Genomic DNA, 71,497 nt, shown 5'->3' with positions numbered 1-71,497 from the left:
ATAGTATTTTACTGATAAGTTATAAAATGGTTAGCTATTTTTATATAAGTTTTTTTAAGGTTAAACTATTTCATTAAGAAATTACACTCAAGTTACTTTTATTTTTAACTTAACTAATTACTCAAAATTCATAATGTGGTTTTTTTCTGTCTGGATTTGGAATGATGCTGTAATTACTGACAGAAAGAGGATCCAGTTCTCCAAAATCATAGTAACGTTGACAGTAAAACTGAAATTGTTTATGAACCTTTAAATGGAAGAGTGATTAAATACTACACAAAACATACAGGAGTCAAAGAATACAGGTTTTACTTTCAATTATATATAGGCAGCACAACAAGTATTGAGTATTCCCATTTAATGCTTGTTTTAAATCATAAATCATAAAATACTACTTAAACTCATGAAGAAAAAGGTAAAGAAGGAGGACTATTTACTGCTCTAAAACTTTTATGTTAATTATAGACATTTTATTATATTCTAAAACTTTTAAGTTCTAAGTTTCTACTTAGTGATATTACACACTTCTAATTAAACTACATACTGATAATCTCAATGTTATCAATTAATTTTGGAATTTCTCTACAGCTTCAGGCTAAATGCGGTGTTCTCCAGGGAATCAGAGTCTGTTAGTACAGAAAGTTTAAATTTCTCAGCATCCAGAACTCCAGCAGCCTTCCTTATGGATTTGGCTTTTTTAGAGGGAACCTTTCCTCTCTGGTGAGAGCTGTGCCTGTGATTACCACAGCAATTCCCATCCTGCCAGCCCTGGAGCTGCAAACAATCCAGCAGCTGCCTGCTGTGCTTCGTGTTTTCCTCCTCCATGGGCACAGATAAACCGGGGAGAAAACATGGGAAATTGGTTCTGTTTGCCAGGTAGAAAAACAATTTATAAAGAGTGGGGAACTGAGGGTGAGAGAAATGTGGGGCTTTTTTATTGAGAACAAGTGAGAGTTTTGCTTTGCCTGGTTCAGGTTTGTTATCAGCACTCTCAGAGGGCTGTCACCAAATGCCACTGCCTTCAAAACCATGTGCTGTTTCCTAATAAAATAAATAACCTTTTAAACTGGGCACTGTTGCCTGGTTGTGGTTGTGTTGGTGATGGAGGCTGATGACTTTTGAAAATCTGCCCTTTGCTGAGCTGCACAGGTGGAATTCCAGGTGGAAAAAAACAGTGGGAGTTATCACCAAAGGGATATTGGAGAGAGACAAAGGTTATACAGAGACTCCATCATCAGAAGGCATGAAAAGCTCTTTATTATTAGAAATCCGCAGTTCTTATAGAAACAATGGTGGACCTCAGACCTGATTGGCCTTTAGGAATCTTCTCTCGCCTACTGGGCAAGAAGGGGCAACTCCTTCTTGTAAACACCTTTGACAAACAGAGATTGGGATAATAATTGTTTCAGTTCTTTCTCTGGGCTTTCTCGCAGGAAATCCTGGGAGAGGCATGTGTCTCTCTGTTCAGAGGATGTGATTACCACAGGAGTCCCTCATTTGGGGTACAACAACTTTTCCTACCTCATGCAGGGGTCACTGCAGGGTCATGTCTTGAGCTTGGCCAAGCTGCAGTGAAAAATTAATGCTCTGAGCCTTGCAAATTTACCTGTTGGTGCTTTTAAGCCCTTTCCCAGCACTGCAGGGTGTGTTTGTGCAGAAAAGGTGGATAGATATTATGCCCATGTGATTTTTCCATGAATTTTTGAGAATGCATGTAGGAAATAATCTTATCCTCCAGCTACAAGTCAATGCAGGAGGGAGAGTTCATGGAATAACAAGTTCTTTGGTCTCCAGATGATTTGACTAAAAAACTGAGGAAAAAAACCCCACTTTTACTAAAATACTACTCTTTCAGCTCTCCACAAGATTACACAGACATTCACACTTGCTTTGGAGAGATGAATCAGGAGGTGGCTTTCAGAATAAAAATAAAAGGAATAATTCATTCACCTGACTTGCTCCAAGCTTTGCTGAGAGCTTGGAGCAAGTTAGGTGAATGAATTATTCCTATTATTTTTATTCTGAACTAAGGAGGAGGACACTGGGAGGTGCAGGTGCTGCTTTCTTTTCCATGTTCTGCATAGACTGTGGAATTTATGGCTCTCTTTATCCCCTAAAAAATGGAATAACAGTGTTTTAAGAGCCATTCCTTGCCAAAAAGTCCTCAGTAGCCTTAGCCCTGTAGCTGCTAAATAGGAATTTCCTTGGATCTTACCCAGTGATTGAAGGCCCTAATAAAACCTCACCTGTGCATGTGTTCTTTCCTCCTGCATTTTAAGTTTTTCACCATAAAATATGCTGTGATTTAAGTCTGCCCCTGGTGAAGAAGCAGCAGACTCCTGGTTTTTGTTTTTTGTTCCAAATCCCAGCAAACCAGTGGAACTTCAAGCTGGGAACAATTCAGCTAGAGCTCAGCAGTCCTGGCTAATTAATTACTCTGTCCATGCTGGGTAATGAGGAGGGACAGCCATTTAAAACACAGTCTAGTTATTCCAAAATATCTGGCCAGGTTTGCAAATCTTGGTGGAAAATACCCTGGAAAATGCTAAGATGAGGTGAATTTCTGGTTTTTTATCAGTGCTGAAGAGTCAAGGAGTTTCAGTGTGCTGCAGCAGGTGCAATCCAGCCAGAATCCCATCTTCCATGGGAAGGAAACATCCCTGGGAGGAAATTACACCCTAAATAAGAGGCAGAAAACAATCTCTCTGAAGCCAGTTTGTTACTCCTTCTATATATTTATGTTTTCTTGCAAACTCTTCCATGACATTAAATTAATGGGGTGTATTTTGTTTAGATTACTACCACGTCTCTCTGTAGAGGCCACATCTCTACCAGTAAAGTAAAGGGTGTCAGGGAACATTCTCAGCTGCCATAATTTTTTTTCCTGTTCAGTACAACTTTTAGAGCAGTCCTTAATATGGTTTCAGTCTCAGACAGATAGGACTCTCCAAAATCTCTTAGTTCCTGATAAATAATACATTTATTGAGAGGCTCAGAGTTCTTTAGGATGAATGTGACTGGTCTCTGACAAAGGATAGTCCTGGGAACAATAGTCCATGTTCACCTTCTGGGAAAAGGGCACAATGAATATGAACTTTAAATCCCATCCTTGCTCCCAGAAATTGGCAATTTTTGACCAAACTTGCTCTGTGTAGAGCTGCTCTTGCCGTTTGTGAAGATGAGAATTGGTTTGTTATCAAAGTGTGTTGCCCACATAATTTCTGAAAAATATTTTAGTTAGGATTTTTCCTCCTGAGAAGCTGAAAAGCCTCAGAGGAAAAGAAAAAATTAATTATCTGCTGCAGTGGAATGCAACAGGTGCATCTTTGATTGGTCCATGTCAGTTGTTTCTACTTGATGACCAATCACAGCCCAGCTGTCTCAGACTCTCTGGTCGGTCACAAGATTTTATTATCATTCCTTTCTTTTCTATTCCTTTCAAGCCTTCTGATGAAATCCTTTCTTCTATTCTTTTAGTATAGTTTTAGTATATAATTTTCTATTAATATAATATATATCGTAAAATAATAAATCAGCCTTCTGAAACATGGAGTCAAGATTCTCATCTCTTCCCTCGTCCTGGGACCCCTGTGAACACCACCACAAAAGTGCTTTGAATTTAATGTTATGTCAGCTTCTCTGGCTGGGGAATTTGTGTAATCCAATCAATTCTGATATAAAACAAGGTGAATACTTAAAAAAAATGGTTCTCTGAGGAGCAGAGCAATGAGGAACCCGAGTCAGCAGCTGTCTTCCTGAAAAATGCCCAAACCCCCCCTTGCCACTGGGTCAAGAAATCTCTTTGTGCATTTTTGGTTTTCACAGAACAGCATCTGCTTCACTTTGATCTCTTTGGTTGGGCAAAGACAAATCCAGACCTTCCTGTGAGGGGAATCTTTGCTCCTCACTCACACATATTTCACTTCTCCTCTCTGCCAGAGTCTGCCAGTGCTCTGGGCATTTTAGGCTAAGAGAAAGATTAAATGGGGTTGAGCCTTTACCTCAGCACAGCTGCTGCTTTATGTGACTGCAGCGCCTGTGAGGACATGCCTAAATCCTGACAGGATCCAGCCCTCACTGTGGGAACCTGGGCAAGACACCCAAATTTCTGTGTTTAATCAGCGTGATCAAACTGATTCCTGCTGCGTGGATCTTAAAAGCATGGATCATGCGCCAGATAGTTGCTTTTTAATGGAGACTGAAAATAAGAGGGGAATCAGGGGATTGTAACACTTGTCTGCAAATCTATCACTCAGAAGCCTGTGAGTTTAACATTAATTACTGGAGAATAATGAGTGAGCAGCAAACAAGAGGCAGCCCCATTACTTAGACAGAAATAATCTGTTAGCAACACAAAGTGGATTTGGGAGCAGCACCATAAATATCTGGTGCATATCATTAGATTAGAGATGGTTTTTTACAGAACAGTGCAGAGGGGTGAATATTGAAGGGAAAGTTTATGGAAGTTTATGACTTGTTTTTGAGTGAGGTGGATTGTTCTTACTCTTAGGGCAACACAAATCTTAATAGTAGATTGCTAAATGGGACTGTTTAGGTAAAGATAATATACAATTATGTTTATAAAAGCAGAGGGATTAGCATTTTTGAGAGTTACCCTAAGCTTGTTTTTATGAATCTTCTGCCTCCTTTCCCATTTCTGTCTCACAGGGAAGAAGGGGGGAGTTCACTCTCTTTGAGATCTCCAGATTTCTCTGTATGTGTCTGTATGTGCAACAAATTCCCTGCTCTGCTCCAACATTTATCCTTTTTTTTTTTTCTCAATTTAATCTTTCAAACATTAAAATCTCTAGGAATTTTCTAGAAAAACCTCTAGAAATTTCCACAAGGTAGGCCCCATTCCATGCATTTTTTGCCAAACACCGAAGAAGTTTCTAGACCAGGTTGGTGAACTCCCACTGGAGTACACATCTTAATTAGGTGGAGTTAATTGCCCCTTGCAGTTCCCTGTCCAGATTGCCTCTGCAGAAAGCAAAGGTCAGTCATTTATGCAGTTAATTGGATATTTTAGGTAAGACAAATCCCAGCCAGGTATGGGCTGTGAGGGGAAATTGCCAGCTCACCTTCCTTGCACTTTGCTAGGATGGCTCATGCTTCACCTTTCCTAAATAGCCATGGGGCTGTCTCTGATCTCCAGAGAAACAGGGATCTGTAAATGAAGGCTGGAGGTTCAGCCCTTTTCAAAATGACTGAATTCTGCTTTTCTCTCTATATCCCTTGCATGTGACCCCAAACACGAGCTCAAAGAATAATGAGAACGAAAAAAGAGGGAGAAGCTTCAGAGATGTTGGCCTTAACCTCTGTCTGTTCTCTCCATCTGCAGTTTCCAGACAGTTAAATTGGGGATTTTCAGTGAGTTTGAAATCCTGAATGTGTCTGCTACAGCCAGAAACTTTCATCTTTATTCTCCCATCCCTTTGGATCTGGCCTGGCGGAGGAATTGTGTGTGCAGCAGGAGCAGGGCAGGGATTGTCCCTCTGTGCTGGCTCTGAGAGGCCCCTCCAGGGCTGGGCCCAGTTCTGGTGATGCCGTGTGCAGGCTGTCCCAGAGCAGAGCTGGGCAGAGCTACAGAATAAAGCAGGGATTTATTCACAGCATCTCCTCCATGGATGCACCTTGGGCAGCACCAGAGCCCAGCCAGGGCTGCACCCAAGATGAACCAAAATGGCCCCAAAATGCACGGCCGGGCACGGGGGCTGTCCCTGGGATCAGTTCTGCTCCATTTGCACCTTGCAGTTCATTGTCCCATTCCAGCTTTAGCCCAGGCAGTCCCACCCTGCTTGTTTTTCTCTCTCCAGCCCATGGGGTTTGTGCTCCTGGGCTGAGATTGGGATCATTTGTCCTTGGTGCCCAGCTGGGGCAGGAATTGATTTGTCTCCCTGCTCTGTGCACAGAGCTCACCATCCCATAATATGAAGCTCAGACCCACACACTAAAGCAGCTCAGAAGCTGAAAAATAGAAAAGAATATAAGTATTTAATATATGCAGAATATAAAAAATATAAAACCTGAGGCATCCTGGCTCCTGCAGGAGAGCCCTGGAGGGGCTGGAGCGTGTCCAGGGCAGGGAACGGAGCTGGGCAGGGGCTGGAGCCCCAGGAGGGGCTGAGGGAGCTGGAAGGGGCTGAGGCTGGAGCAAAGGAGGCTCAGGGGCCCTTGTGGCTCTGCACAAGGCCCTGCCAGGAGGGCACAGCCGGGGGGGTCGGGCTCTGCTGCCAGGGAACAGGGACAGGAGCAGAGGGAACGGCCTCAGGCTGGGCCAGGGCAGGCTCAGCTGGGACAGCAGAGAAAATTTCTTCCTGGAAAGTGTTGTCAAGCTATGGAACACATTTAGCAATCTCTCTGGTTTACAGGTGATGTACCTCACACAAAACCCATTTTTCTGCTCCTCATACCATGAGATGCAAGCAAGAGTTGCTAAGGGAGGGATCTGGCATGGTTGGATGTGGTGGTGTTCACAGAGGTCCCAAGATGAGGGAAGAGATGAGAATTGACTCCATGTTTCAGAAGGCTGATTTATTATTTTATGATATATATTATATTAAAAGAAAATTATATACTAAAACTATACTAAAATAATAGAAGAAAGGATTTCATCAGAAGGATTGAAAGGAATAGAAAGGAAATGATAATAAAATCTTGTGACTGACCAGACAGTCTGAGCCAGCTGACTGTGATTGGCCATTAATTAGAAACAACCACATGAGACCAATCACAGATGCACCTGTTGCATTCCACATCAGCAGATAATCATTGTTTACATTTCATTTCTGAGGCCTCTCAGATTCTCATTAGAAAAAATCCTAGCAAAAGGATTTTTCATAAAATATGTCCATCACAGTTGGATCTGTGCACTTTGGGAAGAGCAGCCAGAACATCTGAATTTCTCCCCTCCTGATTTCTCTCATCCTGGCCAAGGACCTCATTACAAGGAATTAGCACAATGTGAGAGATCACTGCTCCTTGCAGGGAAAGTTTGTTCTGGCTGTTCAGAAGTTTTGCTCTCTGAGGGTGGAAATCCTTCACCTCCAAAAGAGCGATGGAAATGGAATATCTCAGTGCTTCCCACTTTCACCAGTCTGTGGAAAAGCACAACTCTCAGTAAGGAATTTCAACCTTTTCATTCCTGGCCATAATCTAAATCAATGATGGAATAAAAATTATTATTTTTTCAACTGACTTTAAGAACTATCAGTCTATGGAAGTAGCATTGAACAGTAAATTACTGTTATTGCTTTCAGGCAATGAAAGTTGGAATTCTTAATATGTTTATTCTTGAATATCTGAGATCTCTGGCTTTCATAAGAAATCTTGCCTTGTGGTAACTGTGATACTGATTTCTAAGAACAAACTGTTTAGTGTTTCTCTTTAAAATCCAGCAATTATTACCCAGCAGCCCAACCTCACTGATTAGTCCAGAATTGCCTGGTTAAAGCAGCATTTAAAATAATGAATCATCCCACTGTTTCTCTGGTTTTCCTGTGAATTATTTGCACTTCTTTAGACAAATGAGGAGAATTAGCTGGAAACCTTAAGTAATGAGTATTCTCCATTGTCTCTGTGATTAAAGCTGAGATTATCTCCCTGAGTCTTTGCTATCCAGGCTGTGATTTCACAAGTCAATTAAGCATGTTGCTAACATTTAAATATGCAAGAAAGCATTAGTTTTGTGATGGAAGTCTCAGTAATTTTGGGCTCCATACATAGGGAACTGTTGAAGGACTCTAGCTTTCCTCAAAAAACCCAATATATTATTTTAATTCGAATTTATGTGTAAATAATAGTAGAAAAATGGCTAAAAACGAGGATGTCTATTCATCACCCAGAGAAATCAGAGACTGTGCATCATTCAGGGACAATTGTTGTGCAACAGTTGAAAGAAAGCTATTTGCAGATCTTGATGAAACAGTGGCATGAAACCCAGGCAAAAAAAGTGAGAAAATATTGGAAAGGAAATTATCACTTCTATGTTTTGCAACAAGAGAAAAAAAAAAAGGGAAAAAATTGTAAACAGGTCTTCAGTGCATAAAAATAAATGAATTTAATAAATTCTTAACTGAGTGAAAGTCACTTCCCTGTTGAAGGGGAAATTTTTGCCACATTCCATAGCTATTCTTAGCAGGGAAGGGACAGTTCACAGAGCAAGAGAGCAAAGCCTTTTCCTGGTGTGCAGGCAGTAAACAAAGGAAACGCATCTGAAGCTGTGACCCTGGCCCCAAACCTTGTCCCTCTCTTGGTATCAGCGATCAGGAAATGGGAGCGTTTGCTGAAGAGATTTGCACATTGCTTACAACGTGCTGGGGATAAGAAAGATTCACAGAACATCCAGAAGATGGCATAGATGCAGCAAGGCTGGTGTGGGGAAAGGGGGGAAAGAAAAGAAAAAAGAAAAAAGAAAAAAGAAAAAGAAAAAGAAAAGGAGAAAGAAAAAAGAAAAAGAAGAAGAAGAAAAAGAAAAGGAAAAGGAAAAAGGAAAAGAGGAAAGGAAAGGAAAGGAAAGGAAAGGAAAGGAAAGGAAAGGAAAGGAAAAAGAAAGGAAGAAAGAAAGAAAGGAAGGAAGGAAGGAAGGAAGGAAGGAAGAAAGAAAAAGAAAGAAAGAAAGAGAGAAAGAAAAAGAAAGAAAGAAAGAAAAAGAAAGAAAGAAAGAGAAAGAGAGAAAGAAAGAGAGAGAGAGAGAAAGTCACAAATCTTCACTGGGCTACTCCAGGAAATATCAACACATGGACAAAAAGAATGGAGTAATAAATTTTTGAGGAAAGGTGTGAGGAGCTGGACTTGCAGAGCTGCAGGCAGGGACAGAGAGGGGATGGAGCCTTTTGGAGAGGCTAGAACCTACAAAAAACGAGGGACAGCGAGGAGGCTGGGAGAGGCTGCAGGAGTGGAGGGGCAGAACCAAAATTTAGGATATCTGTAAGGAAAACACGGTGGGACAGGCCTGTCAATAGCTCCTGATGGGCTTGGAAAGGAGAGGCTGTTTCTTTGGATGTTATTGAGATGTTATGAACGTGGATTATTGTAATAGTGTTTTTATTAGGTATGAATAATAGGTATTATTAAATTGATATTAATAAGTATGCTATTATCTGCCCTGGATTGGCAAAGACGTGGTACAAGTATGGTTTTAGTGCGTGTAGTTTCTGTTATTCCAGAAATCATTAAAATACTATTTTAATAATGAAGTAATAGTTTAAATTATATAAATAATAGAAAACCTAAATATATATATGATATAACATAAATATATGTTAACATAATATTATGTTAATAACATAAATATAATAATTTAAACACTGTTTTAAAAATTATTGTAGCCAATAGCTCAAGTTCAACCACAATGAAATATTTTATTTGGGATGGTTATTTTGGAAATCAGAAAACACTGGACAAATTAAGCTTTCCCCATAAAATATGATGTCAGGAGACAATTCCCAACCAGCTCTCCTGGTACACAGGAGACACGATGTCAAAGACACTTAGATCCCAATCTTTGATTGACCTGTGGCACTTTCTATGGTAAATAACTAAATATACTCTTTGGTGGAAGAGGAGCCAGTCTAGTGTAAGATGAAAACCACAAATTCTGTGAAGAATTAAGAAAAAAAGAAAGAAGCAGACAGATTTTCTCCTATTTTAGTAGCAAAGCTATTGCTCTAAAATATGATTTCCTGCTTGGTGGTTTCTACATCATCTTAAAGAATGACAATAGGAATGTCTTCCACAAAGCACAGTTCCATTTTTGGGGTAGGATACTAGACTCCCCCGCCAAAAAACCACCTGTCCGGGTCCACCATGAATATGTAAACTTTCAGGATGGGATCTGTCTATTTTATTTTACTGAACATGTTCTATATTGTGAGATTGTGAGGATAAAGAATTGGTAATAATCAGGGCTGTAAAACCTGGTTTTGTATTAAGGAGAAAAAAATGTCATGTTTGTTTCATGGAAGAGGAAATAAATTTCTACTTCTTTGTCTGACAGGTGTAGAGTTGGCAGTGCTGGAGATATTTAAGTGTGAGTTATGAAAAAAATCCTTTTAATTTTGAGGTTACGCTGAAATTCTTGCTTTTTCCAGAATTCTTATGTATAAAAGAATCCTCTATCTATTATCTTGGAGCTAGGAGAAAAAGAAATGCCAATTAGATAGTTAAAAAATATAATTATGAAATAAAACTTAATGAATGGCTGTGTTCCAGAAAACCCATACAGTTTGTTCCATGTAACTGTAGCTGGCCTCAAAAAATCTCAGGCTGATCGACAACATTCCCTGGCGCCTTCTGGCTTAGAGCAAGTACTGTGTGCTGACTTTGGTGTTCGGAGTTTGACTGGGAGGGGAGCAGCTCTACCTCATGGAACCATGGAATAGTTTGGGCTGGAAGGGTGTCTTGGTTTGAACAGACAGGTGTTTGCTAAGGAAGGCAGGAGACTCCCTTGAAATGAAAAATGCAAACCCCCTCACTCCAAATTATTATGAATTTGAAATTAAGGGGCTCTCAGGCAAAGATATGGGAGTAGGAATAACAGTTCTTTATTAGGGAAGAAAATAAAAATAAAATAAAAATGCAGTAATACAAAACAACACTGCCAGAGTCAGAGCATGCCCTGTCCCCTGTGTGTCAGGGCGGTGTCCCAGCCCCATCCCATGGGGGCTCAGCCCTCCTGCAGTGCCAGCTGTGGCTCTGCTGCAGCAGGGATCCTGCACAAGGGGGGAGTTTTCCTCTGCAGCTCCAGGGCTGCTGCAGATGGGCCTGGGCTCCCTCTGGCAGTGCAGGGCAGCAGAAAGCTGCTCCTCTGGCAATGCAGGGGGCAAAGGCTGCTGTGCTGTGCCAGGCCCAGATTGGATCCAGGGAGGAATGCTTGGCTCCTCCCCTGGGCGGAGCATCTCCCCATGGGATGCTGGGATTGGATCAGCCCTGCAGGGACACTCAGTGGCCATGGACAGCAGAGATCTCCTGGAGGGAGGGTTGGCTGTGGGAGAGAGAAAGGAAAAACTGCCCCGTGAACAGCAGAGAACTGCCCCAGCTCTGACAAATGGAAACAGAACACACGCTCCCATTTCCAACCTAAGACACCAATTTAAAATTGTGGAGTCATGGAATGGTTTGGGTTGGAAGGGACCTTAAAGCTCATCCAGTGCCACCCCTGCCATGGCAGGGACACCTCCCACTGTCCCAGGCTGCTCCAGGCCCCAGTGTCCAACCTGGCCTTGGGCACTGCCAGGGATCCAGGGGCAGCCACAGCTGCTCTGGGAAATCTGTTCCAGTTCCCCCTGGCACAAGCAAGGAGCTGAGATCTCCCTAAGACCTCCTGGTCCCATCCCACGTCCCTCTGGGGTGTGTCTGTGGCACTACTGATGTTCAGTTTTCCAGGCATTAATTGTCTGTTTCATGCTGGCTCTTGGAGCTGTCAGGGTGAACTTGCAGGAGCTTAGCCAGCACTCTGTGAGGCAATTATCCCACCTCTCCACCAGCCTTGTGAAATCAAAAGTAGCCGTGCCAAAAGATAACTGTTTCGTAAGCACATCCCTCCCTGCTGAACTCAGAGGCCTCAGCCCTCAGTCAGTTAATCACAAATCAGGCTGATTGTTTTATTAACATTAACAAAGCTCCTAATTTTGGCTTTCTGCCTTTGTGGAGACTCGGCTGTTCTGTCTGAAGTGACACTTGGAGAGGCCCCTTGTCTCATAAGTCTCTTCTTTTGGCTCATGTTTTTATTTCCCATTTTCTCTTCTTTTGGCTCATGTTTTAAATTTTCCATTTCTTGTCAGATTTAACCAGTGAGCAGCCCATATAAAAATTTTAATGCTTATTTCTCCTCAAACATAGGCTCTGAATTTTAACCTGCCTGTAAGATTAAAACAGTAACTTGACACAGAGTTTAAAAACACAAACATCTTTCCAATCACTTCACTCTTGATGTGTTTGAAACTTTGGCAAAACATAAGAATTTTGTGTTCACTGCTTGCCAGAATGCTGCACATACTCCACAGCAAGTGGAATGCTGCTCAAGCTCTGAAGTAATTTATTGTTATAAATCAAACTGCTGACTTTCCATTTCTAAACAGAGGAGGAATCACCAAAATTCAGCCTTTTCAGTTGGAACAGCAAAGCAACTACCTTGGGATGGTTTGGAGCAAAACTCACTGACTGCATTGTCAGAGACTGCATGTCTTTCTTTTTTCATTTATAATTAATATTATTTATTTAATTAATAGGCTACATGTTATTTTTTTAATTGCTGATTTTCACAGGGAAAAAAACCCCTCCCCTAGCTAATTCTACCTCTTTCTTTCTTTCCCTTTCTTCCTCCCTTTCCCTCCCTTTCCCTCCCTTTCCCTCCCTCCCTCCCTCCCTTCCTCCCTTCCTTCCTTCCTCCCCTCCTTCCTTCCGCCACTTCCTTCTGCCACTTCCTTCCGCCACTTCCTTCCTTCCGCCACTTCCTTCCGCCACTTCCTTCCTTCCGCCACTTCCTTCCGCCACTTCCTTCCTTCCTTCCTTCCGCCACTTCCTTCTGCCACTTCCTTACTTCCGCCACTTCCTTCCGCCACTTCCTTCCGCCACTTCCGCCACTTCCTTCTGCCCCTTCCTTCCTTCCTTCCTTCCTTCCTTCCTTCCTTCCTTCCTTCCTTCCTTCCTTCCTTCCTTCCTTCCCTCCCTCCCTCCCTCCCTCCCTCCCTCCCTCCACCACTTCCTTCCACCACTTCCTTCCTTCCTCTCTTTCTTTTTGTGCCAACTTTGATTTTGCCCTTATTTTGTCATTACCTGGAAAATTCCTCTAAGACCACCAGGAAAAACCAACCTATTCCTTTCTACTTCGGGTACTGCACCTTCAGGAAGGATAGGAACAGTCAAAGAGTGCTTAAAAATATCAGGGAGATAAAAACGAGAGAGAATTGGTGTGAATTAGGTGTTAGTGTAATGGAAAAGAAGATTGAGTTTAGATAGAGCAAGTTTTCAATTATATGAAAGATCTGGGGAGGAAAATCTGATCAAAACAAGTCCCTGTGAGTGGGTTCAGTGCACAGAGAACCATTCAGGAAATGAACCCTGCCCCACCTCATGCACCATTGGATCCCTAACCTGACATTTCAAGGGAAATATTTATCCCCAAAAACATATTTTTATATATTTATATATATTTATGTCCATTTGGTTTCCATTACACTTGAAATACACATTTAAATTCACAGCTCTCATTTCTCTTGATTTAAATGCTGGCTGTAAAAGACTCAGATTTGCAAAGCTGACAAAGTCAGTCTTAAAATCCTATTTATGGCAAAGGGAAAGTGCACCTCATGTAGCAATAAAGCCATGAGTTCACTAAAATATTAGGATCATAATCATGACTAGTCCAGATCTAATAGTTACAGCAAAAAATAGTGCTTGAATTCAAATTGATATCTGTGAGATTTTTGGTGGAGCTTCAGTGGAGAGATTCACAAGCTTTTCCTCTTGTTCAACAAGGAGATGCATGAAGTGCACATGAAATACCTGCTGAAATTGGATGCTGAATCAGGTGCTTAATTGGTTGAAAATCTACAGCTCTGAAGCCTTGAGCTTTTCTCTGCACTTTGGCTGGAGTCCCTGAGAGCAGCTCTGCTCATTTGCAGTCCAAAAATGTCAAAATCACCAGGCATGAAGGCACAGTTTGCTCCTGGTGAAAGCAGGAACAGTTTGTGATCATTCGTGTTCAGAGTTGCACTAGAACAAAAATAAATTGAGTTCAGCTTTTTAAGGGGGAAAAATAAAAAAAAATTAGAAAAATAATAATATAATATAATATAATATAATATAATATAATGTAATACAAAAATAATAAAAATAATAAAAATTAAAAATAAAAAATTAAAAATTAAAACCAAAAATAATAAAAATAAAAATAAAAATAATAAAAATAGAAATTATAATAATAATTAAAATAATAAAATAAATTAATAACAATTAATATAAATTAATAAAAATAATTTTTAAACTAAACTAAACTAAAATAAAATAAAATAAAAATATGGGAGGGCTGGGAGCTGAACCTATAGACTGCAAGGGCCAGAGGAGGATTCCTGGGTAGGAAATGCAGCTGAAGAGGCTCTGGCATGAGAGTGGCCAGCCTTCAACACTTCTCCAGTCCCAGAAATCAGGGGATACCCATCAGAAAAAGCTCTTGAAAATCTCCTTTCTAACTCTTGAGACACTTAAAAGGGGGACGCAGAATCAGAGGCTTCTGAGGTGGTTCTGAGTGGCCAAGGTTATTTGACATTTTTGATACCAATTTTTGTTTTTGTTAGGGAAGTGTAATTGACCCAATTTAAATTAAGATGTAATGGATTTGGGTAGTATTCACATGTATCAGAAACATGGATTAAGTTTTAAAAGCAAATAGGCTGTATTTTCTTAGGGCCATGTACACTTGTTTATACAGTTATAAATGCAGAAACTTTCATCCCTTAGAACAGATGATAGAAAAGACAGCAGATGTTTATTTAGAAACATTTATTTTTAACCTGGCAATGACATTTTTCACCTCACAAGTTGCTGCACTGTGTTCTCTTTTCATACATTTTTTAAGGATTGTTTTGCTTCTTTTTAGGTTAAATCTTGTGGCAGGAGTGGCTGGAAAAGTGTTGTTAAAAACAATTAAAAAGATGTTAAGGAGAGTTAAAAGTTTGTTCACTTCTGTGGTCATGGTACAAGGGCAGTCTGGCTCTTCCTTCATGCTCCTCTTTGGCAGCTGCACACTGAGAAAAGGGTTAAAAAGCAAATTCTGAATTCAGGAATCCTTTAAAATCTCCAGAGCAATGGAGTTAAGGAAAGCTTCCTGAGTGTGCACAGCTTTGGGAAGAAAGCTCCCAGAAGAAGCAGCATTGCAGATTGCAAGAAACTTTTAAACATCTGTGAAATGCACACTGTAAGTGGAGCTGAAAAGAACCCAAACCTGTGAAAACACCCAGTCAAACCATCCAGACAGCTTCATCTGGGCTCCCTCTGGTGCTGCCTGAGGCAAGGAAAACAGAACCCCCAGGCAGCTTTATCCAGGCATCACTAAAGAGTCTTGTTTGGTGAGTTCCTGTCTAGCACCATTCCCACAGCCACGGAAAGCATCCTCTGGATGTTTTGGGATTTTTTTAAGGTTTGCTGGAGCTTTCACTCAGTCTCCAACACCTGCTGCTGTTTCTAAAGAGCCCCATCCTCACTAAATGCAGCTGAAATTTGATTTCCCCATGGTCTGCACGGAGCACCTGAGGTTTCTGCAGTTTCCTTGGCTCTCAGGATGTCTGTGGCAGCTTTTGCTGGGATAATGCAGCTTGGAAGTTTGTCTCCTGTTCTGCAGAGGCAGACAACCACTATTGCAAAGAGGAAAAGCCAACTTTGCTCCCAGTTTTTCCAAATCCACAACCTTGCTCTGGAGCTTGACTCCATCTTTTCTGCTCAGCTTCAAGAGTCTCAGCCTGCTGCCTCCTCTCTGTGTTTCTTCCTGCCAGCTTTGATTAAATCTCTCTTGTTTTCCACTAAAAAAAAGGGATCATGATTGCATTTCTCCCTCTTTCCAGGATGCTTAAATCTCTCTTGTTTTCCACTAAAAAAAGCGGGATCGTGGGTTGCATTTGTCCCTCTCACAAATTCCAAGTGGCCAACGCTGGCATTAAGATTAAAATTCAGCAGTGATTGTCCAGCTAAAGAAGGGCCACCAGCCTTGAGTTTCTCATGAATGAGCTCCTTGAAAAAGATCCACAATTCAAAATGTCCAAATGGGTTTGTGCTTCCCATGATTTGGAAGCCCAGAGCAGAAGCCCTAAAACACAGTCCCTGGGAGGTCACTAAAACAAGTTTATAAATGAAAAAACACACAATTCTCTTTATTTTCCATGTGCTAAGGAGGGAAAAAGGGAGGAAAAAATGTTTCCTTCTGCTTTGCTTTAAATGTCCCAGTGTGTGAACACACACCAGTCACTCCAGGCATGAGTTAAAAGAGGGGCTGAAAATACAAAGCCTATAAATGGATGTCTGTAATGAAAATACAAAACCCATAATGGATGTCTAGACTTGGAGTCCCTTCCAACCTTAATATTCCTGCCCATGGGTGAGAACAAGGTGGATATGTCCACTTTCAATCAGCAGCACATTCCTTCACATTTTCTCCTATTTGTTTTTACTCCACACAAATGGAGCTCAACAGCCACTTTACAGATGTTTAATTAGACAATTCCCCTTCCCTTTAAAAATTTTATACCTTTGAGTTGTCTCAAAAGGCACACAGGACTGAGGCATGACTTTTATAGAGAGGAAAGAAAAAAAAGAGTTGGACCACAAGGAGCAAATTAAAGCAATAGTTAAAAATGAACTGCTAATTCAACCACATCTTCAATGGAAAATTCATATTACAATGCAAACACCAGCATATTTCTTTCTCCTTTGTGAGTTTAACTTGGAACCTCACCACAGCTTTAAAACTGGATGAAAAGCAAAGAGTTTTGGAGTGAGAATTTCTAGCATCTGTTTTGCTGTGGCAGCACTACAGAAAAAAAAAAAAGACCCTTGTATTAAAAGATAGCTGAGGATGTTTGGCTCAGTTTTCTGACCTTGATGTTCATGTTGACACTGAGAAAATCTGATCACTATACCCTAATTTATTTTTTTTTTCTTTGTGCAAACTATAATTCTGCACTTTCCAATTATTTCTGAGGTTATTTGAGAGACATTTCCAGGACCTCGGCATGACAGGCAGGTCTTGGGGTTTTTTGCTAAAGGTTACAGGATGTACAGTTTGAAAACTGTCAAATTAAATAATCACTCCACCGCAGTTACAGGAGGGCCACTAATAGGATCAGAGGGGTGGAACACCTCTGTGCTGGAGCCAGGCTGGGAGAGCTGGGATTGTTCAGCCTGGAAGAGTCTCCAGGGAGAGCTCAGAGCCTCTTCCAGTGCCTGAAGGGGATGCAGGAGAGCTGGGGAGGGACTGGGAACAAGGGATGGAGTGATGGAGCATGGAGGGAATGGCTTAAAATGGCAAGAGAGTAGGATTAGATGGGACATTGGGAATTAGGAATTGTTCCCTGGCAGGGTGGGCAGGGGTTGGGATGGAATTCCTAGAGCAGCTGTGGCTGCCCCTGGATCCCTGGCAGTGCCCAAGGCGAGGTTGGACACTGGGGCCTGGAGCAGCCTGGGACAGTGGGAGGTGTCCCTGCCATGGCAGGGGTGGCACTGGATGGGCTTTAAATCCCTTCCAACCCAAACTATTCCATGATTCTACAATTTTAAACTGTGTCTTAGGTTGGAAATGGGGGTGTGTGTTCCATTCCCATCTGTCAGAGCTGGGGCAGTTCTCTGCTGTTCATGGGGCAGTTTTTTCTTTCTCTCTCCCACAGCCAACCCTCCCTCCAGGAGATCTCTGCTGTCCATGGCCACTGAGTGTCCCTGCAGGGCTGATCCAATCCCAGCATCCCATGGGGAGATGCTCCGCCCAGGGGAGGAGCCAAGCATTCCTACCTGGATCCAATCTGGGCCTGGCACAGCACAGCAGCCTTTGCCCCCTGCATTGCCAGAGGAGCAGCTTTGTGCTGCCCTGCTCTGCCAGAGGGAGCCCAGGCCCATCTGCAGCAGCCCTGGAGCTGCAGAGGAAAACTCCCCCCTTGTGCAGGATCCCTGCTGCAGCAGAGCCACAGCTGGCACTGCAGGAGGGCTGAGCCCCCATGGGATGGGGCTGGGACACCGCCCTGACACACAGGGGGCAGGGCATGCTCTGACTCTGGCAGTGTGGGTTTTCTTTGTTTGTTTGTTTGTACTATTGCATTTGTATTTTTAATTTTCCTAGTAAAGAACTGTCATTCCTATTCCCATATCTTTGCCTGAGAACTCCTTAATTTTAAAATTATAATAATTCAGAGGGAGAGGGTTTTCATTTTCCATTTCAGGGGAGGCTCCTGCCTTCCTCAGCAGACACCTGGCTTTCCAAAGGAAGACAACTGGTAATGGAATTCCTCAGCTCCCTTGCCTGGTGCTTGCATATCCTGAGGAAAAGACCTGAAGCATCTCCTTGTGCCACAGCAGTGCCATGGCCAGGGAGTTGTCCCCTTGCACCTCTAAGGAGCTGCTTGGACCCTCAGTTAACCTCTGCACCTCCAGATGCTGCAGGAGGATGCAGGAACTCTGAGGGCAATTACTCAAGGGTAGGAATTCGCCCTGTGATTACAAAACAACTGACCCTGTGTACATTTTTAAGATTTTTTCTCACCATGAATGGTTAAAAAGTAGCCAGAATTCAGTTCATACATAATCAGAGTCGTAATGAGGCATTAAGCATTGTGGAGGATGAGGTACTTGAATGAAGGATTTCATACCAAAGTGGTTCTCTTCACATCACAGACAACTTTGTGCTTGAAGATTGAAGTTTTGCTGACAAATGAGTGCTGAATCCTGACCCTTGTGATACCACCAGTGCTTTGTCATGTGCTTTCAGTCACAAGGTTTACCACTGGCACGATGTTTTATAGAAAATCAGAGCAGTACTTTTTCCCTTTGGAACACATGGTGTGGTTTGATCAGTAAAAATACAAGATTTCATGGCTTTACTGAGGTCTTCTTTGCATTTTTGAGTTTGCCTGCTGGGATGCCACACTGGGGCTGAGTTTTGGCTTTCACAAGAAGCAGAAAAGGGGACTTTATAACAATCCCTGCAGTTAATAGATCTGTCAGTCTTTACACTCACTACAGCCTCATTAAGTGTACTTTTAGCTGAAAACAATCGCCCAGTGACAGTGACAAGGAGAACACAAGCAAATAAAAAGTTTTATTTCCTACAGGAGTGGACTAAATAATTGATTTTATATCCAAGTGATCTATGGGAAGTGCAATGCCTGTTGTTCCAATACAAATAGGAAAGAATTAATTTCTCCACAAGGAAAATCTGTATTGATCAGCCAAGCCTCATTAACCACTCACAAGTCAGACCATTGAAAGGAAACTTCAGGAAATCATTTTTGTGGCAATCCATTTCCCTTCCTCAGTGTGAATCAAGCAGAGAAGTAATTTTTTAAAGTGAAGCAAACACTGGTTTGGTGATCCATAATCTCGGCTGGGCTTGTAATTCCAGTCAGTTTGGAACAGCTCAGCCTCATAGCTCTGCCTGGTCTGGGATCACTCCTAGGGAGATCCTTCTGTGGCTGAGAGAACCATTCAGGATCCCATTTTCTGGGGGAGAATATAAATCAGCTGAGAGCTGAAATAAACCATGGGTACCACTGCAGAAGCCTGGCCTAGGTCCCATAAACAGAGTATGTGGTGACAGGAATCTGCTGAAGGACTCTCCTGAGCTCCTGTGTTCCCAAGGGTTAAATTTTGGATGCCCCCACAAGCACAGCCTTGCAAGTTGTCCATAAACCAGCGGTGAAGGAACAGGACTGAATAAGAAGCCCTGATATCTCCAATCAGGCCACAGCAATTTGTGAGGCTGCAGTAAAAGATCTCCTTCCAGATTTTTGGTGATTTGCCTTAGAGGAACCCAAAAGATCAGGGCTTCCTACTTTCCCCTGTTTCTTTACCCCTGGATTACCAGAAAACATGCAAGAGTGTCCTTGTAGGGGCTTTCCTGATTCTTTAACATCAGTACAAAGCATGACCTCAGAGTTGTTCAGCACTGTATTGGTTCAGGGCAAATTTTGGAGAGAAAAATTTTGGTTCAAGGCACATTTTGAAGAGTCAACCCAGGACAAGCACAAAGGAAACCAGGTGCCCACATTTAAATTGAAACCTGCCAAATGTCCTGCTTGGGGAACACTTCTGCAAGTTTTCCAAGGTGAACACTGCAAAGGTAAATCTTGCCCCATCTTGTGGGGTGAGAAAAGTAAGAGACTTTCGTTTTCACATCTAAGTTTGCACAGAAATCAGGCAAAATGACTGAGCCATCTCAGTGCTGTGCAGAGAAACAAATCAGACCATGAGGAGCAGTGCTGGGGCTGGCTTATGCTGTGAGGATCTGCCACCACCCCATCCCCAAAGCCCAGCACCAGCCCAAACTGGAGTTATTGCCAGCATATCTGGAGAAGGAGATGAAATTCCATATAAACACACAGAACATGAAATTCTGCACTTGTCATGCTCTGACTTTGACCATAGCTGTTTCCTCATCACATCTCCCTAACAATGTTTGAAGATGGATTTTCTGCCAAACCATTTTTGCTGTAATTTATTTTTTTTTTCATATTCCTGAGCTGAAAATCAGCATGCATCAACACAGACATTGATACTCTTCCACATATAATTTTTGTTTAATATAATTTGAGGCACCAAATCCTGAAACTCTAAGAAATTCTAAATCCTACTGGCCCTGGCAGACCACAAACTCTCTGCCTCTCTTTCCTAAGAGAAGACTGCTTCAATTGATCTCAGAAGTTGAAAAGACCATCCCTTGGTTAACTTTGACACCTGAAAATCACAGTCACTTCTCATTTGAGTTTTCAAGGTTATTGGACTATGTGCATTGTTGTATTTTCCTTGAACCATAAATACTGATAAGGTGATTTCACCAAAAGATCAGTTTTCACCTCAGAGGATGTGGGCTCAAGTTTGCCTGCTACACTGTACTAAAACAAATGTGTTTGTCTGAATTCTTCCAACCAAAGAGCAAAAACATCACTGGGAGCCAGTGAGCTCTGATACAGAGAGAGAGAGAGCTGACTCAGCTCTAGTCCATGTGGCCAAGGAGGCACTGGCAGCTGGGCTGGGTGAGGAATTGTGTGTGCAGCAGGAGCAGGGCAGGGATTGTCCCTCTGTGCTGGCTCTGAGAGGCCCCTCCAGGGCTGGGCCCAGTTCTGCTCCTGCAGGAGAGCCCTGGAGGGGCTGGAGCGTGTCCAGGGCAGGGAACGGAGCTGGGCAGGGGCTGGAGCCCCAGGAGGGGCTGAGGGAGCTGGAAGGGGCTGAGGCTGGAGCAAAGGAGGCTCAGGGGCCCTTGTGGCTCTGCACAAGTCCCTGCCAGGAGGGCACAGCCAGGGGGGTTGGGCTCTGCTGCCTGTCTCAAGTGAAAGAATGAGAGGAAATGGCCTCAAGTTGTACCAGGTTCAGATTAGATAGGAGAAAAAAAATCCTCTACAAGAGTAGTCAGGCATTGAAATGCACTGCCCAGGGAGGTTTGGAGTCACTGTCTGTGGGAGTGCTCAGGAGGAGTCTGGATGTGGCCCCTGGGGACAGGGTTTGGAGTGATGCTGGTGGGGCTGGGGTGGCACTGGATGGTCCTGGAGGGCTCTTCCCACCTTGATGGTTCTGGGATTCTGTGATCTCCACTACCAGTTGTATTCCTGTGTATGCCCATGTAGATCCTTGCTGTAAGTCCATAGTTTACTCCCATATATTTAATTTGTGCATGTTGGATATAGACAAAAATTACACAGAGTTGTAAGTGACCATGCAGAAATGGAGACCAGAAAAGTTGTGTCTGTTCTATAGGAGTAAAAGCTGAACTCAGGTTTGATTTTTTTTTTCTGTGTGCTGTCATTTCTGTGGTAAATTGTTAGCCCATTTCATTTACAGTATTCCTGAGAAATGCCAATGGGTTATTTCCCTAATCCAGATGCATCAAAAATAAAGTGATATAATATACTTGGAATTTTAATATCAAGGATAAAGCTAGCAAAACTTTACAAAGAATCAGCACTGTAAACAAGCCACGCTTTATGTATTTAATTTATCTGCTTAGTACAGAGGCAGCATCTGTTTTCAGTGAGATGCTGCTTTTTAAAAATTTCCTTTCTCGAACTCAGCAGCTGGAATAAATGAAATAGCAGCCAAATGAACAGTTGGAGAGGATGATTCTGCTGGAATGAGGGCATGGAAGGACAGTTGAGGAGGACAGTGGCAGGAGGAGCTGTAAACTCAGGATGCCCCAGGAATAACTCCCAGGCCCTCCATCCACAGCTCCATCTCAGACAGGTTTCTCACAGTGCTGCTGATTCCTCTGTTATCACCTTCTTCCCACAGAGCTGCAGGAAGCAAAGGAGTGAAGGAGAGGTTGCCCTGAACCCACCACACATCCATGATGCTGGAAAATTCCTGCAGGACAGGGGCCACAGTGTTGCAATAGGAATAAACCTGCCCCTCTCTGCTCTGTAACTGGAGAACCAAACATTTTGGCCTCAAGTCACGTTCTTAAGCTTCTTCCTGGATTCCAGCTTCCAAAATACCAAAGTATAACTTCTCTTCTTTCTTCTTTTGCTCTCCAGCCCTTGGGCTCACCACCTCAACCTGCTCCAGCAGCTGGGAGTGAGGGAGCTGCAGGAGCAGGCAGGGCTGCAAGGAAGGACGGACGGACGGACAGAGCCCCAGGACCCAGCAGGGCAGGACAGGGGGGAGATGAACTCCCCAACCCTCAGCAGCTGCCTGCCAACACCCTCAGGAGGTGCCATCGGGAAGAGGAGCCCCTGGCTGCTGAGGAAGGACCAGGAATAAATGGAAAAAAAAGGTATTTTGAGTGGGTGCATGGCAGAGCGGGCAGACAGTGCAGAGGTGGCATGGCTGGCCATAAATAATTAGTTTAAACTGCCTTTATTCCAATGAAGAAAATTAACTGGGTTTTTAATCATCCCAATTAAAACTTTAACCACACTAAATTGTCCTGGTTAGAAGCAGGGCTCCATCATAGCTTGAATAACCAAGGCTGTCTGTTTAAATACTTGTTTTCTCTCAGAGGGTCTGAATCTTTCTAGCACTTAGGTCCCTCCGTGCTGCCAGAGACAGCTGAGTGGATTTGAGAGTAATACCTGGGATATTTTTCATTTCCTTCCCTCCATGTCTGTGTGGCACTGGTTGCTGGTTTGTACCTTATGGAAGGTTATTTTCTTTAACAATGGCACTGGAATTAAAGTGTAAAATCCCCCTCCTGCCCCCTTCCCTTTTACAATGCTGAATGCAGCACCCACACGAGGAGCCCACCCAGGGAAAGGATCAGCCTGCCAGGAGCTGCAATATTTTGGATGACAAGCCCCAGACAAATGCAAGATGATAGTGCTGATAGCATGAACTACCTTGTAGCTCTGTGTTTGAGGCGTTGGAGAGGACTGAATGATTCAGAGACTGTGTTTGCAGTAATAGCTTTGCACAAAGAGGTCACTTAGAGATAAAGTGGCAGTTAATTCAAACCAGAATTTCAGGCTTAGCTTTGCCTTTTTCCCCCTTCTTTGAAGGAAATGAGAGGTGACACAATTGGATTAGCTACACATTTTAGGCTTTTTCAGAAACTGGGATATTATTTGCTGAAAAGATTGTAACAGTTCCAGGCTGATAAATGCAGTACATTGTTTTTGGCATGCGTATCAATTCTTAAAACAAATACTCTTTACCAGAAATTTTGTAGAAGCTCCTTTGGACTCTGGACAGTCTATTAGGTAAATATGGGCTTTGCAGCACTATAGGAAAATGCAGAGTTTTACAGAAGCTTTTCAAAGCTTGGCAACACCATCCAGCCCAGCTTCCTTTACTTTATAACAAAACTCTTGAGATAAGAAGAGTGAGGGAGATAGAGAGGTACTTTGATTGGCAAATGTGTCAGGAACAGAGATACAAAAATGGGAGTCTGTGTGAGGCTGTTCCAGAAACCTGAAAGAAAGGAAAGGACATTTTCCTTCTCCAGCACCACTGGGATGTCTGGGATCACAGGAGGTGAAAGTGATCCAGTCTGCCAAGGAATGTGTGAAATCTTCTTTCTAGAAAGTGCCCCTGTTCTGTGTGCACACATTTGCCAGTGTGGGGGTAAAAATTCAGGTTGTATTCACACACAGGTGCCCATCTCAATGCAGATGTAAACTGCAATTATTTTAATTTAATTGACCTTCATTTCAGAAACTGCTGGCAGCTCTTCAGAGAGGACCACTTCTCTTAGCCCTCTCCATCAGCCAGCTGGTTTCATCTTTGCTTGAGTTGTGTGAGACGTTTTCCTTGCTGTGGAGCTTCAGTTAAGGAAGGATTCACCTGCTTTGGAGTCTGCTCCCAGACCCAGAACTGGCAGGACATCTTGTAACGCGCTGTATCCAAACTCTGCCTTGCCAAAGCTGGAATGAAATTGCCTCACTCAGTTTTGATAGCTCCAGATTCCTGGAGGTTCAACTTATTGGAAATCCAGAGCCCTTTCCATGGCCTGGGCCTGATGGCCAAGCTCCAGAGAAAAAATCAGTGTGGCTCAGTGAGTTCTTCTGGACTGGGGGTGACTTTTTGGGCAGCAGGGAGGAAAGGTCACATTGGGTTCCACAGTGTGATAAGGACCAGGTGTTGCCCTCTTGCTGTCCAAAACCAGCTTATCTCCACCATCCAGGTGGGAATTTTGGGTGGTTTTGAGACAGACTCACCTGTGTGGCTCTATGAGTTGTCATCCCACACCTCAGCTGGCTCAGTAGAATCTTAAACATGATATTCACTGGAAATCTTTTGACTTTGGTCACAGTAGAGGTTTTTCCTGCTTTGATTCACCTTTGAAAACACCTCAAATCTCCTCAGAAAAGCAGGGCTGTGCTAAGGGATAGCTCCTGCCACTCCTCTAAGGTGTCCTTGGGTGATTTTCAGGCCACTGGCTGGCAAGGATGAAGAAATCTCCCTGCAGATCTGCTGGGATATATTCAAGGAAGTGATAAAAAACCAAGTGAAGGAAGTTATTGAAAAGTACACATAGTTAATGATGGTCTAGATGAGCAATAAAACAAGGCAATATGAGGAAAATGTAAACAAGCCAGGGCTGAAAGGAAACAAAAGAAGTAAAAGTATCTTGCAGAGCAGTGAGAAAATCACTCTGAGACTGGATAAGCAGGGAGAAATCTGAGAGAAGATCAGGAAAGCAAAGTGCAGAGCAATGTCCTGAGGGTTAACTTCTCTAGAAATGCAGTTGGGCCAATAATACCAACAATTAGAGGGGGGAAAAAATAATAAAGTGATGAACCATGTAGGCCAAAGGTGAAGTAAATATGGAAGAAGCATTTTGAAGCCTGCCTTAGCCAGCTTTAGGAGATTGCAGTTCCTCCCTGCAATGCAAATACTGTGGACAGGTTTGAAAGGGCTCAGTTCCTCCAGCAGAAAACTCTGCTCCAAGAAGGAGTTAACAGATGAGATCCTCCAAGAAGGGATAAATAGGACAGCTGGCCTTGAGGGACACAAACATCTGAAAAGGTGTATTGGAGCAAGTGGAGGTTGGAGGTAGCTGAGTAAAGAAAACAGTGGAATGAACCCTGAGGAAAAGAGTTCCTTTCATTCCAAGCAATCCAGAGGTATAATTCATTGTCCTGATGAAATCAATTGTCAACAGGCTGCACTCAAGACACAGAAGAGGGGGAAGAGAGAGAGTGGTTCAAATCAGGGAATGTTGCAGTGGCCAAGGTTTCAGAAGCCAGGGAATACATGGAAAAGTGTGGAGAGGGCAGGCACTCCCTTTGAGTCCTTTGTCAGTGATTCAGGTGAGATATGCTGTGGGAAGCAGGAGAAACACAAGGAAAAACATGGAATTGTAGAATGGTTGGAGTTGGGAGAGACCTTAAAAATCACCCAGTGCCACCCCTGCCATGGCAGGGACACCTCCCACTGTCCCAGGCTGCTCCAAGCCCCAGTGTCCAACCTGGCCTTGGGCACTGCCAGGGATCCAGGGATGGAATTCCATCCCAGCCCCTGACCACCCTGCCAGGGAACAATTCCTCATTGCCAACATCCCATCTAAACCTGCTGTCTTCCAGTTTGAAGCTGTTTAATGCACTGAGGAAAGCTCTGCTCGAACTCTTACACCACAGAGCTGTGGGGATTTATGGGGTTAAGCAATTGTTTCACATATTCAAACATTCCTAAATTTAGTGAATGGCAAACCAGTCTGATTTCACCATCATCCCTTTGGTTTCTGTAAAAGCTGGATGTATTGCAGAACAGAGTCACTGCAAGTCTGATGTTAGGGTTCACATGCAGGTGCAATTGCAGATCTGCCAGACATTCTTAGGTTGCAAACAAACCTGGAGGAATTGTTTAGCAATAATTGGCATGGGGATGCATTAGCTGCAGCTAGAAAAAGGAAGTTATAAAACAAGCAGATTGTTATGTGAACCCTGTAAGCTTCATCTTAGCCAGGCATTTTGTGGTGCTGGAGGTTAAAAGTGTGGCATCAAAGTGTTGTATTTCATGTCAGATATGAATGTATCAAGATAGAGCATGAACAGGGGGTTTTGTGGACTGAACAACATAGTCAATACTAGTAGATAATCAGGCTGAAGTTGGAACAATACTGGTTGTAAAAGACAATTATTTGGAAAGAAAAATGCTGGAAATCAGCTCTGAGGAGAAGGATTTGAGGTCCTGAGGGACAATGAGCTGATCATTAGCCAGCAGAGTGCAGAAAGCCTGGGGATCATTGGGATGGGTATTGCCAGCAGGTCAGGGCTGACCCTGCCCCTGTCCCCAGCCCTGGGGGCACCTCTGGCTGCCGTGCCCAGCTCTGGCTCCTCAGCACAGCAGGGCCAGGAGCTCCTGGAGCTGAGCAAGGGCCTGGAGCAGCTCCGTGCCCAGGAAAGGCTGAGGGAGCTGGGGCTGCTCAGCCTGGAGAGGAGCCCCAGGGAGAGAGAGGGGCCTCAGCCCTGCCTGGGCCTGCCTGGGCCTGTGTCTGTCCCAGGCCTCAGCCCTGCCTGGCCCTGCCTGGGCCTGCCTGGGCCTGTGTCTGTCCCTGTGTCTGTCCCTGTGTCTGTCCCTGTGGCTGGCCCTGTGTCTGGCCCAGGAGCAGGGAGGTCATTCTGTCCCTGCACTGGGCACTGCTGAGGGCACACCTGTAGTGCTGTGCCCAGCTCTGGCCTCTCAGTTTGGGAAGGACCTTGGGACACTGAGCACATCCAGAAGGGACAATGAGGCTGGAGAGGGGCTGGGAACACAAACCCTGTGAGGAAGCCCTGAGGGAGCTGGGGGTGCTCGGCTTGGAGAAAAGGAGACTCAGGGCTGTCCCCATCACTCTGCACAGCTCCTGAAAGGTGCCTGTGCTCACCTGGGGCTGGGCTCTTTCTGCAGCAGCACTGACACACCCAGAGCACACAGCCTCAAGCTGCACCAAGGGAAATACAGGTGGGATAGCAGGGAAAAGGCTTTTCCAGCAAGGGTGAGAAAGTTCTGGAATGGCTGCCCGGGGAGGTGGTGGAGTCCCCATCCCTGGGTGTGTTTAACAAAGCCTGGATGTGGCACTGGGGGCCAGGGTTCAGTTGGGGCTGGGCTGGACTCGATGGTCTTGAAGGTCTCTTCCAACCCAGTGATTCTGGGGTTCTGGGAATTCTGGCTGTCCCTGTGTCTGTCCCTCTGGCTGTCCCTCTGTCTGTCCCTGTGTGCAGAGCTCAGAGCAGGCCCAGGCTCTGCTCCAGGCCCAGCAATGGCCCCAGAGCCACGGGCAGGGCCTGAGCCCAGCAATTCCCCTCACAGGAGGCACAACTTCTGCCCTGGGCAGTGCCCAGCCCTGAGCAGACACCAGAGGGGCTCTGGAGTCTCTTCCCTGGAATATTCCAGAGCCACCTGGACCCAGCCCTGTGCCCTGTGCTCTGGGATGACCCTGCAGGACCACGTGTCCCCAGATGAAGCTGTAGTCTGGATCACAGGCCAGACCTACTGGAACAAATCCATTTGTACTCCCAGAGACCTTTGGACAGCTCTAGTCTTTATTGGGGCCTGTAGGGAGACTGGCTTTTCCTGTCTGTACAGTAACTTTCAGACATATTTTCTGTGGATGATAAAATCAGGAGAATGTGTGGGGGTATATGAGGCCACCTGGGTGCTATTTCCTAGCAGCAGACATGGGGTTTTGTTCTGGGGTTGTTTGTGGCTTTGAGTGCTGCTCAGCATCTCAATCCTAATGCATTGGCTGTGGTCTGTAAAGCCCCTAGAGAGCATTTTCAACCATAGATACCTGCTGTTCAGCTCTGTTTTTGAGAAATGGAGAATATTTAATGCCCTTGACACTGACTAACTCAGCCTGTGGCAATGAATGTGAACGTGCAACCCTTCGATTCTTAATTAACTGCTTGAGAAAAGCAAGTGTCCCATGTTAGAAACAGAGGGACAAAACAGACCCAGCCTCCTCTCCTGGTATCTTGAAGATTGTATTTAACAACACTTTTCAATGGTTGTCCCTGAAACCAACTCCTCATATAAACACTGTGGAGTTAATTGTCATTAAAGGAGACTCTTTGTCAGGGAAGTATCTCCCAGTTAAATCTCTTTTCTTCACCTGCTGCCATTTGCAAGCCTAAACAGTTCTTGCAACCATTAAAATTGGGAGAGCTCTGATGTGTTTGTCATTACTTTAATTTTCTCCTTCACATGATGGATGGTGGGATTTATTGTAGCTCAAAGCAACAAACCAGTTGTTATTTGATCTGCCCCAGGCAAGCCGCCCTGGCAACAGCCAAAAATAATAGCCATGGTCCCTGAAAAGATTCTGCTTAGAATTTCTGAAAGAATTCACCTTTGGGGCAGAGAGCAAGCATGGAAAAATGCAGCCCCAAAGGTCAGCATTTTGCAATGCTTATGGCACATGAAAATAGGAGGTTGTGATGGAAACTGTGGTGCAATCCTGGTGACAATGGGTGCAGCCAGCGCCCCTGTCCACCTTCCTCATGGAGCCATCACTTGCTTCCCCTGTCACATTATGGATTAGATTTACTTCCTCTCAAAGCTGATTTCTGTAGATCAACAATGAAAACTCTGCTTTCTACAAAAATCTGATCTTGAAGTTGAGCCTTTTCAGCCCTGTCTGGACAAATGTTTGCCCGTGGTGTTTGGAAGATCACTTTCCATATCTCTTGTGCCATGATCTCTGTTGGTGATAGCTAACCTCACAACAGTCTTTGTACACACACCCTGTACTGAAAACTCTATGCCCTTCCCTTTATCACCCTCTTTTTGTGCACTTTCTGTAGAGTTCCATGCTCTGTCAACCTCAGGAGTTGTCTACAGGCTCACTTCTTAATCCTCTTGGATAAAGTTTGGCAAAAGTACACACTGCAGTTCCTTTCATTCAAGCCAAGAGTTATTTTTCCAGGAAGACATGTTTAAAAATGCACAAAGGTACTCATTTAATTTGCTCTGCCTTTTTACTGCTGCTTTCTGAGAGGCCATCTAGTCTGACTTTCTGAAACCAGTAGCAGCAATGCCACATTTTTGTCCCAAATAGTCACAGCTCAAAGAAAATCAGTAAAGAAAGTTCCAAAAAGGTATTTTTGCAGGGCTCTTATTGGTGCTCATGAAAAGAAGTTTCCAAATAAAATAAACCATTATTTTTCCAGTTATCCTAAAGCAAAGCTCCATTAAAATATCCCAGAAGTTTTAAAGGTAAGTAAAAAACCTGATCTACTTGCTGGACACTGCTTAGAATTGGGCTTGAATTAGAGAATTAGAGATTGTGACCCCATGGTTGGAGAATGCAGAGTGGACTTAGCAGATTTAGTGATCCAGACAAACTGAAATGTGATCAGGAGAGATTTTCTTTCCCACTGCTGTCCTCCAAAGGGTGCAACTGAAGATACATGAAATTGAAGATGGAAGATACATGAAATTGAGGATGGAAATTTCTCTTTGAGGATTGCTCCTTGTGTCACATCAACAGGAGGCATCCAGTGGTTGAGGAGCTGGGGTTTTTCAGCATTTCCCAAAAGCATTCCTGGTCATCAGGGCAGCTATTAACTGGGGAAATTCACACTTGAGGAGAAACCACAGAACACCCAAGAGAGAGACCACCGTGGGTCGAGGGGAGGAAAATGACAGACCAGGCAAAGCTGCCTCAGTTTCTTGTGGTCAGTGGCTCTCACAGCTGGATTCTTCCAGCCTTGCCTCTCCATCATCCCCTGGAGCAGCTCTTCTAGACCATAACCCTGGGTCACTGCTGGGGCCAGACACCCTGCTTGCAGCTGAGAGCAATACTGAGAATTATTGTAGAGTGTAGTTTTCCATGAGCGTGGATCCAATCCTACAGCAACAAATCCAACCTCATGTTACAGCTATGACCTGAGGGAGACTTGTCTGCTTTTGGAAGTGCTGCAGGAAGCAGCTTTGCCTGCTGGGAAGCTCCCAGTGATGTGAGCAGAGCTTCCCCATGGGGATGTTCATGCATCCTGCTGGCTCATGATGTGGCAAACCGAGCATGCACCCACCACAGAGTATCACAAAGCAAAGATATGAGGACCAGTTCCAGGAATCTGAGGTGAATTTTTGCTGCTTTGGACATTTTGACCAGATTGGCAGGGGAGGGGAAATTAAAATCCCTCTTGGATCTGAAGCCCGTTGTCATTTTCACTCTGGTGTGGAAAGCCAGCTTGGATTTGAATTCCTGTTTGTGAATCCTCCCCATCCCTGGGCCAGAACCAAACCCAGAAGATGCTCATTTCCACAGCCAGGGAGAAGGCAGCCAAATGTGCCTGGGAATGAGTGACTTTTCTCAGGAGCTTGTTTTTCCTCCAGAGCTTTCTGCTACCTGGAAATCCTTTGCTATCTTGGGTGGCAACGTGTCAGTATTTCTGTCATCAAGAAGCAAGAATTCTGGGCAGAAACTTAAATTTGGAAGCTGTCAAAGTCCTTCCATCTCTCACAGGACAGCAGTAGAGCTGGGGGTCTGAAACCCTGAGCCAGCTGGATGAAGAACAACCACCTCATGTGAGCAGATAAGACACATCTCAACAACTGCAGCTTTCTCACATCCAAGCTCGTTGGGATGAAGTTTTGGAAAGCTGTGCTAACAGGGTTTCCACAGAGGTCACCGCTTGCTTCATTGAGAACAGAGCTGGGCTCTCCTCAGCCAGATCCTTCTGTGTGAAGCTCATCAAGCAGAATAAAATCCTGTTCCAATTATGTGCTTTCCATGTGCACAAAGCTCCCCCAGGAGCAGCAGTGTCAGCCACAACCTCTCATAATGCAAAGAGCACATTGTGGAGTGCTCGTACTCAAACCACAGTGTTAACCCGGAGCAGGCTGGGAAAATAGGCTGGGAATTCCTCAGGGTGGCCACTGCTGCAATGTCAACAAAGATGTGACAAAAGAAAAAAGGTGGAAAAATGTGTGTTGAGCATGCTGAGAGCACATGTAAGTGAGGAGAGTGTGGTGTTTGGTTTTTTGGAGTGTGAAGGTTCCTGTCCCCATTAGTGTCCACAGGCCCGGCCAAGGGAGGAGCTGGAGCTGCTGCAGAGAGCCCAGAGGAGGCTCCAGGATGGGCAGAGGGATGGAGCAGCTCTGCTGGCAGGAAAGGCTGGCACAGCTGGCATTGTTCACCTGCACAGGAGAAGCTTTGGGCTGAGCTCAGGGTGGCCTTGCAGGGCCTGGAGGAGCCCCAGGAAAGCTGGAGAGAGACAATTGCCAGGGGATGCAGGGACAGCACACAGGGAATGGCTGCCAGTGCCAGAGGGCAGGGCTGGGTGGGATCTTGGCAATGAGGAATTGTTCCCTGGCAGAGTGGGCAGGGCTGGGATGGAATTCCATCCCTGGATCCCTGGCAGTGCCCAAGGCCAGGTTGGACACTGGGGCTGGAGCAGCCTGGGACAGTGGAAGGTGTCCCTGCCACGGCAGGGGTGGCACTGGATGAATTTTAAGATCCCTTCCAACCCAAACCATTCTACAATTCCCTGAATTGCATTTCCTGCAGCACCTCCAGGCCCAATGTTTTACCTTTATTTCATGGGAATCTCCATAATGAATTTTAACCCTTTCAATTCTGTTTTTATGAAGAATTTCATCAGTAAGAATCAGGTGAGTAGTTTGATGAAGAAGTGAATACTCCAAAGCACGTGGGAAATGTACAAAAACTAGAGGACTGTCTTCAAACAATTGAATAAAACACAGAGTAAATAAAGCAGAAATATCTGTGTTTACCAAGACAAGGCTCAGCTTTACACATGGATTTATTAGTGTAAAAGAACAAATAAGGTGTTTAGCAGTTCTCAGGTGACAGCTCTGCCTGCTCAGGACATCCTGAACTTGTTTTGAGCAAAAGCCATTTCTTTGGTTTTTATAACAATGCCAGTTTCTTTATATCCTGGTTCTGATTTTTAACTCATAATTTGGGGATTCCCAGGAACAGAAAAAAAAAAGAGGTAAGGCTTGAAGGGTGGCTGTGGCTTTTCCTTATGCACACTGCACACATCCTTCTGAGCTGGATCATGTTCCACATGAGAAGCCCAAAGCACTTTTTCAGTAAAATAACTGATTTTTAGATCAAGTTGCAGGTGCAGATTTGATGAGTAGGGCTAACTTTTCTGCCAGGGATCCAGTTTTATTGTTTCTTTTCCTTACTTAACTTCATCCAGAGCCAACATAAAATCTGAAAATGCCCTGAGCAAGCCTCTTATCACCATGAGGTTTCCTGCTCAGCTTTATTGAATGGTGAAGTTTGGATCAGTATTTCAACATCTCTAGCCTACACTTTTGAACTCACCCTTGGATTCTGAAAGGAAAGAGATTTATGAGCCCTGGTAAATCTGAAGAAAAAAAGTGAATTTATGCATTTTGGAGGGTATGAGCTGACAAATTATCTTCTCCTTCTGGCCCACCTCAGCAGCAGTGTGGGAACAGCCCCAGAGCTTGTGGGGATAAGTGACACTTGTTTAAGGTGGAAAATTGCAAGGAAAGGTATTTGCATTTTTAAATCATGCACACAAAGCTTAAAAACTGAACAGCTGTGCATCTTTCAGAGCATATCCTCATATTATGATACTCCAAAGGCCTCTCACCCTACAGTGGATTTCATGGTCACAATGTTCCAAAAATCCTGATTTGGGGGATGTGTGGGAATAGCACATTATTCATTTATGATTAGGGCAGTTTGTCAAACTTTACCCATAAGAAAGAAGGAGAAAGGCTTAATTGGGAATTTTTAATAATGTATAATCCCAGCTAAACATAATTTAATTGGATAGGGAAAGAGAAATCCTGGTGTAGGTGCTTCGTGATGAAGCTCTGCAAGCAGAACAGCTCATCTGAAAGCAGAAAAAGACCTTCACTGGCATTTTTATATATAAATATAAATATATTTATAGCTGTTGCCATCTCCCTCATGGTAAATATAGAGAGACACCAGTGCAACAGGTTCATGGATTCAGGGAACAATCCAAGTCGTGTGAAATTCTTTAGTCTCTGGCAAAGTGGAAAAAAAAAATCACCTCTAAGTGTTGCCCTTTAAAATGCAAAACAGCTGCTGCCTACTGGCACTGCCTGAATGCTGCACTTGACAGCAGAATTCCAGCTCCTGCTTTCCTCTGGTCACATATCATGGCATTATTAATATCTGTTAATGGCATTCAGATCCCCCTTTAGCAGGGATCTGGCTCTGTGTTCCCTGGGAATTTGGGGTGGGATGGGTTTGGTTGGTGAAGGACTCATGCCAATGTTTGATGTGCTCCTTCTCCCAGGGGAAAGGGAAGAAAATTATCCAGACACTGGGGGTGTGCCTGCAGGTGATGCTGAGCTCTCCTGCCCTGAAGCAGCTTGCTGGGATTTGGAATTCCCAGGAATTACAGCATAAGAGCATCAGAATTACAGATCCAAGAGTATCTCATGAGTCTTTCTATTGCTGCAGCATCTTCCCTTTCCCTGCTGCTGTTGGCATTCCCAGGGAACCCCATCAAATTCCAGTACCTGACTCCATCCTGCTCAAATCATCCCTGTCTGTGCTCTCTGCAGCTGGGAGACAAAAGCACCCAGGCAAACCCAGAAAAAGCCATCAAAGAAAGGAGTGTTGTGGATAAACACATTGGAAAATTTGGTGGTCAGGGATCTCAGCTGCTGCAGCTCAGTGTGTGACAACCATAACCTGAATTGATTTCAGATGAGTTTCAATCTCCCTTTTGCCAGCAGGAAAGGAGTAATCAATAATGTTGACTCTTCCTCTTTTCTGAGCATTATACAACCACTCATAACCTTATTTATTTAGGAAATAAGGCCTTTCAGGGACTTTGATCAGCCTGGCTGAAGTTTCTTCAAAGATTAACTGACTTCTTTAGAAGTAAATCAGCTTCCTCTGAAGCAGGTATTTGCTCACCACGTAGCTGGGTGTTGAGAGCTGTGCAGTTATAAAGTTTGCTGGGCTCAGCTGTAGATTTCCTTAACACACACTGCTGACATCACTGAGTCTCCTCTCGGACTCTTTTTCTTTTTTTCTTTTTTTTTTTTTTTTTCCTCTCTTTCTCCCTCCCTCCCTCTCCTCCCTCCCTCTCTCCAGTTTCTTTATTCAGGTAATTCCAACTCAGGCTTATTTCAACTTGTTTTTGACTGACAGCGAGGGAAGGGAGACTCTCTGAGGGGTTTGTTTTGGGCTGGATTTTTGGTTTTTTTTTTCTTTAAATGCACACATGCTTTATTGAAAAGCAGCCCAACCTTCTATAAAAAAGATTGTTTGACTTGTCATGACGATAACATCTAGTAAGGAATCTGAACATTGCTCTTTTACAGGTAAGAGGTATTTGTCAAAAATCCATACATGCTTAGCAGTGCTTTGGGAGCTGTGTGGAGCTGGAAGCTAAGGAGTAGGTGCTTTTCCTATTTTTTTCTATATTTTGGTAGTTTAAGGATTTAGAAACTGTGTGTAAGAGAAAAAATGTTTTTATAAAATTGTGCTTTTTTGTGGATTTTGACATAGAGGCAGCTCAGCAATTAAGCAAAAGCTATCATGGTTTGGTCTTTCCACTGATGTAAAGCACTGAATGTGGGGTTTGTAATGCTTGGGGCTGGGATTTTTATATGTTGGGGAGGGGGAGAGATGCTGAACCTGTCTTTGTCACTGTTTGCCTGCCAGAATTTTTTCCCTGTAGAAACCCAGAGTGCTGTTTAGAGTGTTGGAATCAGAACTTTCAGCCAGCTCTTGCTCTTTTTTCCAGTGCAGAAATCAGTTTTCATTGGCATGGCGGGAAAACCTGTCTGGAACTTTCTCCTGTCCCTGTCACCTTTGTGTATAAGAAAAGAGAATGTCAGTTTTCTGTGGAAGGTGTAAAGAATGTAAACATGTCTGGGTTTGAGAACTTCAGGCATTGTCTTCCAACTTTTGCCTGTGTCTTCACACGACTTGTTTACGATAGCTCTGGCTTTTCCTCATGATCACAATCAAAGCCCGTAGTGCAAATTCCTCTCTATTTTCTACTGCCCGCTTTTTTATTTTCACACTGGAATCGTTCTGCAGTGAGAGTTACAGATAAAATCTTCTTTTCTCCATGAGGTGCTGGTTGTGAAGAAGAACAAAGCTGGCTTTCCTTTGTGAACCAGGAGTATCCACAGCACTTTTTAACTGAGCTTGTTCCCTCCTATTCTGTATTTAGAGGCATATCCAGGGTCTTTCTGATCACAGTGCCTGTGTATTTACCGACCAAGTCTGTATTTTCTTGTGATTTTTTTGTTTTTTAATTGAGGGGGAAGAAGATTTGCTGCTAAAGAAATGTCTTCTTTATTTCCCTGTTTGTAAAATGTCACAATGCTCTCTGCCCTCCCTAATAACCAGCTAACAGGAGGGAGGAAGCAAACCTGGAGTGTAACACGGTGCTGCCTGTACAGAACAAACTGGCATCACTTTTATAAAGCAGAGTTGTAGACCAGACCAAAAACTTCCCCAGGAATTTCAGCCCAGTAAATGAGGCATGGCCTAGAGACAAAAACAGCAGCAGATGACTTGGGCTTCAGTCTTCCAATGTACATACAATAATTCAGTCTGTTACTTTTTATAGAATTTCAAATGAAAGCGAATAGTTCTTTTTTATCCTGGCTCCTCATGCAATGAAGCAAACAAGCCGTTAGCCCACAGCGAATGCTGCTAATTGCAGCTGAATTTTTTATTGATTTATCCAGATTTCATTTAAGATGTCTGGTATATTATTTCTGCCTCCTGTCCTGTTTCCCTCTCCTCAGACACACAGTCCCCATAGACAGGCTGTGTTCTTTGGGAACAGGTGGAGACCAAGGCTGGGAAGGACCAAGAAGAACAGAAATGTTACTGTTTTACATGCTGAACCTCAGAGCATTTTGAAATAAATTTTGATTCACTTTTCCTCAAGGAAAAACAAGGCAGGTTTTGGGGTGATGCCTTTTTGGTTTGTTTGCTTGACAGAGAGAAAAGTCTTTACCTTTAGAAAATTGTAAGTCTGTACCTGTATGAAAATTATAAAAATCATTGATTATTGCATGAAACAGTTAAAATCAACTTTGTCAATTTACTAGGAAGGAATTTACTAAATGCCAAATATCTGAAAGCTGAGCTGTCCTTAGCCCCTTGGGGTGAGAGAAGTCATGAATGCCTTGAGTGAATTATTACAGGCTTGAGCATCATTTCAGCATTCAGTGTGTCTGGATGTGTTTGTTAGTATAGCAAAGGGCTTGGAGTTAATATGGTAAAGAGTTTGGTGTTAATATGGTAAAAGGCTTAGTGTTAATATGGTATAAAGTGGAAAAGAATTGGGTCTTAACATGGTAAAGGGCTTGGTGGTAATATGTTAAAGAGTTTGGTGTTAATATGACAAAGAACTTGGAGTTAATATGGCAAAGAACTTGGTGGTCATATGGTAAAGAACTTGATGCTAATATGGAAAAGATCTTGGTGGTAATATGGTAAAAAGCTTGGTGTTAATGTGGCAAAAAGTTTGGTGTAAATATGGCGAGGAACTTGATGTTAATATGGCAAAGAGCTTGGAGTTAATATGGCAAAGAATTTGGTGGTAATAGGGTAAAGAGTTTGGTGTTAATGTGGAAAAGAATTTAGTGTTATTATGGAAAAGAACTTGGTGTCAATATGGAAAAGAACTTGGTGTTAATATGGCAAATAACTTGGTGCTAATATGGTAAAGAACTTGATGTTAATATGGAAAAGATCTTGTTGGTAATATGGTAAAAAGCTTGGTGTTAATGTGGCAAAGACCTTGGTGCTAATGTGGCAAAGACTTTGGTTTTAATATGGCAAGGAACTTGATGTCAATATGGCAAGGGGCTTGGAGTTAATATGGCAAATAACTTGATGTTAATGTGATAAATGGCTTGGTGGTAATATGGTAAAGATTTTGGAGTTAATATGGAAAAGAACTTGGTGGTAATAGGGTAGAGTGTGGTGTTAATGTGGAAAAAAGCTTGGTGTTAATATGGAAAAGAACTTGGTGGTAATAGAGTAAAGAGTTTGGTGTTACTATGGAAAAGCATTTGGCAAAAATCATGTGCATGTTCCTGGAGTCAGCAGGGGAGAAGCAGCTCCCAAGGACTGGCTGTGCATGAGCTGAAGCTCCTGCTCACTCTGCCTGTCTGTGCTGTGAAATGCACGTGGATCCACCCCAAACCAGAGCCCCTCTGCCTCCTCCCAAGAGCAGGAAAATGTCCCGTATGCCCAGGGAAGGGAATCGCCTTTGTGTGGCCAGCCCACCCTGGGGTTCACAGCAAGGCAGAGCTCGTGGCCGGGCAGAAAGGGAACGAGATGGGACAGCAGTGAAGATTTAGGTGCTGTCACCCTTCACCAGACAAATATTGCTTGCACATGAAGAGGGATTTTTGGGATAATCCTGCAGTTCTGGGATAATCCTGCAGTTCTGGGATAAATCTGCAGAGTTTTGGGATCTCTGCAGCTCTTTACACCCACTGGTGAAAAAGGGGTTTGGCAAATTTCACCTTCCAGCGGAGTCTTCTGCAAAATTTCTGCTGCCTCTGGTGAAAGTAAAGTGCTGGGACAAGGTTGGTGCCATCTAAAATCATATTTGGCTCCCTTCTGGTTGGTTTTTCTAGTGAAGATCCTCACCTGGATTTGTCTGTGCTCAGACAGCCACTTTCTCTTTGTCATGACTCAAAAATCATAAAATAAAATAAATTTTGACTGGGACAATAGTGCAACCTAATCAGATTAATTTAATCTCCATTATTTTAACTGAGGGGTTTCACTGTTGGTTCAATCTGGTTTCACATAATGAACTTATTTAAAACTAGCACTTTTGCACTGGGAATATATGATAAAAATGATTATCTGTTCAATATACTACCATAATCTGTAGGGAAGGAATATATATAAAAATACACCTACTTAGATGACTTTAAAGGATATGTTCTTAGCATGAACTGAAGAAATTTCAAAATTTCCCCTCTTCCTCTCTAGAATTACACAGTCTGACAAAAACATATAATAAAATAAATACAAATAAAATAAAATAAAATAAAATAAAATAAAATAAATAAAATAGAGGTATACATTTTAACCAGCTAATAAATAAATTTTCCTGGTTAAATGATTTTAATTTCATTTTTAATTCCCCAAGGAAAATGGCAGCTAGACAAATGTTTTTGTGATTTTTCTGACCTTGTCAATGAAATTTCCCCAAAGTTTTGCCACCAAATAATTCTGGTTTAGCTTTTTGCTCTTTATCAACTGATCGCTGGCTCGCATCTTGCTAAACAAATGGCAGCTGAACCGTGGTGAAAAGGAGAGGAGGATTTGAAATCCTGAAACCATGAAAAGGGGAACCTGTGAAAGAAGCAGCAGTGCCAGGGGTGTAGGATGTGGGTTGTTCATATTTTCACAAAATTCCCAGAATCCCTGGGTTGGAAGAGACCTCCAAGACCATCGAGTCCAGCCCAGCCCCAACTGAACCCTGGCCCCCAGTGCCACATCCAGGCTCTGTTAAACACACCCAGGGATGGGGACTCCACCCCCTCCCTGGGCAGCCATTCCAGAACTTTCTCACCCTTGCTGGAAAAGCCTTTTCCCTGCTATCCAGCCTGTATTTCCCTTGGCGCAGCTCGAGGCTGTATGCTCTGGTTGTGTCAGTGCTGCTGGAGAAAGAGCCCAGCCCCATTTTGGAATTGCACAGATAAAAACATTGGGGGCGCTGTGACAGGGGCTGGACATGAGCCCAGGGGTGCCCAGGGGGGCAGGAGGCCCCTGGCAGCTGGGCTGGATGGGGAATTGTGTGTGCAGCAGGAGCAGGGCAGGGATTGTCCCTCTGTGCTGGCTCTGAGAGGCCCCTCCAGGGCTGGGCCCAGTTCTGCTCCTGCAGGAGAGCCCTGGAGGGGCTGGAGCGTGTCCAGGGCAGGGAACGGAGCTGGGCAGGGGCTGGAGCCCCAGGAGGGGCTGAGGGAGCTGGAAGGGGCTGAGGCTGGAGCAAAGGAGGCTCAGGGGCCCTTGTGGCTCTGCACAAGGCCCTGCCAGGAGGGGCAGTGAGGGGGGTCGGGCTCTGCTGCCTGTCCCAAGGGAAAGGAGGAGAGGAAGTGGCCTCAAATGGCACCAGGGCAGGCTCAGGTTGGAGACTGAGACAGAAAATTTCTCTGGCAGAGTGGTCAGGCCTTGGGCTGAGCTGGTCAGGGAGGTTTGGAGTCATTGAATTGTCCCAGAGCAGTCTGGATGTGGCCCTTGGGGACAGGGCTTGGGGTAATTCTGGTGCTGCTGGCATGGCACTGGATGAGTTTGAAGTTCTCTTCCCACCTTGATGATTCTGGGGTTCTGTGATCACAGATAAGCGAGTCTTTTAAACCTTCAGGCTTCATGAATCCATATCTTGGTGGTGGTGGTTGTCACAGTTTCTGTGTTGACAGGGATAACCAAGCTGACCTGTGACAGAGAATGTCACAGGCAAGAACCTTTAAAACAAAGCAGACATATTCTACACCCTATTTCAAATTCCTAGATGGGTTTGTTTTTTTTTAACTTAAGAAACTTGTTCATAATCTTCTGTGCATAATTTGTATTTTTTACAACAACTAAACCATGTGTGTGATAGACAGGGCACACCATGGTGTGTGATCTCACCTGGGATCCCACACAGCTCAGCACTTCCCATGGGATTTCACCTGAAAGGCTTCAGCAGTACAACTCAGACTTTCCTGTATTTATTTAGGATATTCCAACTTCAAATGCATACCTGTACCAGGTAATTAACCTGTGTAATTCTCATCCTTCCAGGAGGAGAGGGGCACCTTCACATGCACTGCAACAGTTGATTTTCATGGAATAAATAAACTTGGCAGCTTTGAAAAGCTCTGGCCTTGCTGTAGAGGTGCAAGGAAAAGACAGTTTCAGCTGTTTAAAAGTTCAAGCTCTTGTCTCAGGTAATCAGGTACTGCAAGTATCAAGGTATTCCAAGTTTCTATCCTGGAAAAATGCTTACTTCCAAAGAAATAAATCACTTATTATCCATGCTGAACATAGCCTACAGTCAGAACAAATTATTTCTCACAGCACAGCAGGTCCTCAACACACTTTGCAGTCAGATGAGGAAAGAGGAAAACTTTGGAACTGCTGTAATTTATTTCAGATCTAACAGTGAGGGACACAGAGGAGGAACTTTGTAGGTGAACACAATGATGGGGAGAAGCTTATGGAAGTTGTATCTCACACAGGTGGATTTTCAGGACGTGGGAATTTTATTTATGTCACATGGGAAGCTATTGTGGAATGGGAGAAGTCTAAACCAGGAAAGGAGCAAAAATAAAACCCCAGGGATTGAATTGAGGACAAAGAGGAATGAGATGCCAACAAAGAGCAGAAGAAAGCAGAGCTATGGGGGTCAGGGCAGCAGCTGTAGAAAGGTTAGACTGTGACCTTTAGGGGTATAAAGAAGTGAAAGATGTGTTTGAATTAATGAAGAAGAAATTAAAATGGTCAAAATAGCAGAAAAGAAATAAGATTTTTTTTATCCCAGAATTTTTGAGTGGGTCAGGTGAGAAGGGCTGTGAGCAGGAGGAGAATTGGGAAATGTTAATTAATGAACTGAAACTGTGGACTGGAAGAAAAGGTGGATTTTGGAGATGCTGTGGCACCAAGCTGACCAGAAGTGTGAGCTGTGCAGCAAATGGAGCAAGGGAACAGCTTTTCAGAGAGAGTTTTTAATTTTGGGAAAGGCTGGGTTTGACAGGGTGTCACCAGAACAGTGAATGGAGGAGTTTTCTGCTCTGCCACTGAGCTGCCACCTGGACTTTCAGCAATGCCATGATCTTTTAACCCCTTCTGAAATCTGCTGCAATTGGATATTCACAGATATTCACAGCCCTGCTCAGCTGCTTTTTGCCACCACTTATCTTAAGCACTTACCTACAAAATATGAATTCTGTTCAAACAGTACTAAAATAGAATATAAACAGCACTAAAATAACACAGAAAGGCCTACCAGTTACACATTTCCCATCAAGTCTGTTTTCCAGTGAAAATGGAGGCTTTATTAAATATTACAGGAAAAGTAGAGAGGGTTAGAGATCAAAAAGGTTGATTTTTCCACTGGAAGAATGATCTCTTGTGGGAGATGCAGTTGATTTCCTCATTCCCCAGTTACTCTTTGTGCCTAAACTAAATTTCCATTGATGCATCGAGCCTTATTACAAGGCGACAGAAAATAATTGGGGAACCGGTTGTATTTTTTGTTCTCATAAATCAGGCAGCTTGGAAAACATCAAAGTGCGTCCTGAAACCCACAGCATCTGTAAAACTCACAGAAAAACAAGGTAGAGGAGCTGCTGAGCATTGTAAAAATAAGTTTGCGGTGTCCTGAGCGCAGTTGGAAAAAATTCTCTACAGAGCAGGAACAATGTTCTATTCAGTCTGATGGCTCCAGTGATCAAAGCTGGACCTTCCCCACTGTAAAAGATTGCAGGAGCTTTGGAGATGACATGGGATCATAAAGGAGCAGCCATAAAGATAAGGGATGTGTAAATAAATCAGGAAATCAGGCTCCTTTGAGGGTGAGGAAACGCAAGGGCTTTGAAAAGCAGCGTGAGATTTTTTTCTCTTGTTTGGGCACATTATCACTGCTGTTGTGGAGGTTCCTAAGAAACTGTGAGGAAAAGAAAAAGGAGGAGGGAATTGTGTTCCCAGATCCCAACAAGCAGGACAGGCTGTCCCTCCAAGTGTCACTTGTCACCAACCCAACCCACGTGGCCCTTACAGTTGGCTGACACTTTTCAACCAGAAGCCTTATGGACTGAAAATGCAGGTTTAGATTAAAAAAAAAACAACACAAAAAAACCATGATTTTGAACAGTAAAAAAATTGTACTGTGGCTTTGTGCAAGTAAGATGTCACAATCTGTCACTCCAAGGAATATTTTGTTCCTCACCTGATTTAAATGAGTCACATCTGTGCAAACCTCAAAAGGAAAGGCTCAGTTTTGGTTTGACCAAACAACCAGAATGACCTTTTTATGTTTTGTTGTTTTCTTTTTTTTTTTTTGGCCAGAAAAATTTAAACTTGGTTTTTTTTCCTTTTCTTTTTTTTTCTTTTTTTTTTTTTTTTAATTTTGTTTTGATATTTCTGGTTTGGCGAGAAAATCCAAAAACATGGATGTGCACCAGTACTTTCATGCTATTTCCTCCCTTTCAGAAGCCACAGTCTCTGCAGCAGACTGAGGGGTCTGTGTCATGGAAATTGGCAGGGATCAAGCAATTTGGGAGAGCAATGAGGAAAACAAAGATTCTTTTCCCTCTGATTCCTTGGGAGTTTATCTGGAAGACACAACAGAGCAGGGCTGTGTAACCTCCCAGTCAAGAAACTCAGGAAACAGCTTCTTCTTAAAAAAAATCAAATTTTTGCAGATATATGAGTGACAATAAGCTCCTGTACAATGTTAGCATGTTGCTGATGGAAAGGATAAATAATTAACCTGGCTTATTTTAATTTCCATCACCTAAGAGTGAAGGGATACAAACCAGCCCACGTCTTTAAATCCATGGGCTAATTTCAGCTTGGCTTGGCAGGTGAACAGAGGCTTCAGAAATTATGTTCCAACAAGCTCCAGGAAAACAGGGAGCTCTGTAAGTCAGAGAGGATTTATTAATGCCTTTCCTAAGAGGAAATCGAGGAGAACCAGCCTTAACCCCATGGGAATCCCCATGGAGGCCAGAAAAATGGAAAAGGCTTTGGATGGAGCTTGTGTGTTGTTACAGCCCTTGGTCCACCAGATTTCCCCAAATTCAAACCCAGGTTTGGAGCAATCTGGAGCAGTGGAAGGTGTCCCTGCCCATGGCATGGATGATCTTTAAGGTCCCTTCCCACCCAAACCATTCTGGGATTCCATGAATTTGCTGTTAGCCCAAAATACCCCGTTAAAGGACACGGCTGAGGTCATTTCCACTCAGAACTCCCCAATGTTTCTCACCATTAATCTCTGATTTTCTCTCAATCCTCACCTAAAATACCACACATTCAGGAGTGTGAAGGACTTCATACGAACAGAATGGAGTGTTACCAACCAGCAGGTACTTTTGCTTCACATTTTTTAATTTTTAAATGTCCTTGGCACTCCACAATTCCAGTCCCAAGCAAGCACTGGGGCTCAGAACCTCATAAACCTTAGGAAAAAAGCATTCCCATGGAGAACACTGAGGTTCTTTCCCATTTCTGCTCTGAAAACACAGGTATAGCTAAATACTTCCTTCTCCTCTGCATGGTCAAATTATTCTGGGACCCCATGAATTTGCTGTTGGCCCAAAATACCCCATTAAAGGGTATGGCTGAGGCCATTTCCACTCAGAACTCCCCAATGTTTCTCACCATTAATCTCTGATTTTCTCTCAATCCTCATCTAAAATACCAGCACATTCAGGAGTGTGAAGGACTTCATACGAACAGAATAGAGTTTTACCAACCAACAGCTACTTTTGCTTCACATTTATTAATTTTTAAATCTCTTTGGCACTCCACAATTCCAGTCCCAAGCAAGCACTGGGGCTCAGAACCTCAAAAACCTTAGGTAAAAAGCATTCCCATGGAGAACACTGAGGTTCTTTCCCATTTCTGCTCTGAAAACGCAGGTATAACTAAATTCTTCCTTCTCCTCTGCATGGTCCCCCCCCTTAAAATGTGCAGGAGTGGAAAAAAGGGCATTTTTCCACTCATTGCAAGGAGAGTAGGGAAGCTTGGCACACGAGTGAGCTATGTACTGGAATTTGGGTGGGTCTAGGAAAAAGCACAGACTTCAGTGGAAAACATATATGGGTGTGTGTGTATGTGTGAGCAAAGGCCTTTTAAACCTTAAATTAACCACATCCATGGATTGGTCAGCAACAAAATTAAATTAAAAAAAAGAAAAAGAGGCAAAGCTGCCCTGAAACAAAACTTTTGGGCAGTACTGAGGATAAGTAACGCTACACCAATGGGGAAGTGTCACTGGTATCTTTAATTCTTGCCTGACCCCCTCAGGGGAGCAGGTGAAAGGCTTTGGTTTGTAAATCAGAATTTTGGTGGTTAAGAGGACCCCCGTGACCACTTCTGTCCTCTCTGAGGGGCAGCAGGGTTGGGACAGGAGTGGGGACAGGGATGGAGATGGGGACAGGGTGTGTGAGCCCCAGGGTGACCCCAGCACACCTGTGGGAGGTGTTTTAGCAAAGGGCTTTGCTCTGAGAGCACAGCCCCAGGTGGTGGTTCCTGGGCCTTGGGGATGTGTCCCAGACTGGGCATTTGAGGAAATTATTTTATTTCAAGATCTAGAGACTTTATTCAGGTAATAACATCCCCCAAAGGGGGATGTGTGTGAAAGAAGATGCATCCAAAACTGACTTTAGATAGAGCAAAATCTCCCACTGTAATCTTTTAGGTTTGCAACTACTTGTGCTTTACAGAACTGGGAATCACAGAATCGCAGAATCTTCTGGGTTGGAAGGGTCCTACAAGGACCATCATACCAAATTTTTAAGGGAATGATCCATCCAGGGACTGAAACCCCAATCCCTGCTGTTTTTAGCACCAGACTCCAACCAGCTAAGCTCATACACCATGGAATGATATTTTAATTAAAAAGTACTTTAATAAATACTTTTAAATAAAAAATACTGATATTTAATAAATACTTTAAAATTTTCATAAAAATATTTTATGAAGTATTTTAATAAATCTCTGAATTCTATGTAAGTGCACATAAATGTTTGCCCATGAAATATCACACCCTGAATCTATTGGACACTCTTGAATTTTCTTTCCAGAATTTAAAAATTTGTAAGTTTTGTTTAGGTGAAGTAGTTTCCAAACATTTGAGATGAAGCACAGGTTGCTTTCCAATTTATCAGACTTTGCCAATCAAGGGAAATGGGTGATTTATGCAATTTGAAATCTTTGTAGTGCGCAGAAAATGGGGTAGGAATGAACATTTTTGAAGATATTGTGCCCCTCGAAGAGAATATTGCTCACAATTGCTGTAATTCACTGTAAAATAATTAGTTATCAAAAAATAAGTCAGTTATATGTGCCAGTAACATCATCTGTGCTTTGCCTAGGAGAGAGAGACATCCAATGTAAAAATAATTTAGGTTTGTGTGAGAGAAGTGGGTACTTTGTCTCACAGGCTGCATTTTGTCAGCATGAGAGAAGAGTCTCTTTTTGAAAACATTCTCCGCAGTGTGAACTTGTTCACACAGGCAGGGCAATTCTTCATAACCAAATAACTTCCTGAGAAAATCAGCTTACAACAAGTTTTAAGATGAAACCCTGACAAACCCATCCTTCTTTCTTGGCAGTGTGCTTCGGGTGATGGCAAACATCCCTCCAAATTCACTGCTGTGCCCTGGCCATGCAGAGATGACAAAAATTTGGATTATTTAGAGGGTTACTCTGTATTTATCATTTCTCTGCCTTCATGAGGCAGCACAAATCAGCTACAACAAACTGTTTAAAAGGATCCAGGAATTCTTTTATAGGAAAAACTTTACTCCAGTAACAGCATCCACCTTCCTGCTGGGTCAAGGTGTGCTGTTTCCCCAGTTAGATTTGATTTTGTCCACATTAGGAATAAATGAAAAAAAGGTTACCAATATATTAAAATAAATTCTTTTTTTCTCCTTACCAGCTTCATGGCCTTTTGAACCCTACCATTACTTTCAATACTATGGAGGTTTTTAGATATTTAAAAGACACAGGAATTTTAATATTTTTTGGTGGAAAACTCTTCTCATAGCCTGACATTTCAGTGTTGAGATTTAGTGGCTGCACAGAGATGGAAAATTTGAGGAAAATTTTGAACAATTGAGCAGGTTTATCTCTGCAGAGTATGTGCACACAATATTTGTGGGGTACTCACAGGGTAATTAAAGCAATTCTTAATGAGCTCGTGGTGTGGGCTAAAGGAGAGCTGTGATTTACTGGAAATGTGATTTATGGGGAGAAAGCAGAGCAAAATCTCACCCTGCAGGGAGCCTCACCCCCATGGCCACACCTCCACCCAGCTATGGGAGAGCCCTGGTGTTCAGTGACTAATTAAAAACAAACCCCAACTTGACTGGGAGGCAGAGCAACCGCAAATTGTTAATTAAAAAGAGAGCTGCTGAGCCCCAGGATGTGTTCCTGTCCTGGTGGGGGTGGGATGCAGACAGGAGATGATGCTCTGGGGGTGCTGGAACCTGGTGGCTGATGTTGGGTTTGGGGCGCCAGGGGATCTGGAGTGAAAAAAAATAAAGAGGGGCACAAACCACTGTAAATTGTCTGCTCTAACTGGTCTGAAAACCCTGATAAATTGTCTTTCCTGCCTCAGCTGAGAGTCAGGGAGAAGCAGCAGCCCTGGGGAAGGCAGCCTGCAGCTGTTTTATCCAAATTTTGGAACGACCAGCAAAGCGCTAACTTTTCTCTCTGCCATGGCTTGGCACGCTCCTCTTCATTTTCAACCACCTGCTGACAATTGAAATTAAAAATCCAGAGGAAATGTCTGTTTTTGGGTTTGTTTGCTTGCTTGTTTTTAAACAAAACCAGATTTTTTATTAGGCCAAGAAATGAATTTGGAGGGAAAAAGGCAAGCAAACAAGAGAAGAAAGCAGAGCAGTTTTCTGTTCCACTAACCCCTCTCCAGCTCTGAAACAGATGCAGCAAATTTCACACCAGCTGCAGACTGGCAAACCAGTTGCTCTGAGTTTGAATTTATTATTATTATTATTATTATTGCTATTGCTCAAAGTGTTGAAGTGATGGGTGAGTACTGAGGTTAAAAACAAGGTGCTGTCCTTTATCTGCTGTGGAAAAAGGGAAGTGAGGACGCAGCCAAGCTATGGTGAGCAGGGAGTGACAGTCCCAGCAAGCTGTTCATGGAATCCTGGAATGGTTTGGGTTGGAAAGGACCTTAAAACCATCTCATTCCACCCCTGCCATGGCAGGGACACCTCCCACTGTCCCAGGCTGCTCCCAGCCCCAGTGTCCAGCCTGGCCTTGGGCACTGCCAGGGATCCAGGGATGGAATTCCATCCCAGCCCTGCCCACCCTGCCAGGGAACAATTCTTTACTCACATCTCACCCTCTAAGCCCTCTTTCAGCTTCAAGCCATTCCCCTTGTCCTGTCCTTGTGGAAAGTCCCTCTCCAGCCCCCTTTTAGGAACTGGGAGCTCCTATAGGGTTTCCCTTGCAGCAGTCCAGTCCAATCCCTTTGTTCTTCTGCTGACCGAGGAGGGAATTCCCTTCCCCTTGAGCTTTTTCCAACATAACCTCAGCAGTAAATGGCTTCAGACTAATTATTTTCTATCTCATTTTCTAATGAAGCCGCCACCCTGTGACCAGAATACTGAAAGGAAACACAGACACCCCTGATTTGGGTACGAAACCATGAAACTCCTGGCACATGAGCTCATGCAGGCAGATTTCACCTGGGTAATTCTTGTATTTGAGGGGTTCCCAGACAAAGGGAGGAATGCTGAATCTGACTCCATGTTCTCAGAAGGCTAATTTGTTATTCTATTCTATTCTATTCTATTCTATTCTATTCTATAATAAAATATGCTAAAGAATAGAGAAGGGATACTTACAGAAGGCTAAAAGAGAATAATGAAAACTCTTTCCAGAGTCCTGACACAGCTTGGCCCTGATTTGTCATCAAGTCAAAACAATTCACATGAAATCAATGAAACGACCACCAATTTATTTATTGTTTATGCACCAATTTATTGTTGGATAAACAATCTCCAAACACATTCCAACACAGCAAAACACTGGAGAAGCAAATGAGATAAGAATTGTTTTCCTTTTCTTCTGAGTCTTCTCAGCTTCCCAGGAGAAGAATCCTGGGCAAAGGGATTTTTCCAGAAAATATGACTGTGACAGGTAGTTTATACCAGGCAGTATCCAAAGAGGCAGAAATCAAGGGAAAACATGCTTTGGGGCAAAAACCTCACCCACCGTGAGCCCAGGCCTGGAATCAGCCAAAAAGAGGCAGCACCAGTCTCTGTGGGTGCCTTTTCCCTGGGAGCTGTGCCCCAGCAGCCAGAGCAGCTAGCTGGCCAAGGACCCGTTCCTAAAAAAGGAATTAAGTACTTAGGAAGGACTTAGGTAGGCCTGAGTTGACTAAGTGAAAAGCTATTCTGCAGAAAATCCCTGCCCAGCTCCTGTCTGGTGCTGGAATGTGTCCAGGTGTCTTCATCCCTGACCCTCACCCTGCTGGATGTCCAGGCATGCCACAAAACACCTCATGGATTAATTGATCTTGTGTCTGAGCAGGAAGAGCCAAAAAAATGAAAAACATGAGGCATTCCTTGGCTTGCCTTCAATCTTCTCCCAGCACATCCCCTGCTCTCCTTCTACACCTCCCTCCTGCTCCTCAAACCTGCCACTTGTGTTCCCAAATCTGGTCCTTGGAGGTGAAGCTGAGACTCTTCCTTGAGTCTGAGGCTTTGTTCCCACATTTCTGACTGCTAAGGAGCTGGGAAGATGGGGAGACCTTGCACTACATGAAGCTTTGCAAAGTTTGAAAGCACTGAAAACAGAGTTGTTGCTGCCTGTGGCAGGGGGTTGGAACGAGATGAACTTTAAGATCCCTTCCAACCCAAACTCTTCTGTGATTCCATGACTTTCTGATGTGATGGAGAAGTGAGGAATAGGTGGTGTGAACCTGCAGGGAGATTTTTGCTGAAAATAAAGCAATTATGCTGAAAATAAAATAATTATGCACTCAGCTACACATTTCTCTTGGGGTGGGGTAAGCACTCTTGGTTTGGAGTTTTTGATTCATGAAATGGGAAGGGGAGAGGAAAGGGATACAAAACAAAATGAAGGAAAACAGGATAGTGAGTGATACCCTTGGGGTAAAGAGAAATACCTCCAGGGAGGAGGAATGACAGGATTTAGCTGTTCCCCAAGGTAATCCTGGAAGGGGAGAGTGGAGGAATAGTGGCAGAGACTGCGCAACAGGACAGCAGTTGGTGTTAAGCTCTCTGAAAGTTTAGTCCTGGCTTTGTAGTGGCTGCTAAACTCAGCTGGGATGGGACATCACTCCTGTGTCAGCTCCTTCTCTGTGCTGAGGTGTTTGATGTTCCCACAACAGCCCCAGATGTGACTGGAAGTGGAAGTGCAGGGTATGAACTCAATAAGCAAAAATGCAACAATAAATGTCCCTTTCAGCCATGCAGAGCAGCTCTGGCTCTACCCAACTTCCCAGAAACAGAGAGGGCAAGATCCCAGGAGTCTGTTCAGACTTGTCTGTGCAGAAAGAGCCAGGGATGGTTTGCACAGCAAGAATGAGGAAAGGGTTTGTGGGTGGGAAGAGCATCACAGCACAGGCAGGTTCTAAATGCTTAACCGCGCTCTCCCAGTGTTTGAAAAGATTTTGGAGCAACAATGTGCCAGCCAGGGTGGCATTCTAAAGTATTTTGTACTGCCCTGCTGAAGAAAAGCCATTCATAAAAAAATAAAAAAGAAAGACAGGTTTCTGGGGAACCTTTCTCTCTCTTCTTTTTTTTTTTTTTTTTTTTTTTTTTTCTCCAGCTGAGCACAAAAAGGAGAGTCTTGTGATGTGGGGAGTTGATTAATTTCTTCCTGAAAGAACATTTTGGGATACTTGGCCAAGCCCCTGCTCATCCTCAGAGCCCAGGGCAAGGCAGGAGGGCAGGATTTTGGGAGGGTGGATGTTCCTTTGCAGTGTGTGAACTGCTCACACCCCTGCAGGATGTGCTTTTTCTCCCCTTGGAGGCCTTGGGAATCACTGGGAGCTTCTCCATTAATTTAATAAGCTTTGAGTCATCTTTTGCCTCCATTCTGCCTTCTTGGTTGTTTTTCTATTTCTTTACATCAGTGTAGCTCCAAAGGCTCCTCTGTGTAAATCCATAATTATTGCAAAGCCTTGCACCCTGTCCTGGGGAACGACAGCATTCCTGGACAAATCTCCCTCAGAAACAACACCCATGACACTTCTCCAGCTTTAACCCATCTTCCATGGCCAGCAGGTAGAGACAGATGGATTTGGGGTTTTGCTTCTTTACCACTGTTTTGTGAATGGTGTGAGTGATGTAAAACCCATCTCTGGCTTTAGCAGAGCACCCCTCAGCCCTCCCTGTGCTCCCCAGTATGTTTCCCTGCTTTCACTTTCTCCTGGTACTCAAACTGGGAAGAGTGACCATTCCCAGGGCTGCCCTGGGCTGATGGTGGCTCCACGGTGGCAGCTGCGGGCAAACTTTGGGAGCTGATTTTGACTTGAGGATGTATTTATGGTTCTCTTGCCTCAGTCTTTTTGTGAGAAAAGCCAGAAATGTGTACATTTACCTTTCCAAGCTTTTCTGTCACCACTCCCCAGTGGGTCCTAGCACTGAAGGGCTCCTTTTGGAGCCCAGTGTCCAGCTGTGTGGCTGTGCCAGAGGCAAAGCACCCTTCTCCAGCCTCTCCTTGCCTCCCTCCACTGCTGTGAATTCCAGAGCCATGGAGGAGGATTTTGCTGGCTGACAGCTGTACAGCATAACCTGGTGCACAGCCCAGGGGGAGGAGGACGTTCATGCTACGCGGAGCACTGAGAATTCAGGAGGCACTTTTGTAACCTACTGAACCACATCAGACCCAGGAAAGATCTGAAGATTATGCAGCCCTCCTCAATGTTTTCTTTCCTCACCCCCTGGCTTTTCATTTTCTCCTTGCCAAACCTGCTAATGGTTTTTTGTGTGCTGCTTGAAAAAACAGCTCAAGTTCTGCCCCCGTCTCGGAGTGGCAGCGAAGCATGCGTGAGGATTTGCTCCAGTGGCAAAGCCACATCTGATTGAGGGGAAAAAAATGAAAAAAAAAAAAAAAAAGAAAACAGCTGAGGCCCTTCGAACAAGTCATGCTCCTGTAGGCTTTTAATCACTTGTGTCTGCCAAGAGAGATCTTGCACAAGCAAAGCTGGCTCCATGCAAGAGGAACATTTTTGCATGTGTGCAGGCTGGCTCCCTGATAATGTGCTCCCTGGAAGCAGTGGCAGTGTGCTGCTTACACCCCTGGCTGCTGGAATTACCTTAAGGTCAAGGTATTCATGCTTGGTGGCTTGGTATGTAGCTCTGTGTTTTATTGGCTTTGCCTGCGCTGCACTTGGAGGCTCCTCTGGCTGCTCCAAAAGGGCTGGTGAGGAGAGGAGGTAATTCAAATTTAGAATGCTAGACAAGCCTGAGACAATTTCATTTTCTTCCCTCTTGACGTGTTTTACCTTAACTCTGCTTCAGCTCAGTTTTATTTGCAGCTCCACTTTGATTTACAGCAATTAAAAGTAATTTATCGGTGTAAAATCAGTGAGGGAACAGACAGAAGTTGTTCTTTTAATTTAAAAATGTATATTACTCTATTAAAATTAAAAATGTATATTACTCTATTATTTAAGCTTGCTTGCTCAAATTAACTCACTGTGGTAGATGTGCTTTATGATTTAGAGTGAGCACAAACCAAACAAACCAAAGTATTTTGTCTGGAGTTGATTTTCAGCGCAGAGAGTGTGAGGTGCTTCTATAAGATGGGAAATAATGCAGGCGTTATAATGTGGTTTTTTGCACACACAGACACCCATAAATAATTTATTTTGGGATATTATAGTGGTCACTTCACTCAGGAAGCAGTGGGGAAGTGGGGGCAGGAGAGAATCTTCATCTGAAGCCTTTTTTTTCTTTTTTCTCCTGGTGGTTTCATCAGAGTTTCTTCCCCCAAGTGATTACTGCTGGCTGCTGCCACTGATAAGGGAGGCAGCGTGACAGATCCTCTCTTCCCATGTCACTGTGGCAGAGAAGGGAAGTATTTCTGCAGGGAAAGGAAACCAAGAGAAATTTCCCTGGGGAGGAAAAGAGCACTAGAGGAATTCAGGATCACGCAGGAAAGAGTGATGTGAGAGAAAAAAAAAAAAAAGAAAATAGGAAACAAATCAACACAAAAAATACCCTGCCACCAAAAAAAGCACCAGGATTTGGCTGGGATCCATCTCAGGAAGTGGCTGTAAAGCTGAGTAACTTTGTCACAAATCAGGGGAGGACACAAAACGTGATGAGGGAGCTCTGAAAAAGCCTCATTCACCTATGGCAGGCTCCAAAATTTCCCCCTCTGCCACATGTGGGATCAATATCACACATGGGACAGGGAGATGGACAGTGAGGAGCAGCCTTGGCTGGGAGCTGGAGCAGCCTGGAGTGGGCCAGGCTTGGCCAGGGCTGCGCCAAAACTTCACTTTTTAGCTTAAATCCTGAAATAGCAAATTTTACAGCTCTGTTGGTGCAGCCCAGGGAAGAGACTGTGCATTGAAAATTCCTTCCTTCCTCCCATCTTTTGGGGGGAACTCTTCTGCCGTGGCATTTTGGTGTTGTGTCTATGGTGCTGTCCTTCAGCAGGTCTGGGAATGTGGGAGGGTGCTGCAGTTTCAGGATTCTTTTCATTTGAGGCTCTTGGACAGGGAACAACCTATTCCAGGGCAGAGCAGAGAGAGGGCAAGGAATCTTTTCCTTCCCTGGGAGGGTGGGCAGGCCCTGGCACAGGTTTTCCAGGGAAGCTGTGCCCTGGATCCCTGGCAGTGCCCAAGGCCAGGTTGGACACTGGGGCTTGGAGCAGCCTGGGACAGTGGAAGGTGTCCCTGCCATGGCAGGGGTGGCACTGGGTGGTTTCAATTCCATTCCAACCCAAACCATACCATGATTGTGTAACTTGTTGTTCCCACTGCATCTCACACCTAAACCAACCCCTGGTGCAGGATCTGGGTCTCCTGGGCATGGCAGAGCCATGGGGAGTGTGGAGAGCTGAGTGCCCTTGGGCCATCCCTGCCCTTGGACATAACTCTGGCCCTGCTCCTCCAGCCCAAACCCACCAGCTGGAGCTCCAGGGTGGGATGGTGGAGCCTTGGCTGTCCCCATCCCTGTGACCTCCAGGGCAGGAGGAGCTGTCAGCCCTGGGAATTGCTCCCAGGAGCAGCTCTCCAGGTAGGCTGAGCTGGGGGTGGGATGGGGATGTGCCTCCAACACTGGAGCAGAGATCCCAAATACCTCTGGCACAGCAGGGAAAATCGTTCTGACAGAGCAGGTGAAGTCTAAGGGGAGGTGTGCTTGAGAGAGAGAGGTTTACTGTTTTCAGAACAGACTTTGGGCTGGTTTTAAATCCATGTCCTGTCCAGGGACAGGCTTGGTGTGGGGGAATAAACTTTTGAGCATGTTTTAAATCCATGTCCTGTCCAGGGACAGGCTTGGTGTGGGGGAATGGACTTTGGACATGTTTTAAATCCATGTTCAGTCCAGGGACAGTCTTGGTGTGGGGGAATGGAGCCTCTTCCCTAAGGAACATGCACTTGCTGAAGGGTTTCCCTTTAGAGGCTGCACATTTTTGCCTCCCCCTGGCAGCAGTGCTGGCTTTGGGCTGGCCTGAGGAGCAGTTGCATGTACAGTCCTTCCCAGCCCCCACATTTCCTCCCGTTGTTCTTTTTCAGATCACTTGAAGGTTTTTTCCTGTTTATTATCCGGACATGCTGCGCTCTGTATGTTGATTTGACTGTCACATAAGGAATCTCCTACTGGGATCATGGATGCACTCCTTTCTTACATAAATATGTATCTGTGGCAATGGTTCAGGGCTGTGGAGGAGAAATGTTGGTGATTAAACCAAAACTGGAACGAGCTGCAGTTGTTAATGAGGGCTAAGTTTAATTACCCTTTCCCAGAAAACCTGCAAGAGTGTGATGAGTACAGTCACAAACAAAAATTCTCCTTAATTGACATAACAGGAAAAGTACTTCAGTGAGCAGTTATGCTGATGTCCTGGGCTGGCACATGTGTGTCCCACAAATATATCTTGTACTTCCTGCAAAATTCTTTTAAGTAGCTATAAGGAAGACATTATTTTTTTTTTCTTTTAGTTTTTTTTTTTTTTCCAGCAGTTGGCGAAAACTAATCACTGACTTGGAGGCTCTTTTTGAGGAAAACAATGGGACAAAACAATGCCTTTTTGTGAGACCTGCCAAAGCACAAAGGATGCATGGGATGTTTTTTTTCTTTGTTGCTTTTGTCAGCAGGAAGTTTTGTTGTTGGGAACGACTATAACATGCACTGTCCTTGCTCTACGTAATCTCTGTCTGGTCCTGTGAGCAGGATCCTGCTCCTGCCTCCTCCAGCTGGCACGGGCAGGGCTCTGCCTTGCCCCGGGGGCTCTGCCCAGCCCCGGTGTCCGCGCTCTCCCTCTCCATCCAGCCTGGTGCCCAGTAAACAAACCCAGGGGTCTGGTGCTCCAGTTGCTGGGGTCGTGCAGGTCAGGGCCCATGTTTAGAATGCTGACTTTGTGAATTACTTTCTTTTTTTATTTTTTTTTTCTTCCCTCAGACAGCTTAAAATTTAGGAGTGCTGTCCAGTGCAGGCAGCTTCAGAGCGTGGCACCCAGGTGTAAATATTGCAGACCTCGCCTTTGATGTGCTCAGGTCTGCTTTGTTTCCCTCTAGGTTGGTTGTAGGTCCGTCACAAAGAGCCAGATCCGACTGAGTAAATCACTTGTGGAAGTTAATTGTTCCCAGTGAAAGCTGGTCTGGCTCATTCTGCCTCTGTCGCAGGAAGGGACAGAGGTGGTGAGCTGGATCTGCGTTCTGAGCCCAGCGACTCTAATTCTGATCAGATGTCTCTCTTCAGGGCATTAAAGAAAACCTGCTCACTAATCAAAAAGAGCCTCTTCTCTAGAGAAAAGTAAGGAAAAAAAATATATATATTTAATGCCTTTTACAGAAATAAAGTACTGATATAAAATTTCAGCTTTGACAAATTTCTTTTGCAGGCTATCATAAAAGAAACCTACTTCTCCGTACTTGGCAGGCACCAGAATCAAAGAATGATTTTTTTTTTTTTCCTGGAAAAAGAAAAAAAAAATCAAATTGTTTGTGATGTCAGATACTGTACAGTGGTAACTTTATATTCCAGCTGTTTTCATTCCTTGCTGCCGTGTTTAGATGATGCTTGTGCTTCTCTCCATCAACATTTTCAAATACTCCTCGGGGTCAGCTCTGGCTTCATTAAGCAGCAGTTTTCTTTGTTTTCTTCCCTCCCCAGGACTGAAGCAGTGAGGATGGAGCCCACGAAGATCAACATGTCCCGCGTGGCCCTGGTCAACGGCGGCCTCGACGGCGCCATGCTCAAGGCGCACAAACCGCGCGTCATGTCCAAGAGCGGCCACAGCAACGTCAGGATCGACAAGGTCGACGGCATCTACCTGCTCTACCTGCAGGACCTGTGGACCACAGTCATCGACATGAAGTGGAGGTACAAGCTCACCCTGTTTGCTGCTACTTTTGTCATGACCTGGTTCCTCTTCGGGGTGATCTACTACGCCATCGCCTTCCTTCACGGCGACCTGGAGATGAACAAGTTCTCACCGAAGCGGGAGCCGTGCGTGAAGAACGTGGATTCCCTCACTGGGGCATTCCTCTTCTCCCTGGAGTCCCAGACAACCATTGGCTATGGATTTCGTTTCATCACCGAGGAGTGTCCCCACGCCATTTTCTTGCTTGTGGCCCAGCTGGTCATCACCACCCTGATTGAGATCTTCATCACTGGTACCTTTCTGGCCAAGATCGCCAGGCCAAAGAAAAGGGCAGAGACCATTAAATTCAGCCACTGTGCTGTCATCACCAAGCACAACGGGGAGCTGTGCCTGGTGATCAGAGTGGCAAACATGAGGAAGAGCCTCCTGATCCAGTGTCAGCTCTCTGGGAAGCTTCTCCAGACCTACGAAACCAAAGAAGGGGAGAGGATTCTGCTTAACCAAGCCAGCGTCAAATTCAACGTTGACTCCTCTTCGGAGAGCCCATTTCTCATTTTGCCTTTAACCTTCTACCACATTTTGGATGAAAGCAGCCCTCTGAGAGACCTCACACCTCAAAACCTCAAGGAGAAGGACTTTGAGCTCGTGGTGCTCCTGAATGCCACGGTGGAGTCCACCAGTGCTGTCTGCCAGAGCAGGACTTCCTACGTCCCCGAGGAGATCCACTGGGGCTACGAGTTCGTGCCTGTGGTTTCCCTCTCCCCAAATGGAAAGTACGTGGCGGATTTCAGTCAGTTTGAGAAGATCAGGAGAAGCACAGATTCTACTTTTTACAGTGTGGACTCTGAAAAGCAAAAGCTGGAGGAGAAATACAGGCAGGAGGACCAAAGAGACAGAGAACTGAGAACAATGTTGTTACAGCAGAGTAATGTTTGATTGGATGGACAAAGTATTCTGAATAATCCTTTTTCTGCAAACTGAAAAAAGAACTTTCTGTGCTGTATGTCTGCTGTGAAACCAGAAGTGAAGCCCTTTTCAGGATTATTTCCTTTTCAGTCCTATTTCAGCAAATAGCTTTGGTGTACAGTAAATCGACCCCTTTGGCTGAGTTGTTAATCAAGTATTTTGTAATTAGGCAGGATTTCTTTGTTCCTGATCGTGACTTAGCAAAACTGGGTTTGTGTTAAACCTCTGCCTGATGCCACCACTGAAAGCAGACACGCCACTTTCCGTTTGGAAAGTGAAACTGGACTCACTGTGCTGATTCCCTCAAATATTTATTTGACGTGGTTTTACTGTGAACGTGCAGGGGCAGCACACAGCACTGCTAGAGGATAACGTGCTCCTTTGAAATGTGTACCTTTAAAATGTAAATTCTCCTACCAGGGATCACCTGCGTGGGGATTCCTGGCACTGAAAGTAAGTTGATTGAAGAGACAGATGGTTGGATGTGGGAAGAGCTGCAGGGAGGGGTTAAACTCCTTAAATCTGGAAGGAATGTGACAGAGCAGTGCCGGGTGGTGGGGAGGAACACTTGCTCTCTGTCTCTGCTGCTCAGAGCTCGTTCTGTGATTGTTTTGGGATCACTCACTTTTCTTAACCTCGCTAATGCCTGATTTATATCTGATAGCAAAAAGGGGAGATGAGGGCAGGACACACACAGGATCACAACAGTAATCACCTAGGGTTGTAGCTGGCTTTGAGACACCAGATTTTTATCCAATGTAAATAGTTTGTAACAGCAGCATATAACAATACAATTCTACAGATTGCTTGCTTTGCTCCGGACCGTATTTAATTTTGGTTAAAAGAAAGCTGTGTAATGTCTGTAGACAATATTTACTTTTTCTGGCAGCCATAAAGGACAAGCATTCCTTTCATCCAAATCAATTTTGGTCTACTAAAACCATTCCATTAATAAATGAATTTAATTTGAGCAGTTCCTGATCTCTTTGTGGCATGGGGAGAGGGTGAGGTACCCCAGAGATGTTGAAAGAGCTGAATGCTTGAGGGAGGCATTTGGCTCTGGCACAGAGCCCTGGGAATTTTGCAGGTCACTGCAGTGGCCAGAGGACAGGTGACAAACCAGTGGTGTCCACGTAGCATCTCTGTTAGAGAGGCTTTTTTAATGGGAATTTGAAATTATTTCTGACTCACATCATTTTTGCAGCTCTCTGAGTTCTAGAGATTCTGCTCCTCTAAAGATTTGGCAAGGAAAAGCTGCTTTAAATGGGTCTGGTCTGAGAGCCACCAAGGCTGACAATGATGAGAAATGGGGGGGTTGGAACCAGATGATCTTTGAGGTCCTTCTCAACCCCAAGCCTTCTGTGTTTCTTTGACTTCTGGCATCATTGCACTTATTTTTCTTTACCAGTGGCCTGGTGGAATGCAGTGCTGCAGGCTGCCACACAATATCCTATAAAGCAAATAAATCCAGCCAGCTGAGCACAGAGGTGGCACCAGGGACGGATGTCAGGAAGAGAGGAGCACACACTGCAGGGGCCTGTGGGATATCTGTGAGTGAGGCAGGATGGTGGTGGTGAGGAGGGGAATGAGGCACTTACAACTGCTCATTTATGTGAATTTTTAGCTCTCCTGTGGGGGAAAGCATACACAGAATCATAGATCATGGAATGGTTTGGAAGTGGTCATCTTCCACTGTCCCAGGTGGCTCCAAGCCCCATCCAAGCTGGCCTTGGACTCTTCCAGGGATCCAGGGGCAGCCGCGGCTGCTCTGGGCAGCCTGGACAACATCCAAGTACTTGTTTGAGAAGATAAAATTCACTTAATCCACAGAGTTTCTCTACCCACCACAGAGTGAACAAATTCTCTCAACCCACTGTAGGCAGAGTCTGCCTGGCATCTGTGGAAAGAATTTCCAGGTTGTTTTATGCTGGGTGGTAACACAGCTTTGCAGTCCCATATAGAGGATGTAAGTGTTTAAATTATGGATTATTAATTTCAAATTTTCCATCACTTTTCCTGATTTCTTTTTTCAGCACACACATGAATTGTGTGTGCTCCAAGAACTTTTGCAGTCACTTCATCGATCTGAGGTTTGTGTCCTGCAGCTCAAAGATGCTTTGGGATGAAAGTGCACAGGTGTCTTAACTCCTCATCTGCCAAGCCCTAATACCCAAGTTTTGATAATCAAACAAACACCCCTATTAATTTTTTTACCCAGATAAGGACTCAGATAATTCCTAAAATAATTGTCACAGCTGTGTATTGACTATAAAACAGTTTCACCAACAGCAAACGAGCTGGTTCTTCTCCAGAAACATCTGATGGTGACCTGAACCCTTTGTACAACCAGTCCCAAAGTTCAGGCCCTGTGCTCCAGTCATCAGATTATCCTGGAAGGAAAAAGCATCTTAAAGCAAAATCTTTTAAAAGAAAGAAAAAAAAGAACCACAAAAATGGTTTTCTCTGGGCTTTGGGGTCTACAAGGGGAAGGGAAGGGAAGGGAAGGGAAGGGAAGGGAAGGGAAGGGAAGGGAAGGGAAGGGAAGGGAAGGGAAGGGAAGGAAAGGAAAGAGCTGTTTCTTTAGAAAAAGAAAGAATAAAGATATTTCTCTACAACTCCCTGACAGGAGGGGCAGTGTGTGTGGGGGGGGGGGGGGTGTGTCAAGCTCTGCTGCTGTGTCCCAAGGGAAGGAATGAGGGCTTAAACTCCTCCAGGGGAGGCTCAGGTTGGAGATTGGCAAAGAAAATTTCCCTGGCAGAGTGGTCAGGCCTTGGGCTGAGCTGCCCAGGGAGATTTGGAGTCACTGAATTGTCCCAGAGGAGTCTGGATGTGGCCTTGGGGACAGGGATTGGCGTGATGCTGGTGGGGCTGGATGATTTTAAGGTCTCTTCCAGTGTTGATAATTCTGTGAAAATTGGAAATCTTTTACAAAATCGAGACAAATCTCCATTAGCCAGTGAGAGACTGCACAGTAGTGTTATATACATACATAAAAATAATATTTATTGACTTCAGCTTGAGAAAACAGCCTTGCTCTGGAATGAGATGATCTTTTCCCTGCTGCTCTTGTGCAGGTGTAACTTCCACTGCCCTTTTCAAGCCCAGCAGGGCAGCAGTGGAGCAGGATGATCAGCAGCAGTGGGAAAATGTCAGGACACGTGGATCTGATAGGAACCAGCAGCAAATCACCACCTCTGACTGCTCCTCACCTCCTCAGCTCTGGGGATTTCCCCTGCCTGAGAAGGAACAGGATGTGGAGCCAAAAAACCAAAACTTTAGTGAGCATCCCAAAGCTGCCTCACCCACAAGCCAGGACTGTTGAATCAGAATTTCAAATTTCAGGGTCTAAAGAAAGCAGTGGAATCCCACTGCCCTGTGTGAACAAGAGCATGAATGTGTGTTAAAAGTAAATTATCCATTCCAGACACTGTTTAAAAGTCAGACTTTTTAAAAATCCAGTTATTTGCTTTTTAAAATTTTACTGAGGAATATGACATACTTACATTTCTTTTATTTATGAGCTATCAGTGAGCAGAGCATTTTTAGAGCAGCTTTATTGTTTGGACTTATAGCCCACAAATGAATGAGAACTTACTTCACCTCATGGACTGTCTCTGAATTATTTCTTTGGCTTCAATAATTCATTGTTCCCTTTTTATTTTTTAAAAGTTATTTATTTTTTCTTTGTAGGTAGGTGATTGAATGAGCATGGTTTCACTTCTGTTGCTTCCTTGCAGAAGATGAGTGTGCCAGAGTCAAATCCAGCATCCCTCACTTAATGTTTCACTTCATCTTCCAAAGGGATGACAATACCTGTGGGAAGCCAAGGATTTGACAGTGAAAACATGGTTTTTTAATTTTCTGACTGGAATTAGGAGGGAAAATGGCCATTAAGTGTAAAATATACTGGGGGAGGGGATGGGAAAACAGAGAAAAAAAACCCCAAATACACTTACACCCATCTATGTGACTGAAAATCTGCTACTTCCGAGGGTTAAAAAAACCCCAAAAATCAACTCCCAGATTTGCTGAGATGACTCAAAGCCCTGGGAAAAGTGAATGCAAGAACTGTATTTGAGCAAATGTTCCTGATGCCCTCAGAGTGTGTTTGCTCAGTGTCAGCCTGATGACAGCCTGAGCTTCTGAGGGAACAGGTAAGACTCTGTGATGACTGACAAATCCATCATGGGGAGGAGTTTAACAAAGCTCAGTGTGTGCTCCAGCTCTTGCTTATCCATTGTTTTTGTCCTGCTTGGCTGTGTCCTGCTCACCCTCCTAGTGCTGGAGTTAAGTGAATAATGGGAATAATCCTGGTGCTGGGGTTATGTGAATAATGGGAATAATCCTGGTGCTGGGATTATGTGAATAAAGAAACTTTCCCCTGCCTTGGCTGCTCAGCCTCCAGCAGAAATTCTCTGCAAATATGAGATTTCCAGAACAGAGCCCTTTCAGTGCCAAAGGTGCTGCCTGGACATCCTGTACCTCTGTGGCCTGACAGGAGCATTTCCAGTATGTCACACACATCCCCATTCAACTTTGTCCTGTGGCAGCATGTGGCACAGAGGGAAGGGAATTCCACCAGCAGCACAGCTTGCAGGGCCTTTTTGCTTCTCCTCCCAACATTTGCTTTTTAGACACATTCATGCTCTTGTGTACACAGGTACTGTAAAATCAGGGTGCCCTGACAAAGGCAGGAATGATGCATCTGACTCCATGTTCTCAGAAGGCTAATTTATTATTTTATGATCTATATTATATTAAAGAATACTAAACTAAAGAATACAGAAAAGGTACTGAATGCTAAAAAGATAATAATGAAGACTCATGATTCTTTCAGAGTCCTGACACAGCTTGGCCCTGATTGGCCAAAGAGTCAAAACAACTCACACAAGAATCCAATCAGAAGGCTAATTTATTACTTTATGATACTATATTATATTAAAGAATACAGAAAGGATATTTACTGAATGCTAAAAAGATAATAATGAAAACTCGTGACTCTCTCCAAAGTCCCAACGCAGCTTGGCCCCAGTTGGCCAAAGAGTCAGAACAACTCACACCAGAATCCAGTCAGAAGGCTAATTTACTACTTTATAATACTATATTATATTAAAGAATACTACACTATACTAAAGAATACAGAAAGGATACAGACACAATGCTAAAAAGATAATAATGAAAGCTGGTGACTCTTTCCAGTCCTGACACAGCTTGGCCCCAATTGGCCAAAGAGTCAAAACAACTCACAGCAGAATCCAATGGAACAATCACCTGTGGGTAAACAATCTCCAAACACATTCCCACATGAGCACAACACAGGAGAAGCAAATGAGATAAGAATTGTTTTCCTTTTCTCTGAGGCCTCTCAGATTCCCAGGGGAAAAACTGTGGGCAAAGGGATTTTTTCAGAGAATGTGAATGCCACACACAGGGAAATGGGGTTCCACTGCTTTCTTTAGATCCTGAAATTTTAAATTCCTCAGAGCTGGCTGTGCCCCTCAGCAGATCACAGGGTTGATTATTTCATTCCTTCTTTACCATTCCCTGGAAACATTTATCCACACAAACCATGAGGTGATGCTGGCACTGATTCCACTGGGAGGAGAAAAGTGTTTAGGGAAATTTGAGTACAAAAGACACCTTCCCATCAATTATTCCCTGTGGACAAACCCCAATCCCTGCTCTACCTGTCTGCTCTGCCCTGCCCAAATCAGCATCCTCAGGGCCAGCAGCACAATGGAGCAATTCCTGGCGCTCCCAAAGCTCCAGCTGGAATCCAAGTGTCTGGCAGGTTCTGAGGAACCCAAACCAGCTTGTGGAGCTTTGTTGGTGCTGAGATCCTGCACTGTGGAGATGCTCTGATGATTTTCATGCAGGAAAAGTGTCCATTGGGTACAGAAATATGAAATTTTCATTGGCCACCCTCTCTGGATATCTACTCTTTGGGAACACACCAACCTCAGACTAAAATGTTGAGTTTTTATACATTAAAAATGACTTAACAGAGGTCAGATGGCTCCAGGACTCGTTATTGGGTTTTGCAGTACAAACTGTCCACTCCTATAGACCAATTTCAATGTTTTTTCCCTTCTCCTGCCCATATTAAGCATCTAATTATCCAATGTTGGTTAGGATCATAATTTATTTATCTTTCCTTTGCTACAAAAGATGTATGCTTGAACCATGAGCAGAGTATGATTTCACTTAACAACTGTGGTTAAGCAACAATCTTCAAGTTAGGTAATTGTTATTCATTCTTTACGGGATGAAATGGGTAAAATGGTCTGAGAAATGTACCCTTTGCTGTGCTCCAAAATCAGAAATATCTCAAAATAAATATCAAAGTCCAAAATCTGGGATGAATTAGGTGATTCATGCTAAATGACCGATCTGGCCAGTTATTGAAAAAAAAACCCCAGATGGTTATTTTCATTTTAAAAATGGCAGAAAAAGTTCAGGAAGAACTCTGTACACCACAAGTGCCTCTGAAAGGTGCTTGCTGTGAGTCTGGGTGGTTTTCCAGTGTAAAGCTGCTTTCCTGAGAGGAGCACAGCTTTTAGGGAATGCTGGCTTCCCAAAGTGCATCCAGCTGATATTTGTGTGTGACAGAACCACTCTGGTTCCAGGGCAGCACCATCAGGTGTCTGGAGAAGGTCAGAGTGGAGGTTGTGTGATTCCCAGTGAGATTCCCAATTTCTTCTTCTCTCCCTCTGCTCTTTTCCATGGATTCAGAGCTGTTTTGCCCTGGAAAAGCAGGGAACAGCAAATGAGAGCCCCATGAGCTCTGCATGAACATGAAGCATCTTGAAAACTTCAGATGAGTGTATAATATGAGAGTTTATGGCTGAAAAAATAAGGAAAATGCTTTCCAAAAGACAGACAAGGAAGAGAGGGTGAAATAAATATCTTTCCTCAGTGTGGAGCACTTCAGAACTCAGGCTTGCATTCCACTCCAAATAAACTGCACCTAAGTATAAGGAAAATTGTATTTATTTCTAGAAAATTGTCCTAAATATTTTTTTTTACTTATTCCTGGGTGAATATGACAGCTGATCCTTCCTCCTGCAACCAGAGTGTTTGAAAGCCAGAACAGCCACTCCAAACCAATGGTTTGAAACCCAGGAATGGTTGAGCCTTCTCATACATTGAAGAAAAGTTTACTCAGCTGTGAAATGCCCATTAATGAAACTCTGATTGCTTCACTTGGGCAATTTTATTTGTACAAAACTCACAAAACTGGGCAAATCTTTCACTGTGAGAGGAAATAACCAAGTTGAGTTTATTCCCTGATAGAATTCCCCAATTCTACAGCAAAATGAGGGCTTGTATTCACATGGAGTTATTCCAGCACAATCATTTAACAGCTCCCAGTAACTCAGCCCACAGTGGCAGTGCCTGGGGATGTTGGGGAACTGGAATCTGGGTGTCTTTCCCTGCCTCAGCTTCACTGAGCAATCCCAGCAGAAATTAAAAAAGAAATAATCCCATTGCCACATGGCTCTCTCCATTTTACCGCTCTCACACTCTGAATTTACGTCTCCTCTCATTCCAGATGTGTTTATTTGCATGTGCAGACAAGCCCCAGACTGTGAGGAGCAGCTCCAGCTTCCCTCATGGAAGTTGGTCCTTCCCAGGAATTCTTTCTGGGTGTTAATGGCACTGAAATCCAGAGGCCAAATTCTTGGCTCCACGGTTCCCCTTCTCTGCAGAGAGGCTGTAAAACTGATCCAAAAAGCCAGCTGAACCTTTTCTCTGGCACAGGGGGAAGGATCATCAGGACCAGGCTGTTTCCACTGGAAAAATGAGCTTCATTTTGTTCAAGAGACGAATGAGCTGCAATGAAATTTTACAACTCCCATAATAAGCCCATTATCAAGATTGTGACAAAAAAAACCCCACCAAAAAACATAAAAACCAAACCAACAAAAAACTGTAAAAGCTTCAAACTTCCACTAGTTTCATGCTAACCCAGAAGAATTTCAGCCAGCTCTAATTCTGTTTGGTGATGTTCAGTTGGTGTCAAATACAGGTTTGTTTAAACATTATATTTTACAGCTCTAAATTTGTCTTTTTTTAGCTGGAATTTGAACTTAGACTTCACTGCTAATCCAGGGTCAGTGACTGAATTAGTATTTCACAAGTTTGTCTGTGGACTTTCCTCTTCTGGAAGTGTCTATTTTTAACCCTGCATTGTGACACCACCAACCCATTACCAAAGAGTCATCTCACACCTGAGCACTAAATAGCAGCAACTCTGCCTGGTTTTGCTTTTGCTGCCCTTTGGAACAGGTTTTTAGTGCTCCTTTAAGGCAGCCCAGGTGATTTACTGCCATTATTCTTCATTGCTGGGAAGCTGTGGCAGAACAGAAGAGCAGAACATCGAGGGTGACCCAGCAGATCAAAGCTGGGGGTGTCCATGCCAGGTGTCAAAGCTGAGTTTTAGTTTGGTGACATCACAGTTGGGTCAAATCAGGGATTTTTAATACATTTGATGGTACCTGAGAGGTGGTGGGTGTGAGATCTTTTATCTTTTATCACTTCCAGGGGCCTTACAGATAATTCCCATCCCCCTGGGACACCTTCCACTGTCCCAGGCTGCTCCAAGCCCCAATGTCCAACCTGGCTTTGGACATTCCAGGGATCCAGGGGCAGCCACAGCTGCTCTGGGAATTCTATTCCAGGGCCTCCCTATCAGTTTGTTGAACTTCCTTTGTATTTTTTTAGTTAATTGGTGACTGGAGCCACTGCACTGCTCAGATGGATCCTCTCTGAGGCTGGACAACATCTGAGGATAAAATTGGATGTCCAGTTTGAGAAGAGCAAACTCAGCAACTTTCCTTCTACCAGCCAGCCATAAAAATGTGTGATCCTGTCCTTCACCATCCTAACTTGTGCCAGAGAGCTTTCTTGGGAATATTGTGTTCACACTTAGGCTTAGGGAACAGACAGCAGGGCAAGCAGATGTTCATTTATATCTTTTCTGATGAAGCTTCATCCAAAATAGTTTCAATTTTCAGGCAGCTACTGAGAGGTTTGAGGGGGTGATGGAACAACATTCTCCAAGGATTTAAACTACAAACAAACAGGGGGGCTGGCACTGAATGGAAATGTTCCAAATGTGAGGAGGGCAGCTCCAAATGTGGGGTTTGGGTTACAGAAATAGAGTGTTTGCTGCTGGGGATGCATTTCCAGTCCCAGCCCTCGGTCACTGCGTGTCACCACAGTGCATGTGTGAGTACAGGGGAATCTGTGACTAATTCAGCTGCTGGCAAAACACAAAGTACCCCAGACAGGATCCAGAGTCCCTTGAAGTCAAGGCCCCTTTCCACGGACTTCAAGGGACTCTGGATCCATGCTGGAGTGCTGGTGAGCCAAGCTCACTGCTGGAACAAACGATGGAAGCCAAAGGAGCTCCATTGCTTGTGCCAGCAGTGAATCTGGTCTATAAACTTTATTCTGCAGCAATCAGAGACTGCATAATTCATTCAGTGGCTTGTAAGTAATTAAATTTTCATGGCCATCAGTGTATCAGCCATGTTATGGGCCCAATTATGTTCTGACTGTATGAAATAGTTCTTGCCCACAATCATTTATTTAAATGCTTAAAAAAAACCCGGTTCTTTCTTGCTGCTGTTGTTGAAGCCGTTATGGTTTGCTCCCTCTCCTTATCTAAAATGCCATTTAATCTCTGAAGCCTTCCTGTTCACACAGTGGCAAGGTAATAAAATTGAATGTATGATTATGAGCCTGCTTTTCATTTATCCAGAGTGTTGGTGGAGGAGAAATGGGACCACGTGACTTGTAAAAGAGCAGGGTGGAAATAACTCTGGACATTCCTGGTCCTTGTAAATGTAGCAGCAATTCTCAGCTGGCTCAATGCTCATTTTCAGTTCAGGCATCTGAATTCAGAGGGGACCTCCAAAAAACTGCATTTTGCTTTCCATTTTCTTGGTGATAGATGCAACAAAGTCGTGGAGACTGTAATGGCAACATTTATGATCATAAGACCACACAGGCAAAAAAAATAAATGGGAGAGCATTATGGAGGAGGGCCTGGTATTTCTTCCCCTTTCTGTTGTTTTATTTAAGTCCAAAGGCTGATTGCTTGTTTTATTGGATTTTTTTTTTCATATTAGCATCCCAACAAATGACCATCATCTGTGGATTGTGGTGGATCAAATGCTCCATGGACTTCCATCTCTTTTTTGGCCAGCTGAACAAAAAGCCTTAATCCAGATAACAGATGTCAAGTAGAGTACAGCTTTTTATGAACACATAAAATATATATGAAAATAATTTACTTTACATTTTGGCAAGAGCAGACAAAGAATGTAATCAGGGCTCCAAGAGCACTTGCAAACCTTGTGGTAATGTGTGTCTGGGCAGGAGGAATTCTGTGGTAGTGCAGAAAAATGGAAGCAAAGGAATATTGTACCATTTCATTCTTGTTTTATATAAACACCACCAACTAGGAGGAAAAACCCTGTTAAAAACACTTATTGAACCTTTTTTCTTTTGTAAACAAGTTCTTTTTAAATTCTGTAAATAAAGATAACTTCATTAATATTTTTGAACTGAATTTTTAAAGCAGAGCACTTCTAATTTTATGTTAAGGTTGGACGCCTAGCAATACAAATTTTTTTTTGAGATTTTTTCCCCTTTTAGGCAATAGCCACCCCATAAGTAGTTAATGTGGCACTTGGCACGTGAGGGGTCTGTGGTGGAGGAAGGAACAAGGTAGTGATGGGTGAAAATCTCTGATAACCCCAATAAAATTGTGTCCCGATTTCTCTTTCGTAAGCACCGTCATCAGCAAGCTGGTAACAATTTACCAGGAGCCAAGCTAGAGTGATTAGGTTTAATTAATACACAGGGTTTATCAGAAATAAATGATTCAGCCTTGAAATTTCTCATTCATGTCTTCGTGGAGGGGAAGGCACAAACTCCAGCATCATTTCCTCTCTTCCCATTGTTTGCACAATCTGAGGGTGTTCTGGGTACTGCAATGCCTGGAACTGAGCTTGCTGCAACTCCAGGGTGATAAATCCTTCTCTCTCCAAAATGAAAATGCTTTCAAGGCTGTTAAGAGCCTTTACAGTTGCATTTTTGGTAATGTCAGTGTTTCCCAGAAAGGTTTTAGAGTAGGGAGATTCACAGTTCAGCATAAAACCACATTTCTGTCATGCACGAGGCAGGGACCTACATGGACAGCCACAGACAGGTGTGGTGGGATGGTCACTCCTTCAGGAGCACAAAATATGGGAAAAAAAAGTGTGGGGATGGTTCAGACATGGTACTGGGCGTGATTTAAGTCTTGCTAATGAAGGTGGAAGTCTCCCTGATTTTAGGCTGGGACAGGAGTACTGACATAATCCTCATATCCCAGAATGCTTGGAAGGAGCTTTGAAGACAATCTAGTTCCTGTGAGAAATAGTAAAAGTGAGAAGATTTTTTGAAAGCTGAGAAAATCGGCCTCAGAAACAGAAAGAACAGAAAACTTAGAACTAGTTGTAGCTGTAAAGTTTGAAAGTAAAAAAAGTTATACAAAGACATCAAACAATAACTTGAGTCTTAGACTTAGTTAAGATGGGCTTTAAGACTGCAAGAAAACATACTTAGTAAGATAGTAGAAGGTTTTAAGCTTAATAATGAAGTATTATGTATTGTTAATAGGAAAAAGACAAGCAAGCATTGTGTGAAACAAATGTACATGTACTTTTAGTAATTAGGTAAAACAATCATCTGTGAGCTTCAACAACATGCTATTAGCCAGGAAGTTTTTAAAGTACTCTGTAACAAAAAAATCCTTAGTTGCCACTAGTTAGACATGAGCTTTACCATCTTCCTGTTATCTCAACCATGTCATGAAGCTGATGCTACAAATGAAGCTCAAAGAAGGACCCCAGCATTCCCTGGCTGAAATAACCACACCAACACAGCTCCTACTCCCTGAAACAGGTAGGGACAGCTTCCAGATTGCTCAGAGAAACATCCCAGCTGGCCTTGGACACTTCCAGGAGTGTCTGCCTGCCCTCTTCTGCTGGCTGATGTCCCATGGGGGATTCCAGCCCTACAAACACATTTGGTGAAGGGCTCAGGTACCTTGTGGCCTCAGCTCTCTCCACAGAGAGCAGCAGGCACAACTTTCCCAAGGATTTCTCCTGGGAAAGGCACTGAGAAACCTCAGAGAAGAAGAAGAGAAAACAATTCTTATCTCTATTCATTGCTCCTGTTGTTTGGCACATGTGGAATGTGTTATGGGGATTGTTTACCCAGAATAATTTGTTAATTGGATTCTGCTGATGGTCGATTGGCCAATTGGGTCAAAGTTGTGCCCTGGCTGTCTCAGACAGTCATGGGTTTTTCTTTAGTGTCTCTTTAGTATGTAATTTAGTATAGTATTAGTGTAATATAGAATAGCTTAATAAAGCAATTGTTCAGCCTCCTGAAATCATGGATTCAGAGCACATCATTCCCTGGCTGGGGGTGCCCTGCATCAATAGTGCTTCATCACATTCCACGCCTTCCTCAAGAGGGGAGGAGGAGAGACAGGCACTGATTTCTCCTCTGTGTGACCAGGATTTGAGAGTCACACAGAGGAGCTGTGTCTGGGCAGATTTAGGTTGGATTTTAGGGCAAGGTTCTTGCCCAGATGGTGCTGGCACTGCCCAGGCTGCCCAGGGAATGGGCACTGCCTGAGGCTGCCAGAGCTCCTGTGGCCAGCACTGCCAGGGATGCCCAGGGTGGGATTTTGGGGGTCTGGGCAAGTCAGGGGTGGCCCTGGGTGATCCCTGTGGGTCTCTTCCAGCTCAGGACATTCTGTGAGTCAATGAGGGCTCTTGTACTGACCTCCCATTTCACAACCCCAAGACAGCACCAAACGCCTCTTTAACCACAATCAATTCCCCACCAGTGTGAATATTTTGCTCCAAGGGCAAGCCTCACGTCACCCTGGCTTTGACTCCAGCACTAATGAGTTTTTGGGCTGAATGCAGCCCTCAGAAGCCTTTCTAGCAGCAGAGTGATGAGACCAGTGAATTCTCTGCTCAAGAAAAGCCCCCCGAGCGCAGAGCGGCTTTGGGAAATATTTTTCATGCCTCTGACAAGTCAGTTGGAATTTCCAATCTGCAGCTTCCCCACAGCTGCAGACACCCCTCTGAAATGGGTCTGTCTTGAGGTATTTATAACGTGTCTGTCACCAGGGGAGCCCAGCACCACATGGAAAAGCAGCACCCAGGTTTGCAGCTGATGCAGCTCGTCATCCTTTTGTCTCTCTCTCCCAGGTTCTGTGTCGCAGACATCTTTTATGAAAAATCCTTTCTTTAGGATTTTTCCTCCTCAGAAGCTGGGAGGCCTCAGGAACAAAATGTAAACAATGGTTATCTGCTGCTGTGGAATGCAACAGGTGCATCTGTGATTGGTCTCATGTTGGTTGTTTCTAATTAATGGCCAATCACAGTCAGCTGAGAGAGAGCCAAGCCACAAACCTTTGTTATCATTCTTTCCTATTCTATTCTTAGCTAGCCTTCTGATGAAATCCTTTCTTCTATTCTTTTAGTATAGTTCTAATATAATATATATCATAAAATAATAAATCAGCCTTCTGAAACATGGAGTCAAATCCTCGTCTCTTCCCTCATCCAAGAACCCCTGTGAACACTGTCACAGTTCTGCACTCTTCTAACAACAAAAAGCTTGTTACAAAGGTTTGCCCATCCAAAATTTCCTCTGTGGGAACAGTGGGCAAGCCTGGTGTCTGCCTCCTTGCAGAGCAGCATCCCCTCCACAGAGTAAAGGTGTTTAAAACTTCGATTTTCTGTTCAGGAGTTGGGGTGGCTTTGGATGCCACAGTGAGCAGGCACGTTTAGCTCTCCAGGCTCTTTCCAAATGAACTTTCAGTGTCTGAATCTACCAATCTTGGCAGGTGAACACTTTGAAAGGATCACAGGCCAGTGCAGAGCATTGCCCTTGGTCCTGCAAAGCCATGAACTGCTTTCCCCTCTCATCTCCTTCCTGACCAGTTCCAAAGGTACTTCAACCTGAACTAACTCTCTGACAGCCTGATCAGCCATTTCCTTTCCATTTTGTCTGCAGTTTTCATCCCTTTCTTGTGTTCTGCCCAATATTTACTTGGAGGAGAGTAATCTTATCTGAAAGATGGGGTTTCTGCTCTTCAGAGTAAATATGCAGCTTGGACTGCTGGTAAATTACCTGTAAAGGAGCTGATAAAGGGAAATCACTCCCAAGCAGTTCTGGTCTGATCCAGATCTGAGGGCAGGTAAAGACCTGGGAATCCAGAAAGCAGCCAAGGAATTTGAACATTTGTGCTGTTTAATTGGAATATATGTCTGGGCAAAGTCACCCAGGGCTTCCCAAACCAACCCCACCACTGGGTTTTGTATGTGCTTGCACGTCTGGAGTCTGACAGTTTTGCAAAATATATTCAGGAAAAAACACTCCAAGGAGCATTTAGGTTACAAATAAAAAATAAAAAAAAATAAAACACCTGAGAATTCATGGTAAACGAGGCATTTCTGGTCATTCAGCCCACCTGGAAGGATTTGCTGAGCTCCAGTAGCTGGGGGAAGCCTTTAGAGTGAGCTCTGAGCAGGGCTGAGTTTTCATGCACTGGGGACACTTTGCTTAACTTTAAATGTTCACAGGACAAATTCCCCCAGGAGGCAGATAATCCAAAATATGGAAACATCAGGCAGAAATTGTTGGCATTCCCTTTTTGTTTTCCTCCCTAAAGGTTTCAAACCTGAAGAAATCAGAACCTTCAGGGGTCTCAGCACAGCCTCTCTGGTTCCCCTTCCAGCTCTGCCTCATTTGCTGAACCCTGCCCTTAGGGAATGGTACAGACACAGATTCCACCACTGATTTCCCATTTTTTCCCTGGAGAGCAGCCTCGAGGACTTCCAAGGTATTGCCCACTAAGCCAAACTGTTGCTTCCACTCCTCTGGCCCTCCAGAGCCCCCTCATTGTGTGCCTGCCCTGCCCACACTGCTGCTCCACAGAGACTCTCACAGACCATGGAAAATTCCAAAATTTGCCTGTAGAATTCCTGCGTGCTCCGAGTGGGGGAAGGGGCTGGGTCTGTATCCAGATTGAGTTTAGATCTGGTTTGTGGCTGACCTGGGACTGGAGTTCATGGTCATAATTGA

The 71,497-nt window shown here is 44.0% G+C and overlaps 1 protein-coding gene across 3 annotated transcripts; it reads left to right on the top strand.

Annotated features, from left to right (window-relative positions):
- The first annotated feature begins 51,018 nt into the window (after positions 1-51,018).
- On the top strand, positions 51,019-56,302 carry KCNJ15 (potassium inwardly rectifying channel subfamily J member 15). Of its 3 annotated transcripts, none has more exons than XM_054290065.1 (2): positions 51,019-51,134; positions 55,156-56,302. In XM_054290065.1, the coding sequence occupies exons 1-2, from the start codon at positions 51,019-51,021 to the stop codon at positions 56,300-56,302; spliced, it is 1,263 nt and encodes a 420-aa protein (XP_054146040.1). The 3 variants fall into 3 exon arrangements, with proteins under 3 accessions (XP_054146040.1, XP_054146038.1, XP_054146041.1); XM_054290063.1 differs by having other exon boundaries at positions 51,019-51,155; XM_054290066.1 differs by lacking the exon at positions 51,019-51,134 and adding an exon at positions 54,728-54,795.
- The last annotated feature ends 15,195 nt before the right edge of the window (positions 56,303-71,497 follow it).

This window comes from Melozone crissalis, unplaced genomic scaffold (genome assembly GCF_028551555.1).
Source record: "Melozone crissalis strain CALT ecotype California unplaced genomic scaffold, PUWL_Pcris_2 ptg000075l_1, whole genome shotgun sequence".
In the NCBI taxonomy this organism is placed as follows: Eukaryota; Metazoa; Chordata; class Aves; order Passeriformes; family Passerellidae; genus Melozone; species Melozone crissalis.
Note: the sequence above shows the minus strand (reverse complement) of the source record. Positions and strands in the feature narration are given on the sequence as shown.

Coding starts and splice junctions, on each gene's coding strand:
- KCNJ15 (XM_054290063.1), top strand. CDS start 51,019: ATGCAAGAGGAACATTTTTGCATGTGTGCAGGCTGGCTCCCTGATAAT. Junction 51,156..55,155: donor TATTCATGCTTGGTGGCTTG/GTATGTAGCTCT, acceptor TTCCCTCCCCAG/GACTGAAGCAGTGAGGATGG.